The 72,089-nt window shown below is 44.4% G+C and overlaps 1 long non-coding RNA gene across 7 annotated transcripts; it reads right to left on the reverse strand.

Moving 5' to 3' along the window:
• Positions 1 to 34,415: 34,415 nt before the first annotated feature.
• LOC119296257 lies at positions 34,416 to 40,564 on the reverse strand. Of its 7 annotated transcripts, none has more exons than XR_005145050.1 (12): positions 40,170 to 40,564; positions 39,877 to 40,089; positions 39,599 to 39,701; positions 39,185 to 39,242; positions 38,898 to 39,052; positions 38,415 to 38,478; positions 37,626 to 37,676; positions 36,117 to 36,182; positions 35,557 to 36,024; positions 35,428 to 35,460; positions 35,290 to 35,355; positions 34,416 to 35,019 (listed from the first exon to the last, which is right to left on the reverse strand). It is a non-coding gene; the product is annotated as an uncharacterized LOC119296257 (long non-coding RNA). The 7 variants fall into 7 exon arrangements; XR_005145048.1 differs by having other exon boundaries at positions 35,428 to 35,483; XR_005145047.1 differs by having other exon boundaries at positions 34,416 to 34,702; positions 34,969 to 35,019; positions 35,428 to 36,024.
• Between the last annotated feature and the right edge of the window lie 31,525 nt (positions 40,565 to 72,089).

The following is a 72,089-nucleotide window of genomic DNA, read 5'->3' on the forward strand; positions in this document are numbered from 1 at the left end:
TAGTAACATTTGAAAATTTAAATGCAAGAATGATTGTTCAGCATCGTATAATATTGTGTCTTTTAGACGCACCAGTGTTCTGTAACGGAGATAGTACATGATACAATACAAGGCCAAGCATTGTGGTGCAATATTGGCAGGCTTCACATGTAATTCTTGGGAAGTTATATTTGCTGGCGATGACAAGTTTGGAATAAAACAAAAAGGAGAAACTATTTCATGCAACTTATAAAAAGTGTCCCTATCAAATTAGATCTACAGAAGAGGATCATGCATGTATTAATCAATAAACAACCATCACCAACCAAACTTAGTGACCAAAGAGGTTCCCTGCTTGCATGGAATGGAGATTGATTACGATGTGAATCTTTCTTTGAACAATTTTTTTTTCAAGATTGGAGCGTGAAAGAAACAAAAATAAAGCATACAATTTTCGCCAAACAGGTTAACTCTCTCAAACCAAAGAAATAGCTTCGCCACATTTCGCCAAAAGTGACAAATCAGTATGACCTAGGGCAATACAAGAGCATAAGCAGAGCTCATACAAGCACTCAAGCAAGGTGATTTGGAATTGGAGACTTAGACTGGCCATTGCAGCAGTGTTGTTTTGCTTGTTGTGATAGGTCATCTCCTAATACTGTTCATACTTTCATTGGGTAGGACTCTTGACGGATGGCACCTGATGTGTTCAATTGATAGCGCGGTAACAGTGAGGCATTGAAATCATGCAAGTCAACAAATTTAACTGAAATTTTAAAAATTCACTATAGAACTCGTCTGCATTTTTTAGATATTAAAAAAATTCAATAGCCAACAACTGCAAACTGAATCTTGGTAGCAACCCAAGGCTATCTGCATATATAACTACAAGGACATGAGCAAGGTTCAGTTTGGACCAACATGATATGCTGATATACATGAGTTTATTTTCTTCCCTCTAGCCCCTGTGGAATTCTGCTGACTACTTGTAATAAGAAATGTAATGGTTCCAATAAATTGATATCCAGGTTTGACTACTTTTGAAAGAAACTTACTTCCTATAGTTCGTGGACACTTGAAGAAACTTGCTACATGCAATCTGTACACACTTGAAGCAGGTAAGAAGCTAATAAAAAAACTGAATATGAAGCTCGTTATAGTGGTTTACCAAAATAAAAATCATAACATGACAAATAGCAAGCTATCCACACAGAGAAAGATCAGTCTAATTTGATGATTTGACAATGATTAATACAAAGTCAACCGGAACAAAAGAATAGAATCACTTCTATATGTTTTGAAAAATCTATGCATCATGTAAAACACTAAAATAATAACTACATAACATGTACAATTAGAAATAGCAGGCGTGTGAAACACTAGTCTGATTATCCCGCCAGAACTCAGACTTGTAAGGCATTCTAGATGGCAACACTATCCACATGCACCGCAAAACTTAATGTACCTTTGCTCAGATTTTATAGGACATTATTATAAATGTGCTCTTCCCTGTAAGCATCCTATAATATTTAGCACTATAAAATACTTTGCCTACTCTTTGGAGAAGTACAGAGCTAGTACAACAACTAACTCATGTCTTGCTATCTCTAAATTTAAGTAGGAAAATTGCTGCAACAACATGCTTCCTACAGAGCCACTACATTTATTGTCACTTTTATCTGCTACAACAACATGAGTCTTGTAATCTGAAACTGCTGCATTTTTCACATTGTAATATGAAATTCACTCCATCAGCTATTCAGTTGAATCACCCAAGTGTAAGGGCATATTTATCCCTTAAGTAGTTTTGGTGATTGATGACAATACGTTTGCGGACTAATCGTGTGCACTAAGTGTTTCAGGAGATCTATTATAAGGGCACTTTGCGATTGTTACCCCTCGAGGACTTCACTTTAGACGGATTATTTTCCTTTGTTTCTTTTCGGTGGGATTGAGTCGTAGGGATAACCGTACTATCAAGAGGGGATCCGTTTCGGAAGAGTATGGGTGGAATCATCACGTACACATTTTCCTTGCACCCACGCTTTCTTCCTGCCTGTTGGAGTTTCCGTGTTGTGCAAAACAAGGGGTGCCTTGTGCTAAGCGGTAGCCCGCGGCCAGGGCGGTAGTACCGCTTGTTAGTGCCGCTGGTACTACCGCCCCTGTTGTGGTCTCGACTTTTTCGTGTCGGGTTTTTGTAAAAGACCACATGGGGGGGGGGTAATAGGGACGGCAGTAGGGCACGGTAGTACCGCTTATCGGTGGTAGTACCGCTCCCACTTCCGCTCCACTGCCGCTCAGCTCGCTGCCCTCCCCTTTTTCCAGCGGCTGTAGGAAGCAGCAGTACCGCCTATCGGCGGTAGTACCGCCCTAGTGCGTGTACTCCTCTTCCCTCAGCCATGGGTGCCCTATGCCTGCTTGCCACAGTGGTAGTACCGCTGTGGCAGCGGTACTACCGCTCCAGCAGTGGTAGTACCGCCCAGATGCAGGCTGCGGGCTGCATAACGGTTGGATGTGTCCCCCCACTATATAAAGGGGTCTTCTTCTCCAAGAAGACTTACCTCTTCCATCCCCAAACTCCATTGTTTCTCCAAGCTCCATTTTCGCCCGATCTCTCTCCCTAGCCAATCAAACTTGTTGATTTTCTAGGGATTGGTTGAGAAGGCCCGGATCTACACTTCCACCAAGAGAAATTTGATTCCCCCCACTAATCCCTTGCGGATCTTGTTACTCCTGGGTGTTTGAGCACCCTAGACGGTTGAGGTCACCTCGGAGCCATAGTCCATTGTGGTGAAGCTCCATGGTGTCGTTGTGAGCCTCCAATTAAGTTGTGGAGATTGCCCCAACCTTGTTTGCAAAGGTTCGGTCGCCGCCTCCAATGGCACCAATAGTGGAATCACGGCATCTCGCATTGTGTGAGGGCGTGAGGAGAATACGGTGGCCCTAGTGGCTTCTTGGGGAGCATTGTGCCTCCACACCACTCCAACGGAGACGTACTTCCCTTCAAAGAGAAGGAACTTCGGTAACACATCCTCATCTTCACCGGCTCCACTCTTGGTTATTTCGTACCTTTACTTGTGCAAGCTTATATTGTGTTGCATCTCTTGCTTGCTTGTGTACTTGTTGTTGTTGCATCATATAGGTTGCTCACCTAGTTGCATATCTAGACAACCTACTTTGATGCAAAGTTTAAATTGATAAAGAAAAGGTTAAAAATTGTTAGTTGCCTGTTCACCCCCCCTCTAATCAACTATATCGATCCTTTCAATTGGTATCAGAGTCTCGTCTCTTCATTAAGGACTTCGCCGTCCGAAGAGTATGGTTGACACCGTAGACGGTGCGGAGGAGCACTCCAGAGTGAATCCGGTCTCGTCTACGGCCGATGGGGGAACCGCGGTCTCTCGTGAGGAATTCAATGCGGCTTTGGACACATTGAAACCTCCATGATGACCAAGGTTGAAAGCATGTTTAATAAATTTTTAGAAGGACTTAAACTATCTACCGCGCCGATGAAAGTGGGTGATCCCACTAACAAGGTGATGGATGCTAACTCCGACAAGGGGGAAGCTACTAGTGAAAAGGCTCCTTCTACTAGTGGTAAAAATGGCAACGACATCTTCTCCCATGTGGAACCTCCACTTACTTACGGTGGACCGATTCCTTTCACTCATTTGAATCATGCCGGTCCTCAACCTAAGATTGAAAAAATGGGGACTTTGATTCTTGGGTTTATCGCTTTAAGCGTCATTTGAACCATGTTAATACTAACCTTTGGAGAATTATTGAAGAAGGCTTTTATCCGCATGACCGAAGCAACTTCACCCCTCGAGAAGCCGCGGATAATCAATTCAATGAGAATGCTCTCTTCATCATCCAAGATGCAATTCCACCCGAACATCTTGCTCATCTCCGACCCTTCACCGTGGCTAAGGATGCATGGCGACATGTTGTTTCTCTCTACAGGGGAAGCGCAAGCATTCAATGCTCCAACTATGAAGTTGTCCAAGATGAAGCCGATGAGTTTGCAATGAAAGAAGATGAAGAACCTCGTGAGCTCTATCGGAGATTAACTACTCTCGCGGTCTCACTCCGAGATCATGGGAGCAAGGATACGGATGACAATTGGATCAATCGCAAATTTCTCAAGGCTATGATGCCTTACCACAAGGCCATGTCCTCCATCATTCGTCAAAGGCCAGATTTCCACACTTTGTCCTCAAGTGAAGTGTTGGATGAGTTTGTGGCTATGAGCATTTTGGACAAGACCGCTGACAATGCAGTGTTATGTTCTCAAAGAGCAAAGAAGCCCAACCTTGCCTTGAAGGCCAAGGTTAGTGTGGAAGAAGAGGATGATGAGGAAGAAGATGAGAGCAACCCCGAAGATACTAAGTATGATTATCATGAACACATGGCTCTTGCTTCAAGGCAATTTTGAGGCAAGAAGAACTCAAGGCCAAGCTTTAACAAGAATAACTCAAGTAGCTTCAAGGGCAAGCAACGTGTGAGAACATGTTACAATTGTGGCATTGCGAGCCATTTTGTTGCGGAATTCCCTTACGAGAAGAGGGAAGACAATGGTGGCAAGCTCATCCGAAAAGACAAAGCCAAGTCTTTCCCCAACAAGAACAACTTCACTAAGAAGACTCCAACTAGAGGGTTGGTGGTTCAAGAAGAATACCATGAGGATGATGATGACAATGAAGATAGTGAAGTCATGGCCATGGCCTCCGTTGCCATTGCCACAACTCCAGGGGTGTCCCTCTTCGACTCACCCAACGGGAACATCACCGCCAAGTGCCTCATGGCTAAAGCCACCAACAAGGTAACCCCCAACATCAAAACTACCATCATTACTAATCCCTCCTTGACGGATTGCATTGATGAAAGTGAGGGGTCTAATGAGGAAGTAAATGAATTTGAGTCTTTTATGAGTAAGCTCAAGGGCAAATCCAAGAAGCACTTCGTTGCTCTCTTGGAACAACTTGGTGAAGCCAATGACATGATCGAGGCTCATGAAGAAACCATCTCTAAGATGGAAGGTCATAGTCATGACTATGCCGATGAGATATCGGATCTCTCTAATGCTCTTGAGGAAGAGCGTGTGCATATTTGGCTCTTGAGGAGTCACACAATGATGAGCATGCCAAATTAAAAAAAGATCTTGATCATGATCTTGTTTTAACTCGTGTGCTAAATTCCGAGAAGGCCAAACTTGGGGTTGACCATGCTAGACTCAAGGAGGGGTTTGATATACTCGACGAGGCTCACAAAGTCTTGAAGGGTGCTCATGCTAGCCTCAAGGAGTCTCATGATCAACTCCAAGTGAAGCTAACCAAGGAGAAAGCCACCTTTCCTCATATGGTATTAATTGATAATGCAAATGCTACTAACCCATGTTGTGAGCATGTGCATCTTGTGGAGGAGAATGCCAAGTTGAAAGAACAACTTGAGAGAGGCCTTGTGACGTGCATACAAGGTGAGAAGAACCTCAATGACCTTTTGAGCAATCAAAAGGAAGTTGTGGCCAAAGAGGGAGTTGGGTTTGCACCCAATTCCAAGAACAAGAAGAAGAACGACAAGACCAAACGACCTCCCCCTCTCAAGCAAACATTTGCGAAGGAGGGAGAGGGTGCTCCGAAGGAGAAGAAGAACAATGTGAAGGGTGGTAATGTCAAAAAGGGCAATGCCACCCCTTCCAACAAAGTCGGCGACTTTAACCCTTCTTACGTGTTGTGCCGTGCTAGTGACGGGCATGTTTATGCTAAATTTGTTGGTTCTCCTTATGAGTACATTGAATGGTCTATTTGGGTTCCTAAGACCCTTGTTACTAACATCAAAGGACCCATTACAAAATGGGTACCTAAAACCAAGCATTGATCTCTTGTAGGTGTTTGCTTCCGGTGGGGGATCATGGTTGCTCGATAGTGGAGCCACAAATCATATGACCGGAAGCAAGGACTTGGTGGTGGACGTGCACGAGATCCCTTCTATGACCACCAACGTCAAGTGGGGTGATGCCTCGTCCTCTAAGGTATTGTGTCTTGGCAAGGTTGTCATTTCTTATGATCTCACGATCGAGAAAGTCATGCTTGTTTAGTCCCTTGCATACAATCTACTTTCCGTTCGTCAACTTGCACTCATGGGCTTTGCCACATTCTTTGATATTCATACCGTGGCCCTCTTGTGGAGCAAGACTCTTAAAGTAGCCTTTGCTGGGCATGTCGAGAATGGTCTTTATGTGATTAACTTTTCGGAGCGACCCACTAAGACCGTGACATGCCTAATGGCCAAAGTTGATGTGGGATGGCTTTGGCATCACCGTTTAGCCCACGTCAATATGAGATATTTGCAAAGTCTTCTCAAGGGGGACCTTGTCCGTGGACTAACAAATGTTAGTTTTGCCAATGATCGTGCTTGCAGTGCTTGTATCAAAGGAAAGCTACATGAGAAGGCTCACCTTCCCATGACTATCATCTACTCGAAGAGACCCTTGGAGTTCCTTCACATGGATATCTTTGGGCCTCCATCCTTTGATAGTCTTGGGGGTAGAAAGTATTGCTTGGTGATTGTGGATGATTATTCAAGATACACTTGGGTATATTTCTTCAAGAGGAAGAGTGAGACTCAACAAACCGTCATCGACTTTGCAAATGAAGCTCAACATCAACATGATGCAAAGATATTGACGATAAGGAGTGACAACGGCACCAAGTTCAAGAACTACACCTTGGATGAGTTTCTTAGTGATGAGGGGATGAAGCATCAACATTATGCACCTTACACCCCTCAACAAAATGGTGTCGTGGAGAGGAAGAACCGGATGTTGATGGATGCAGCAAGGACCATGATGGCGGAGTTCAAGTCTCCATACAACTTTTGGGCCGAAGCCATCAACACAGCATGTCATGCATCCAATCGGCTCTATCTCCTCAAAGGCTTGAACAAGACTCCTTATGAAATACTTACCAGTAACAAGCCCAACCTCAAGTACTTCCGGGTGTTCGGGTGTAAGTGTTTCGTTCTCAAGAAAGGTGTTCGTTTGTCTAAATTTGAGGCTAGAGCTCGTGAGGGCATATTTGTTGGTTATGCTACAAACTCTCATGCTTACCGTGTCCTCAACAAGTCCACCGGACTCATTGAGGAGACATGTAACGTGGAGTTTGACGAGAATAATGGCTCCCAAGTGGAGCAAAGTGGTACTTGTGATGTAGGTGATGAAATTCCTCCCCAAGCCATAAGAAGAATGGGTGTTGGTCATATCCTACCCATTGAGGGACCCCTTGTGGCTGAAGGAGAAGGACAATGCTCCACTCAAGTGGAGCCATCACCAACCCAAGACCCACACGCTTCCGAAGAACAAAGTGAAGGCCCTCAACCTCGTGAACAAGATCAAGGTCAAGATCAACCTGAAGATGGTAATGAACCACCAAGTGATGCCCAAGGTCAAGTTCTCCCTTTCGAGCAAGTTCAAGATCAATAGCAACCTCAAGATCAAGAACAAGCTCAAGACGACGTTCAAGATGATCAAGTCACTCCTCCTCCTTTCACATCCGAGGAGGAATTAGAGCGTCGTGCCGTGAAGATTGCTTCCAAGCTCACCACCAAAGGTCATCTCATGGAGAATGTGGTTGGAAGCCTAAGAAAGGGGGTAAGCACTCTTAGAAAGTTAGCAAACTATTGTGAACATCACGCGTTTGTTTCTTGTGTCGAACCCCAAACGGTCTATGAGGCGCTCGAGGACCTGGATTGGCTCAATGCCATGCATGAACAACTCAACAACTTCGAGCAAAACCAAGTGTGGAAATTAGTGCCAAGGCCAACTGGGAATCATAATGTCATTGGAACCAAGTGGATATTCAAGAACAAGCAAGATGCTCATGGGATCATTGTTCGCAACAAGGCTCGTTTGGTGGCACAAGGATACTCTCAAGTCGAGGGTATCGACTACGATGAAACCTTTGCTCCCGTTGCTCGCCTTGAATCTATTCATTTGTTGATTGCTTATGCTTCTCATCATAATTTCAAGTTGCAACAAATGGATGTGAATAGCGCTTTTCTTAATGGTCCCATTAATGAGTTGGTATGTGTCAAGCAACCCCCCGGGTTCGAGGATCCCTATTTCCCCGATCATGTGTACCAACTCAGCAAGGCGCTCTATGGACTTAAACAAGCCCCACGTGCGTGGTATGAGCATCTTACCGAGTTGTTACAGGATCGTGGGTTCGAAATTGGGAAAATCAACCCCACTCTTTTTACTAAGAAGGTCAAAGGGGAGTTTTTTGTGTGCCAACTATATGTTGATGACATTATCTTTGGTTCCCCTAACAAAGCTTTCAATGATGAATTTGCCGCTCTCATGACCTCAAAGTTCAAAATGTCTATGATGGGAGAGTTGAATTTCTTTCTCGGGTTCGATATCAAGCAAAGAAGAGAAGGAACCTTCATCCACCAAGCCAAATACACTCAATACATGCTCAAGAGATTCAAGCTAAGTGATGTCAAGCCGGCCTCCACTCCAATGCCCGTCAAATGCCAACTTGATATTGATCCCAATGGTGAAGCGGTGGACCAAAAGGTATATCGCTCCATGATTGGATCCTTGCTTTACCTTTGTGCATCTAGATCGGATATCATGTTGAGTGTGGGAATTTGTGCACGGTTTCAAGCCACACCTAAGGAAAGCCACTTTGTGGCGGTCAAGCGAATCTTCCGATATTTGGCTCATACCCCAAACTTTGGCTTATGGTACCCAAGAGGAGCCAGCTTTGATCTTTTGGGCTATATAGATTTAGATTGGGCTGGAGACAAAGTGGATAGGAAGTCCACCTCCGGAGGGTGCCAATTACTTGGTTGCTCTTTAGTGAGTTGGTCTTCCAAGAAGCAAAGTTGTGTATCTCTCTCATCCACCGAAGCGGAGTATGTGGCTGCCGGTAGTGGTTGTGCTCAACTTCTTTGGATGAGGCAAACTTTGAAGGATTACGGTGTCACTTGTGACGAAGTGCCTCTTTGGTGTGACAATGAAAGTGCCATCAAGATCTCTCTCAACCCAGTACAACACTTCAAAACAAAGCATATTGAGATTCGGTATCACTTCATCCGGGATCACATTAGGCGAGGGGAGATCAAGCTCAAGTATGTCAACACTCATGATAACCTTGCAGATATTTTCACGAAGCCTTTGGATGAAGCAAGATTTCGCGAGTTAAGGCATGAGCTAAATATCATTGATTCAAGCAATGTGGCTTGAACTCTTGCACACCCCACCACACTCTTCATGATGTCTTGTTTAGGTGTAGGCAAGGACATAGGGGGGGTGTTGTTTTCTCAATGAACTCTCCCTCCCCCCATTATGCATAAATTGATCGAGTCTTTCACATTAGCCATTTTTGATGGTACTTGTGCTTCAAAGACGAGTTTTGGTCATGGGCCCAAGGATAGTTCTTCGCAGTGCCATACCATTTGCTCAAACATAGGTGGCCTCGGCCACCACCCTCCCTTCTCGAGAGTTTGTCTGTGTGTTGTTTCTTGTTGCTTGTGCTTCTCTCTTTTGAGTAGTTGTGTTTTGGTGTGGTCATGTTCGGGTTTGGCGTGTCGTGCTGTGTGTGGTCTTTCTGTTTTTTTTTCTCTAGTCGAGCATAAGTCATCTTTTCCCTCCTTGTTTCTGCTTTGGGGCGCCTTAGCGGTACTACCGCGTAGGCAGAGCGGTACTACGGCTTATAAGCGGTACTACTGCCCGGCCGACATGGTACTACTGTGGAGTGGTTCATTGGCGCTTCGTGCTCCAGATCTGCACCAGGGGGGGTACTATCGCGCCTTGCGCGGTACTACCGCTTGGGGGTGGGCGCGTGGGGTATGTATCGGGCAAGGGGAGTTTCTACTCCCCCATACCCGTTCAGTTTGCCCCATCCCCTCGTCCTCTCCTCTCTCATGAGACTCCCCAAGCACTGGAGGTTGGCTGCCGGGCCACCGGATTCAGGCCGGCTCCCTTGTTTCCGTCCAGTGGGATCTTTCCCCACCCTCTCTTCGTGCCATGGATGCCGGTATTGCCCCCGTTCTTCTCTCCCTTGGTTCTCTTTCTTGAATCTAGGTTTTGGGGCCATACTCGTTGCATCCCTCGATTTAGTGTTGAATCGAGGCTTGGGAAGGACTTGGGAGACTGCTAGACTAGGGTGTTTGTTGATTAAGTGTAGAAATATGAACTTCTGCATCTCCGGTAGTACCGGATCTTGCCGCAGTAGGTGTCAGCCCGCTGTCAGCCGCTCCAGCGGTACTACCACTGTACCCTAGCGGTACTACCGCTCTGGTGCATGGTACTACCGCCCTGAGATGCCATTGCTCCTGTTTCTATACCTAATTCTTTTTTTTGGTTTTCGCCTTTTGCTGGCTTATGCTCTCTTGCTTTTGTGGTCTTTGTGTGTGTGTGCTTTCAGGTGGTAGTAGCTCTGGGCATCAGGCTTGCCGCAAGAATCTAGACCGTGCAACAGGTTCCAAGCGCTATCGCTCGTCAGATGTTCCAGAGTCTGCTGCTGGTGGTGGTGAGGGTGTCTCTTCTGAGCCGCCAAAGCGCAAGGCCAAGGTACCAACATCGAAGACCTCCGCTGGGCACAAGCCTGCTAATCAGATGTCTGCCATGGAGTTTTGCACCATGAAGAAGCACAATCCCTATCATGTGGCTCAAGAGTCTGCTCTTCAGAGGCGTCCGTTCTAGAACAGGTTTCAACAGTCAATCTACCACGATGTCTTGAAGCAAAAGAAGAACTTGTTTGTGAAGGTCAAGTCTATCGATCTCACACACATGGAGAAGGACCTGCCACACTTTGGGAATGCTCTGCAGAGGTGTGAGGAGTTGGACATCAAGAGGATCATTACCTTCAATAAAGACTTCGATGCCGAGCTCATGGCCTAGTTCTTTGCCACCGTTCACTTTGGGCATGATCAGACCCATACTCTGTCTTGGATGACCAATGGTCGTCGTCTGTCCGCACCTTGGAAGGACTTCATGGTCAGCTTGTCGTACAATGATGAGGGTGCCCAGACCCCACTTGGGTTTTGCCCTCATAAGGAGATTGCCGCTACTCACAAGGAAAAGCTTTGGCCCTATTCTACCATGAAGGTGTCTGAGACTGGAAAGGTTACTTATGAGCTCTGGCCCTTTCTAGACATCATGCATCGGATCTTCCGGAACTCCCTGTTCCCTTGGATTGGCAACTTGGATCAGGTGCACTCTTACCTTGTTGACATGCTTTTGTTCTGTCAAGAACATCAGGGCTCTCAGCAGGTGCTGGATGTGTCTCATGTGATGTGGTATGAGCTTCACTTTGCTGTCATGGAGCGCAAGTGCATCATCTATGGGTCCTATGTTATGCAGCTTACCGAGGAAACTTGGGCAGCCAAGTTTCCAGATGAGGAGCTTGTCACAGACAACATGGTGTCTCATGACACTATCGAGCTGCGTCGGAAAGAGAAGTGGAGTTCGTCTACTCCGGCACCTCCAGTGCAGGAGACTGTCCTATCTGATGATGAGGAGGAGGAGGAGGATGGGCCGGAGTATGTGCCCCCATCCGAGGAGCCCTCTTGGGCGAAGAAACTCAAGGAGAAGATGAAGCGTATGTTCTGCCTTCAGGCCAAGGGCCAGTACAAGGCTCACAAGGAGGCCAAGATGGCTCGTCGCCGTGACAAGGCTATTATGAGACAGGTTGGCCTTGAGACCCCAGATGGCTTTGAGGAGAGGATCACTGATGAGGAGTCCTAGATCAGAGTGCATTGCCTGTGGTCTGACACTAAGGAGGACACCGGAGTTCACACTTCTCCTTGTGCTGCAGAGGTTTTTGAGGAAGAGGAGGAGGAGGAGCATGACTGGTGATGCCATGGAGACCTACTACCATCGTGTGTCATGTCATCCCTTTTGGTGTCTTGCTGCCAAAGGGGGAGAGTTAGGGATTTGCCTTAGGTCTTGTGTTCGTTTGTGTCTCATGTCTCGTGTTCGTTGTGTTCGTTCGTTTTCGTTCGCTTTCTTTCGGCTGTGAGCAAGACCATATGGTGTAAGACATATGTAAACTACCCTATCCTATCTACTTTAGTATTAAGTACCCTGTTATTGTTGGGGAACGTAGTAATTTCAAAAAATTCATACGCACACGAAAGATCGTGGTGATGCATAGCAACGAGAGGGGAGAGTGTGTCCACGTACCCTAGTAGACCGAAAGTGGAAGCGTTAGCACAACGCGGTTGATGTAGTTGTACGTCTTCACGATCCGACCGATCAAGTACCGAATGCATGGCACCTCCGAGTTCAGCACACGTTCAGCTCGATGACGTCCCTCGAACTCCGATCGAGCCGAGCTTTGAGGGAGAGTTCCGTCAGCACGACGGTGTGGTGACGATGATGATGTTCTACCGACACAGGGCTTCGCCTAAGCACCGCTATGATATTATCGAGGTGGATTATGGTGGAGGGGGCACCGCACACGGCTAAGAGATCTCAAGGATCAATTGTTGTGTCTCAAGGGGGTGCCTCCCTCCCCGTATATAAAGGAGTGGAGGAGAGGGATGGGGCCGGCCACCCTTGGTGCGCCCCATGAGGAGTCCTACTCCCATCGGGAGTAGGACTCACCCCTTCCTTGTCGGAGTAGGAGAGGAGAGGGGAGGAGAGAGAGGGGGAAAGGAAAGGGGGGGGCGCCGCCCCCCTCCTTGTCCAATTCAGACTTGGGGGGGGGAGGGGCGCGCGGCTGCCCCTTGGCTGCCTCTCCTCTTCCACCACTTGGGCCCATGAGGCCCATTAACCTCCGGGGGGATTCCGGTAACCCCCCGGTACTCTGGTATATATCTGATAACCCCCGGAACCATTCCGGTGTCCGAATATAGTCATCCAATATATCAATCTTCATGTCTCGACCATTTTGAGACTCCTCGTCATGTCCGTGATCACATCCGGGACTCCGAACTACCTTCGATACATCAAAACACATAAACTCATAATATAACTGCCATATAACTTTAAGCGTGCGGACCCTGCGGGTTCGAGAACTATGTAGACATGACCGAGACACGTCTCCGGTCAATAACCAATAGCGGAACCTGGATGCTCATATTGGCTCCTACATATTATATGAAGATCTTTATTGGTCAAACAGCATAACAACATACGTTGTTCCCTTTGTCATCGGTAGGTTACTTGCCCGAGATTCAATCGTCGGTATCTCAATACCTAGTTCAATCTCGTTACCGGCAAGTCTCTTTACTCGTTACGTAATGCATCATCCTGTAACTAACTCATTAGCTACATTGCTTGCAAGGCTTATAGTGATGTGCACTACCGAGAGGGCCCAGAGATACCTCTCCGACAATTGGAGTGACAAATCCTAATCTCGAAATATGTCAACTCAATAAGTACCTTCGGAGACACCTGTAGAGCACCTTTATAATCACCCAGTTACGTTGTGACGTTTGGTAGCACACAAAGTGTTCCTCCGGTAAATGGGAGTTACATAATCTCATAGTCATAGGAACATGTATAAGTCATGAAGAAAGCAATAGCAACATACTAAACGATCAAGTGCTAAGCTAACGGAATGGGTCAAGTCAATCACATCATTCTCCTAATGATGTGATCCCGTTAATCAAATGACAACTCATGTCTATGGTTAGGAAACTTAACCATCTTTGATTCACGAGCTAGTCAAGTAGAGGCATACTAGTGACACTCTGTTTGTCTATGTATTCACACATGTATTATGTTTTTGGGTAATACAATTCTAGCATGAATAATAAACATTTATCATGATATGAGGAAATAAATAATAACTTTATTATTGCCTCTAGGGCATATTTCCTTCAGTCTCCCACTTGCACTAGAGTAAATACTCTAGATTACACAGTAATGATTCTAACACCCATGGAGCCTTGGTGCTGATCATGTTTTGCTCGTGGAAGAGGCTTAGTCAACGGGTGTGCAACATTCAGATCCGTATGTATTTTGCAAATCTCTATGCCTCCCACCTGGACTTGGTCCCGGATGGAATTGAAGCTTCTCTTGATGTTCTTGGTTCTCTTGTGAAATCTTGATACCTTTGCCAAGGCAATTGCACCAGTATTGTCACAAAAGATTTCCATTGGACCCGATGCACTAGGTATGACACCTAGATCGGGTACGAACTCCTTCATCCAGACTCCTTCATTTGCTGCTTCCGAAGCAGCTATGTACTCCACTTCACATGTAGATCCCGCCACGACGCTTTGTTTAGAACTGCACCAACTGACAGCTCCACCGTTCAATATAAACACGTATCCGGTTTGTGATTTAGAATTGTCCGGATCAGTGTCAAAGCTTGCATCAACGTAACCATTTACAACTAGCTCTTTGTCACCTCCATAAACGAGAAACATATCCTTAGTCCTTTTCAGGTATTTCAGGATGTTCTTGACCGCTGTCCAGTGATCCACTCCTGGATTACTTTGGTACCTCCCTGCTAAACTAATAGCAAGGCACACATCAGGTCTGATACACAGCATTGCATACATGATAGAGCCTATGGCTGAAGCATAGGGAACTTCTTTTATTTTCTCTCTATCTTCTGCGGTGGTCGGGCATTGAGTCTGACTCAATTTCACACCTTGTATTATAGGCAAGAACCCTTTCTTTGCTTGATCCATTTTGAACTTTTTCAAAACTTTATCAAGGTATGTACTTTGTGAAAGTCCAATTAAGCATCTTGATCTATCTCTATAGATCTTGATGCCTAATATATAAGCAGCTTCACCGAGGTCTTTCATTGAAAAACTTTTATTCAAGTATCCTTCTATGCTATCCAGAAATTCTATATCATTTCCAATCAATAATATGTCGTCCACATATAATATTAGAAATTCTACAGAGCTCCCACTCACTTTCTTGTAAATACAGGCATCTCCAAAAGTCTATATAAAACCATATGCTTTGATCACACTATCAAAGCGTTTATTCCAACTCCGAGAGGCTTGCACCAGTCCATAAATGGATTGCTGGAGCTTGCACACTTTGTTAGCACCCTTTGGATCGACAAAACCTTCTGGTTGCATCATATACAACTCTTCTTCCAGAAATCCATTCAGGAATGCAGTTTTTACATCCATTTGCCAAATTTCATAATCATAAAATGCGGCAATTGCTAACATGATTCAGACAGACTTAAGCATAGCTACGGGTGAGAAAGTCTCATCGTAGTCAACCCCTTGAACTTGTCGAAAACCTTTTGCAACAAGTCGAGCTTTGTAGACAGTAACATTACCATCAGCGTCACTCTTCTTGAAGATCCATTTATTCTCGATGGTTTGCCGATCATTGGGCAAGTCAACCAAAGTCCATACTTTGTTCTCATATATGGATCCCATCTCAGATTTCATGGCCTCAAGCCATTTTTCGGAATTTGGGCTCATCATCACTTCCTCATAGTTCGTAGGTTCGCCATGGTCAAGTAACATGACCTCCAGAATAAGATTACCATACCACTCTGGTGCGGATCTTACTCTAGTTGACCTACGAGGTTCGGTAGTAACTTGATCTGAAGTTTCATGATCAACATCATTAGCTTCCTCACTAATTGGTGTAGTCGTCACAGGAACCGGTTTCTGTGATGAACTATTTTCCAATAAAGGAGCAGGTATAGTTACCTCATCAAGTTCTACTTTCCTCCCACTCACTTCTTTCGAGAGAAACTCCTTCTCTAGAAAGGATCCATTCTTGGCAATGAATGTTTTGCCTTCGGATCTGTGATAGAAGGTGTACCCAACAGTTTCCTTTGGGTATCCTATGAAGACACATTTCTCCAATTTGGGTTCGAGCTTATCAGGTTGAAGCTTTTTCACATAAGCATCGCAGCCCCAAACTTTAAGAAACGACAACTTTGGTTTCTTGCCAAACCACTGTTCATAAGGCGTCGTCTCAACGGTTTTTGATGGTCCCCTATTTAACGTGAATGCGGCCGTCTCTAAAGCATAACCCCAAAATGATAGCGGTAAAATCAGTAAGAGTCATCATATATCGCACCATATCTAGTAAAGTACGATTACGACGTTCGGATACACCATTAAGCTGTGGTGTTCCGAGTGGCGTGAGTTGCGAAACTATTCCGAATTGTTTCAAATGTAGACCAAACTCGTAACTCCAATATTCTCCTCCATGATCAGATCGTATAAATTTATTTTCTTGTTACGATGATTTTCAACTTCACTCTGAAATTCTTTGAACTTTTCAAATGTTTCAGACTTATGTTTCATTAAGTAGATATACCCATATCTGCTCAAATCATCTATGAAGGTGAGAAAATAACGATACCCGCCGCGAGCCTCAACATTCAATGGACCACATACATCAATATGTATGATCTCCATAGTTCCGGATAACAGCGTTTTAGTCATCTTGCCCATGAGGCATTGTTCACAAGTACCAAATGATTCATAATCAAGTGATTCCAAAAGTCCATCAGTATGGAGTTTCTTCATGCGCTTTACACCAATATGACCCAAACGGTAGTGCCACAAATAAGTTGCACTATCATTATCAACTCTGCATCTTTTGGCTTCAACATTATGAATATGTGTATCACTACTATCGAGATTCACCAAACATAGACCACTCTTTAAGGGTGCATGACCATAAAAGATATTACTCATATAAATAGAACAACCATTATTCTCAGATTTAAATGAATAACCGTCCCGCATCAAACAAGATCCAGATATAATGTTCATGCTCAACGCTGGCACCAAATAACAATTATTTAGGTCTAAAACTAATCCCAAAGGTAGATGTAGAGGTAGTGTGCCGACGAGGCGACGACGATCACATCGACTTTGGAACCATTTCCCACGCGCATCGTCACCTTGTCCTTAGCCAGTGTACGCTTAATCCGTAGTCCCTGTTTCGAGTTGCAAATATTAGCAACATAACCAGTATGAAATACCCAGGTGCTACTGCGAGCTCTGGTAAGGTACACATCAATAACATGTATATCACATATACCTTTGTTCACCTTGCCATCCTTCTTATCCGCCAAATACTTGGGGCAGTTCTGCTTCCAGTGACCAGTCTGCTGGCAGTAGAAGCACTCAGTCTCAAGCTTAGGTTCAGACTTGGGTTTCTTCTCTTGAGCAGCAACTTGTTTGCCGTTCTTCTTGAAGTTCCCCTTCTTCTTCCCTTTACCCTTTTTCTTGAAACTGGTGGTCTTATTGACCATCAACACTTGATGCTCCTTGATTTCTACCTCCACAGCCTTTAGCATTGCGAAGAGCTCAGGAATTGTCTTGTTCATCCCTTGCATATTATAGTTCATCACGAAGCTCTTGTAGCTTGGTGGCAGTGATTGAAGAATTCTGTCAATGACACTATCATCCGGAATATTAACTCCCAGTTGAATCAAGTGATTGCAATACCCAGACATTTTGAGTATGTGTTCACTTACAGAACTATTCTCCTCCATCTTGCAGCTGTAGAATTTATTGGAGACTTCATATCTCTCAATCCGGGTATTTGCTTGAAATATTAACTTCAACTCCTGAACATTTCATATGCTCCATGACATTCAAAACGTCGTTGAAGTCTCGGTTCTAACTCGTAAAGCATGACACACTGAACTATAGAGTAGTCATCAACACGCGACTGCCAGATATTCACGATGTCTGCAGTTGCTGGCGCAGGTGGTACACCTAGTGGTGCTTCCAGGATGTAACTTTTTTGTGCAGCAATGAGGATAATCCTCAAGTTATGGACCCAGTCCGTGTAATTGCTACCATCATCTTTCAACTTTGCTTTCTCAAGGAACGCATTAAAATTTAACGAAACAACAGCACGGGCCATCTATCTACAACAAACATAGACAAGCAAAATACTATCAGGTACTAAGCTCATGATAAATTTAAGTTCAAATAATCATATTAATTAAGAACTCCCACTTAGATAGACATCCCTCTAATCATCTAAGTGATCACGTGATCCAAATCAACTAAACCATAACCGATCATCACGTGAAATGGAGTGTTTTCAATGGTGAACATCACTATGTTAATCATATCTACTATATGATTCACGCTCGACCTTTCGGTGTCAGTGTTCCAAGGCCATATCTGCATATGCTAGGCTCGTCAAGTTTAACCTGAGTATTCTGCGTGTGCAAAACTGGCTTGCACCCGTTGTAGATGGACGTAGAGCTTATCACACCCGATCATCACGTGGTGTCTGGGCACGACGAACTTTGGCAACGGTGCATACTCAGGGAGAACACTTTTATCTTGAAATTTAGTGAGAGATCATCTTATAATGCTATCGTCAATCAAAGAAAGATAAGATGCATAAAAGATAAACATCACATGCAATCAATATAAGTGATATGATATGGCCATCATCATCTTATGCTTGTGATATCCATCTCCGAAGCACCGTCATGATCACCATCATCACGATGCGACACCTTGATCTCCATCGTAGCATCGTTGTCGTCTCACCAACTATTGCTTCTACGACTATCGCCACTGCTTAGTGATAAAGTAAAGCAATTACAGGGCGATTGCATTGCATACAATAAAGCGACAACCATATGGCTCCTGCCAGTTGCCGATAACTCGGTTATAAAACATGATCATCTCATACAATAAAATATAGCATCACGTCTTGACCATATTACATCACAACATGCCCTGCAAAAACAAGTTAGACGTCCTCTACTTTGTTGTTGCAAATTTTACGTGGCTGCTACGGGCTTAGCAAGAACCGTTCTTACCTACGCATCAAAACCACAACGATAGTTTGTCAAGTTAATGTTGTTTTAACCTTCTCAAGGACCGGGCGTAGCCACACTCGGTTCAACTAAAGTTGGAGAAACTGACACCCGCCAGCCACCTGTGTGCAAAGCACGTCGGTAGAACCAGTCTCGCATAAGCGTACGCGTAATGTTGGTCCGAGCCGCTTCATCCAACAATATCGTCGAACAAAAGTATGACATGCTGGTAAGCAGCATGACTTGTATCGCCCACAACTCACTTGTGTTCTACTCGTGCATGTAACATCAACGCATAAAACTAGGCTCTGATGCCACTGTTGGGGAACGTAGTAATTTCAAAAAAATTCCTACGCACACACAAGATCATGGTGATGCATAGCAACGAGAGGGGAGAGTGTGTCCACGTACCCTCGTAGACTGAAAGAAGAAGCGTTAGCACAACGTGGTTGATGTAGTCGTACGTCTTCACAATCCGACCGATCAAGTACCGAACGCACAACACCTCCGAGTTCAGCACACGTTCATCTCGATGACGTCCCTCGAACTCCGATCCAGCCGAGCTTTGAGGGAGAGTTCCATTAGCACGACGGTGTGGTGACGTCGATGATGTTCTACCGATGCAGGGCTTCGCCTAAGCACCGCTACGATATTATCGAGGTGGATTATGGTGGAGGGGGGCACCGCACACGGCTAAGAGATCTCAAGGATCAATTGTTGTGTCTCAAGGGGGTGCCTCCCTCCCCATATATAAAGGAGTGGAGGAGGGGGAGGGGGCCAGCCACCCTTGGTGGGCCCCATGAGGAGTCCTACTCCCACCGGGAGTAGGACTCCCCCCTTCCTTGTTGGAGTAGGAGAGGAGAGGGAAGGAGAGAGAGGGGGAAAGGAAAGGGGGGGGCGCCGCCCCCCTCCTTGTACAATTCGGACTTGAGTCGTAGGGATAACCGTACTATCAAGAGGGGATCCGTTTCAGAAGAGTATGGGTGGAATCATCACGTACACATTTTCCTTGCACCCATGCTTTCTTCCTGCCTGTTGGAGTTTCCGTGTTGTGCAAAACAAGGGGTTCCTTGTGCTAAGTGGTAGTACCGCGGCCAGGGCGGTAGTACCGCCTGTCGGTGGTAGTACTGCTTGTTAGTGCCGCTGGTACTACCGCCCCTGCTGTGGTCTCGACTTTTTTTGTGTCGGGTTTTCGTAAAATACCATACAGTAGGACGTGGTAGTACCGCTCCCACTTCCGCTCCACTGCCGCTCAGCTTGCTGCCCTCCCCTGTTTTTCCAGCGGCTGTAGGAAGCGGCAGTACCGCCCTAGTGCGTGTACTCCTCTTCCCTCAGCCATGGGCGCCCTATGCCTGCTTGCCACAGCGGTAGTACCGATGTGGCAGCGGTACTACTGCTCCAGCAGTGGTACTACCACCCAGATGCGGGTTGCGGGCCGCATAACGGTTGGATGTGTCCCCCACTATATAAAGGGGTCTTCTTCTCCAAGAAGACTTACCTGTTCCATCCCCAAACTCCATTGTTGCTCCAAGCTCCATTTTCGCCCGATCTCTCTCCCTAGCCAATCAAACTTGTTGATTTTCTAGGGATTGGTTGAGAAGGCCCATATCTACAGTTCCACCAAGAGAAATTTGATTCCCCCCACTAATCCCTTGTGGATCTTGTTACTCTTGGGTGTTTGAGCACCCTAGACGGTTGAGGTCACCTTGGAGCCATAGTCCATTATGGTGAAGCTCTGTGGTGTCGTTGGGAGCCTCCAATTAAGTTGTGGAGATTGCCCCAACCTTGTTTGTAAAGGTTCAGTAGCCGCCTCCAAGGGCACCAATAGTGGAATCATGGCATCTCACATTGTGTGAGGGCATGAGGAGAATACGGTGGCCCTAGTGGCTTCTTGGGGAGCATTGTGCCTCCACACCGCTCCAACGGAGACGTACTTCCCTTCAAAGGGAAGGAACTTCGGTAACACATCCTCGTCTTCACCGGCTCCACTCTTGGTTATTTCATACCTTTACTTGTGCAAGCTTATATTGTGTTGCATCTCTTGCTTGCTTGTGTACTTGTTGTTGTTGCATCATATAGGTTGCTCACCTAGTTGCATATCTAGACAACCTACTTTGATGCAAAGTTTAAATTGATAAAGAAAAGGTTAAAAATTGTTAGTTGCCTTTTCACCCCCCCCTCTAGTCAACTATATCGATCCTTTCACCAAGCATCATCAAGGTTGTAGTAACGAAGAGAGAAAAGAGAATTGTGATGTGATCATGTCATTGCATTTCTTGCTTAAAGCTTTTTGTAAATAATTTCTAATACTTTTCTGTAGATTCGTTCTTGGCTTTATGAATGTTGTAAATAGAAAACCATTAACTTAGAGTCTCTTGACTTGCAAAAAACATGGGCTTCGCTGATTGACGTCAGAGGAGACTATTTTTCTTGCAGAAGGATTGGAGACTAACTGGACAAGATGAAACATCATCCATTCCAGAGTAAAAAAATGAGAAGAACTAAGAGGCGGGAGGCATGGTGGGGGGAATCATAGGCTTACCACCAGTTTGCATCTTCGGCGACGGCAGCAACTTGCGTTCTTCTCCTTTGTGTCCACGAGCTACATGCCAACCTCTACCTCTGAGTCGGTGCACTCGGACGCAGAGCAGCTGCTCACGATGGCGGACGGGATCCAAACCACCGGAGCAGGGATGGGTATTATGCATCAGAGGAGTAGGGTATGCCCTGGGGGTTAGGATCTCCATAGTGGCCGGATCCGAGGAGAGATGGCTAGGCCCGTGCGGTGCCGAGAGCAAGGGCTGCGTGCGGGCGGGGAAGCTAGGAGAGAGATGGGATTCAGGAAGGGCGGTGGTGGTGATGAGAAGCGGGGAGGATGGAGCGTCGAGGAGTTGGGGGTGGAGCACCGATGAGATTGGGATGGAGAGGTGGGTGTGGTGCTCGTGGTGAGCCTATCGCTAAACGCAATTAGCAGTGTTAGTGGGGCATGGGGCAGTTGCTAAACACGTCTTGGATCAAACATGTTTTAGTGGCATAGCTGGACCTTAGGAAGAGCAATAAATGGGTAGGATCATGTTTTGGATCTCCGCACTTCATGCATTTATAGGGGTAGTAGATACATACACCGGGCTCTCCGTTGCTGCCACGTAAGAGCAAGTACAATTGTAATATCCCAAAATTCTAAATTTTGGAATGTTATATTAAATAGATAGTTTTGATTGATTGTATGATTGCTTGTGTGAAATTGAGTGAAACTTGAAACTTTTTGAAAGTTAAATGAGAGGGAATAATATGACTTTCCCAAAACTTTCACTTTGCTTTCTGATCTCCATGAATTCAAATTCTTTTCAAATAAGATGACATGACTTCTTCCATTATAAATCAAAAAGGGGTTTTGAAAAGATTTGAATCTCATTTGGAAATATTTTTTAAAATTCAGAAACTTTATGCAACTCAATGATTTTCATGAGAGAAGATAAAATGACTTCTTCAAAACATATGAAATATGAGTTGGAAGTTTAAAAGGATCAAATTTAAAGTCCTTTTGGAAATTATTTTCAATTTGGAGTTATTTGGTTTTTATTCAAAATATTTTTCTCCAAAAATAAAATATATGGAAATTAGGGTAAAATGATTCCCTACATCACAAAATTGGAGAGAAATAAAGTTGAATTAATTTTGGTATTTTTAAAATGATTTTTATAAGGTTGTATTGTAGCAGAAGCACTCTTTGCTTTATTTAAATTTGTGTGGATTTTATTTGAAGCTAGAAAAATGTTCATGTTGTAGAAAATCTTTTTCTAAAAATTTTGATATATTATATGACTATATAATAGTTTTTATTTATTTATTTATTTTCTTTTTCTTGTTTGTCTGGGAAAATCTTTTTTTTTAACTCTCTCCGCCGACTGGGCCGGCCCAGCTAGCAGGCCGCGGCCCAGCCTGCAGTCCCGCCATCCCCGACCTCCGGTCAGAGACCGGCTACCGCACGCCCCGCCGCCGTGGTTGCCACGGACACCGCCGCCGCCTCCCTTGCCCCTTCCCCACGCCTCCCCTCGCCTTTAAAAGGCCGACCCCGACGCCCCTCGCCTCCTCCTCTCCTCGACTTCGCGCCGCGCTCACCGGAAGCCGCTGCTGCCGCCCGATCTGTCGGAGCCGGACCGAGCCGCCGCCGGTTCATCTCACCCGACCCGGTATAAACCGAGAAAACCTGCCAATTTTCTTTTAGTTTGGTTTTTCTTTTAGATTGGTTATTTTTTTAGGGTTTTGTTAAATAGCGAACGTCTTCTGTTTAGCTAGTTTCAGCGAACGTTTCGTTCATTAGGTTTTCTTAGCGAACTTTCACTATTTAGTCTTTTCTTTTTCTATTATTTACGTCAGGGACCTATCTGTGATTATTATCTTTGCGGATTAGCCCCTGGAATTTTCAGAACAGTCCCTGAACTTCAAAACCCTCCAACTTTTTATCCATAACTCCGATTTAAGCGATTCTTTTTGCAAAATACTCCTTGTGTCATATTCTTTCGAGATTGAGCAAATCAAATTTATTCAACTTCATATCTAGTTCAAACCTTCGTTCGATCATAACTTTTGAACCGGAGCTCCGTTTTCGACGAAACCAACACCCACTTCTTCGTTTTGATCCCCTCTATCCAGTAAAACAAATTAACCATGTTTTTCAAAGTTTAAAAATTGAATTCAAACAGTTTAGTATTTGAACTTTCGTTTGATCGTAACTTGAGTTTTATATCTCCGTTTGAGTTGATTCTTTTTGCAAATCGAAGCTCTTGACCTAAACTTTCTGATAAGGCCAAATTCACATAGTTTTGGTACTGTTAGAAATTGTTTTATGCTGCAAGAGCTATTTGCATGGTTTTCCAAATTGTTTTCTTCGTTCTCTCCGATCTTTTGAGTGATTGCTTATGTGTGGTTACTATTGTTTGCTTAAGATAGATTGAACGGAGTGTGACGAGTAGAATTATCAGGAGTATTGAGTGCAAAGCTTCTTCATCAATAGTACCGGCAAGTTCACACTTTGATCATATCCCTTTCATACCCAGTTTTTATGCATTAGTTTCAACCCTCAAAATTGCATGAGTAGGATTGATAATATGTGGGTATTGGGGAGTAGTTGATGAGGTAGGAACCTATTGCCCTGTTACTATCAAACCCTTGGGAGTTACTTCTTCGTTATGCTTATACTGCTATGCTATGCTCGTAGACGTGGATTGGGTTTGAGTGTAACCATGACAGATGTGAGATTGTCATTTAATGGTTCAACTTAAGGTGGCAACTTTAATACACATCTGGGTGGATTGAGGCACCTAGGGAATCTAGTGATTGCCTGTTTTTTTGGAAATCCCGGGGTTCCGTGTGATTATCCTATGGACTGCCACCCATGCTCAAAGGGATCATAAGATTATTCATGCTAGAAACTTCCGTGTGCAGCCACAAGCTATTATGGGCTCTAGCATAGTTGATTAAGTCGTGTGAACTCTTACAGTGGTATACTAGCAGATGTAGGGGAAAGTAGGTGTAACTGTCTACCCATCGTAAGGTGCTAACGCTTCTGAAAGACTGTGTCTCAGTCATCCGTTTCTCAAACATCATGTAGTGCGAGTAATCCAACGGAGGAGATCGAGTCTTGTGGGGTAAAGTGTGCAAACCTCTGCAGAGTGTACAAACTACTCATGATTAGCCGTGTCCCCGGTTATGGACGTTTTGAGTATCTAGTTCTTGGATTATCATGTTGATCTCATCACTCTATAATTAAATTGTTGGGTTGTTAATGATTACTTTTAATTGGGATTGAGAGGGGATTTACCTTCTCAATGTTTTCAACAAACTTTGTAGTTAAATAAAATATATTCCTTTGCAGTAGGGAAAAATTGGCTTTTCGCAAAAACATTATAAGCTTAGAGCTTTCCACCAGCCAAATATGCATGTAGTGATAGCTATTATTCATCATATCTTATGGTGTGAATTTGCCAGTACATTCAATGTACTGACCCTTTGTGGCTGCAACGTCTCATGTTGCAGGAATCTTACAACGAGTAAGTGATACATTAGGGTTACGATTTCTACACTCAACTTTGCCGTTGGTGTTGATGGGAATCCACAACCTTGTTGTTACTTCCGCTATATGGATTGAGGTAATAGTATTTACGTTACTTTATACATGTGATTTACCTCTGTTATAAATCCTCGAGTACTGTGTGTGTCAGCATACCGATCCAGGGGTGACACTTAAGCACAGAGACTTGACTGTTTGAGTTCAGGTCGCTACAAGAATAGGGTGACATAAGCAGGCTATAAGAAATAGAATAATAATCTTTGCTTAGTTGGAGGAGAGAGAAGAGGAGCAGGCTCTTGGTTAGTATCCAGATGCAACACGAGACCCAAGACGCTTTTGTGAGGATGTAAGGTGGGTCAACTATTGACAAACTAGTACATATTTAAAACTTACTATTGTGCATGTCGACTAAGAGGTTGGTTGTAGATTACATGGCAACTTCTTATAGTCGACCGTTGGTTGTATTATTAACCATGCTCTAACTACGGTCCCTTGAATTTTTCGTAATCACACCATACGTGGTTCTCTCCAAAAAGCCAATAGCCCCCTCCCCCCCCCATCGCAAAAAACATGCACGCACACACAGGAACACATCCCTGACCCTAGAATCACCTTGTCCTCTCCATGGGTGGTCAAAGCGTGACACTGGTGGTACCATATCATCTTCGGATGCGATTGTTATTCCTGTGCGAGCCAGTGGACCACGCTATGCCAGCCCGAAGTGGTGGGTTGCTCGGTCGTTCCCGCTGGGAGGTGTAGAGGTGCAGCGAACGCCACCTCCTGCTAGAGTTCAGCCATTTGGCCCTCACATGCATGCTCGGAATGGATGCATTGGACGCCCGGTATCGCGGGCGCATGCTTCAGGCGCCCGCACAGATGAGCTGACAGCCGCCACCTTGCATGTGAGCTAGAGGTTGCCAATGATGTCCTCAACAAGCTCGACGACGAGCTCATCGACAACGATATTAGTGAAGATGGGGACAAACTTCCCCTTAGGCAGAGTACCAGATAGGTGCTTAAAATGAAGATTGCTTCGGATCACGAAGTGACCGCGGTGAAAAAAAGTGATATAATTCATGGAAGGGTTTTCGGCCAGTGGGAACTGAAGCCACCTGGAGGGATGCCCACGGACCCTAGACGCCCCTTAAGGTGAGAGCCCACACTAGGCGCCTAGGCTCTATGGGAATCCACCTCGAGTTGGGCCTTGGCCCCTTGGTATTCTTTCGGCACAAAAACACCTCTCCTATTTTTTCTGCAATGAGTTTTTTTTAATTCTAAAAACAAAACAAAAAATAAAAACTGACATTGGGCACCAAATTAATTGGTTAGCCCCTCAAAAAGATTTAAAAACATTGTTAACTTGAAAGATAAAAAATAAAGAGTAAAATACACTAGCTGTCCTTAAAGTATTCCAAGTGTGTTAACTAGGTCTTGAAAGTTTGCAAACACACATGTATGTACTTTATGTTTGCAAGTCATTTACCGCGTCTGACCAGGCCATTTGGCCCGCTGACTCACGCCAAATAGGCAATATTTTGTCAAAACCCTCGCTTCTCTTTCCCACTTGTGGTTCCTCTTCTTTTCTTCTTCTCACCTGTGCTGCCTCCTGCTCCTCGACCAGCGACCGTTATGATACATCTCCAACGTGTCTATACTTTTTGATTGTGCCATGCTAATATTATCCCTTTTGGATGTTTATGGGCTTTATTTTACACATTTATATCATTTTTGGGACTAACCTACTAACCGGAGGCCTAACCCGTATTGTTGTTTTTTTGCCTATTTCAGTATTTCGAAGAAAAGGAATATCAAAGGGAGTCCAAACGAAATAAAACCTTCGGGAGCGTGGTTTTTGGAACAAACGTGATCCAGAGGACTTGGAGTGCAAGTCAAGAAGCAGCCGAGGCGTCCACGAGGGTGGAGGGCGCGCACACCCCTACAGGGCGCGCCTCCTGTCTCGTGGGCCCCTCGGGCGGCCACCGACCTACTTCTTCCTCCTATATATACTCACGTACCCCGAAAACATGCAGGGAGCCAACGAAAAACAATTTCCACTGCCGTAACCTTCTGTATCCGCGAGATCCCATCTTGGAGCCTTCGTCGGTGCTCCGCCAGAGGGGGAATCGACCATGGAGGGCTTCTACATCAATACCATAGCCCTTCCGATGAGTTGTGAGTAGTTTACCACAGACCTTCGGGTCCATAGTTATTAGCTAGATGGTTTCTTCTCTCTTTTTGGATCTCAATACCATGTTCTCCCCCTCTCTTGTGGAGATCTATTCGATGTAACTCTTTTTGCGATGTGTTTGTCGAGATCCGATGAATTGTGGGTTTATGATGAAGTTTATCTATGAGAAATGTTTGAATCTCCTCTGAATTATTTTATGTATGATTGAGTTATCTTTGCAAGTCTCTTTGAATTATCAGTTTGGTTTGGCCTACTAGATTGATCTTTCTTGCCATGGGAGAAGTGCTTAGCTTTGGGTTCAATCTTGCAGTGTCCTTACCAAGTGACAGTAGGGGCAGCAAGGCACGTATTGTATTGTTGCCATCGAGGATAAAAAGGTGGGGTTTATATCATATTGCATGAGTTTATCCCTCTACATCATGTCATCTTTCTTAATGTGTTCCTCTGTTCTTATGAACTTAATACTCTAGATGCATGCTGGATAGCGGTCGATGTGTGGAGTAATAGTAGTAGATGCAGGCAGGAGTCGGTCTACTTGTTGCGGACGTGATGCCTATATACATGATCATGCCTAGATAATCTCATATTTATTCGCTTTTCTATCAATTGCTCGACAGTAATTTGTTCACCCATTGTAATACTTATGCTATCTTGAGAGAAGCCCCTAGTGAAACCTATGGCCCCCGGGTCTATCTTTTATCATATAAGCTTTCAATCTACTTTTATTTGCATCTTTACTTTTCCAATCTATATTATAAAATACCAAAAATATATTTATCTTATCATACTATCTCTATTGGAAATCACTTTCGCAAGTGGCCGTGAAGGGATTGACAACCCCTTTATTGTGTTGGTTGCGAGTTCTTTGTTTGTTTGTGTAGGTGCGTGGTACTTTTGAGGAGCCTCCTACTGGATTGATACCTTGGTTCTCAAAAACTGAGGGAAATACTTACGCTACTATTGCTGCATCACCCTTTCCTCTTCAAGGAAAACCAACGCAAGCTCAAGAAGGATTTGTGGCGCCGTTGCCGGGGAGGTCTTCGCTCAAGTCAAGACATACCAAGTACCCATCACAAACTCATCTGCCTCGCATTTACATTATTTGCCATTTGCCTCTCGTTTTCCTCTCCCCCACTTCACCCTTGCCATTTTATTCGCCCTCTCTTTCCCAATTTCTCCTCTCTTTTTCTCTTGCCTTTTTCTGTTTGCTTGTGTGTTGGATTACTTGTCGCCATGGCGCAAGATAATACCAAATTGTGTGATTTCTCCAATACCAATAATAATGATTTCCTTAGTACTCCGATTGATCCTCTTAATGATATTGAGTCTTGTGAAATCAATACTGCTTTGCTGAATCTTGTTATGAAAGATCAATTTGCCGGCCTTCCTAGCGAAGATGCCGCTACTCATCTAAACAACTTTGTTGATTTGTGTGATATGAAAAAGAAGAAATATACCAATAACGATATTGTAAAATTGAAGTTATTTCCGTTTTCTCTTAGAGATCATGCTAAAGTTTGGTTTTCGTCTTTGCTTAAGAATAGTATTGATTCATGGAACAAGTGCAAAGATGCTTTTATCTCTAAATATTTTCCTCCCGCTAAGATTATCACTCTTAGGAACGATATTATGAATTTTAAACAACTTGATCATGAGCATGTTGCCCAATCTTGGGAAAGAATGAAATTGATGATTCGCAATTGCCCTACTCATGGTTTGAATTTATGGATGATCATACAAAAATTTTAGGCCGGATTGAACTTTGCTTCTAGAAATCTTTTAGATTCGGCTGCGGGAGGCACGTTTATGGACATTACTTTAGGAGATGCTACAAAACTCCTTGATAATATTATGGCTAATTATTCTCAATGGCACACCGAAAGATCTACTAGTAAAAAAGTGCATGTTATAGAAGAAATTAATGTTTTGAGTGGAAAGATGGATGAACTTATGAAGTTGTTTGCTACTAAAAATACTCCTCTTGATCCCAATGATATGCCTTTGTCTACTTTTATTGAGAATAATAATGAATCTATGGATGTGAATTTTGTTGGTAGGAATAGTTTTGGAAACAATGCTTATAGAGGAAACTTTAATCCTAGACCGTTCCCTAGTAATTCCTCTAATAATTATGGAAATTCCTACAATAATTCTTATGGTAATTTTAATAAGATGCCCTCATATTTTGAGAATAGTGTGAAAGAATTGATTTCTCAAAAGAATTTTAATGCTTTGCTTGAAGAAAAATTGCTCAAAGTTGATGATTTGGCTAGGAACGTTGATAGACTTTCGCTTGAAGTTGATTCTCTTAAACTTAGATCTACTCCTCCTAAGCATGATATCAATGAGTCTCTCAAAGTAATGAGAATTTCCATTGATGAGTGCAAGGAAAGAACCGGTAGATTGCGTGCTAAGAAAGATTGCTTTGTAAAGGCGTGATCTTCTAGTTTCAGTGAAAATAATGATGAAGATCTTAAAGTTATTGATGTGTCTCCTATTAGATCTTTTTTTTTGCAATATGAATCTTAATAATAATGGGACTGGAGATGAGTCAACTTTAGTTAGAAGGCGTCCCAATAATTCGGAGTTTTTAGATCTTGATGCTAAATTTGGTAAAAGTGGGATTGGAGAGGTCATGACTTTAAATAGCATTGAACCCACTATCTCGGATTTCAAGGAATTTGATTATGATAATTGTTCTTCAGAAGGTTGTATTTCCTTGTTGCAATCCGTTGTGAATTCTCCTCATGCTTATAGTCAAAATAAAGCTTTTATCAAACATATTGTTGATGCCTTGATGCAATCTTATGATGAAAAACTTAATTTGGAAGTTTCTATACCTAGAAAACTTAATGATGAGTGGTAACCTACTATAAAGATTAAAATTAAAGATTATGAGTGTTATGCTTTGTGTGATTTGGGTGCTAGTGTTTCCACGATTCCGAAAACTTTATGTGATATTCTAGATTTCCATGATCTTGATGATTGCTCTTTAAATTTGCACCTTGCGGATTCCACCATTAAAAAACCAATGGGAAGGATCAATGATGTTCTCATTGTTGCAAATAGAAATTTGGTGCCCGTAGATTTTATCTTTCTTGATATAGATTGCAATCTTTCTTGCCCTATTATTCTTGGTAGACCTTTCCTTAGAATGATTGGCGCGATTATTGATATGAAGGAAGGGAATATTAGATTCCAATTTCCATTAAGGAAAGGCATGGAGCACTTTCCAAGAAAGAAAATTAAATTACCTTATGAATCTATCATGCGGGCTACTTATGAATTGAGTGCCAAAGATGGCACCACTTAGATCTATCCTCGCTTTTATGCCTAGCTAGGGGCGTTAAACGATAGCGCTAGTTGGGAGGCAACCCAATTTTATTTACTTTTTGTTTTTGTTTCTGTTTAGTAATAAATTTTGCATCTACCTTCTGTTTAGATGTGTTTTAATTAGTGTTTGTGCCAAGTAGAACCTATAGGATAACCTATGGTGATAGTTAATTTGATTCTGCTGAAAAACAGAAACTTTGCACGCACAAAATTTGTTTTGTTAAATCAAATAAAAGTGATTTTGCGTTGATTCTTTTTTCTTCTGATCAATAGAGAAATTTCCCTGGACTTCCTATTTTTTTAGGATTTTTAAAGTTCCAGAAGTTTGCGTTACTTACAGATTTCTACAGACTGTTCTGTTTTTCACAGATTCTGTTTTTCGTGTGTTGTTTGCTTATTTTGATGCATCTATGGATAGTATTAAGTAGTATGAACCATACAGAACTTGGAATACAGTAGGTTGAACACCAAAATAAATAAAGAATGAGTTCATTACAGTAACTTATGTGGTGGTTTTGCTTTCTTTCACTAACGGAGCTTATGAGATTTTCTGTTGAGTTTTGTGTTGTGAAGTTTTCAAGTTTTGGGTAAAGATTTGATGAACTATGGAATAAGGAGTGGCAAAAGCCTAAGCTTGGGGATGCCCATGGCACCCCAAGATATTCAAGAATATCCAAAATCCTAAGCTTGGGGATGCCCCCGGAAGGCATCCCCTCTTTCGTCTTTGTTCATTGGTAACTTTACTTGGAGCTATATTTTTATTCACCACATGATATGTGTTTTGCCTTGAGCGTCATGTATGATATTAGTATTTGATTTTTAGTTTTCCACAATCATCCTTGATGTACACACCTTTTGGGAGAAGCCCACTTGTTTGAATTTTTTAGAATACTCTATGTGCTTCACTTATATCTTTTGAGCTAGATAGTTTTTGCTCTAGTGCTTCACTTATATCTTTTAGAGCACGTCGGTGGCTTAATTTTGTAGAAATTGCTAGTCTCTCATGCTTCACTTATATTATTTTGAGAGTCTTTTAGAACAGCATGGTATTTTCTATGGTTATAAAATTGGTCCTAGAATGGTAGGCATCCAAGTTAGGTATAATAAAAACTATCGTAGGAAGTGAATTGGATGCTATGATCAACTTGATACTTGATAATTGTTTTGAGATATGGAGGTAGTGATATTAAAGTCATGCTAGTTGGGTGACTATGAATTTAAAAAATGCTTGTGTTGAAGTTGGCAAGTCCCGTAGCATGCACATATGGTGAAAGTTGTGTAACAAATTTATTGCATAGGATGGTCTTTTGATTGCCTTCCCTTGAGTGGAGGTCGGGGGCACGCGATGGTTAACTCCTACCAACCTCCCTCCTAGGAGCATGCGTAGTAGTACTTTGCTTCAAGGGCTAATAAAACTTTTGCAACAAGTATATGAGTTCTTTTGACTAATGTTGAGTCCATGGATTATACACACTTTTACCTTTCCATCATTGCTAGCCTCTTTGGTATCGTGCATTGCCCTTTCTCACCTTGAGAGTTGGTGCAAACTTCGTCGGTGCATCCAAACCCCGTGATACAATACACTCTATCACACATAAACCTCCTTATATCTTCCTCAAAACATCCACCATACCTACCTATTATGGCATTTTCATAGCCATTCCGAGATATATTGCCATGCAACTTTCCACCGTTCCGTTTATCATCATGACACGCATTACTTTTGTCATATTGCCATTGCATGATCATGTAGTTGACATCGTATTTGTGGCAAAGCCACCATGCATAATTTTTCATACATGTCACTCTTGATTCATTGCTCATCCCGGTACACCGCCGGAGGCATTCATATAGAGTCATATCTTGTTCTAGTTTTGAGTTGTAAAATTCATGTGTTGTAAATCAATAAAAGTGTGATGATCATCATTATTAGAGCATTGCCCCCAAAAAGAAAAAAGAAAAAAAGAAAAAAAAAAGAAAGGCCAAAAGAAAAAGAAGGCCCAAAAAAAGAAAAAAAAGAAAAAAAGAAAATAAATAAAAAGGGGGCAATGTTACTATCTCTTTTTCCACACTTGTGCTTCAAAGTAGCACCATGTCCTTCATATAGCGAGTCTCATATATTGTGCTTCAAAGTAGCACCATATTTTTCATATAGCGAGTCTCATATGTTGTCACTTTCATATACTAGTGGGAATTTTTCATTATAGAACTTGGATTGTATATTCCTACAATGGGCTTCCTCAAATGCCCTAGGTCTTCGTGAGCAGGCAAGTTGGATGCACACCCACTTAGTTTTTTTTCTTGAGCTTTCATACATTTATAGCTCTAGTGCATCTGTTGCATGGCAATCCCTACTCCTCATGTTGACATCAATTGATGGGCATCTCCATAGCCCGTTGATTATCCTCGTCAATATGAGACTTTCTCCCTTTTTGTCTTCTCCACACAACCTCCATCATCATATTCTATTCCACCCATAGTGCTATATCCATGGCTCACGCTCATGTATTGCGTGAGAGATGAAAAAGGCTGAAGCGCGTTAAAAAGTATGAACCAATTGCTTGGCTGAAACCGGGGTTATTCTTGATGGGAGTATTTTGTGTCATGAAAATGAAACATAGCCTAACTATATGATTTTGTAGGGATGAACTTTCTTTAGCCATGTTATTTTGAGAAGACATAATTGCTTTGATTAGTATGCTTGAAGTATTACTATTTCTTATGTCAATATGAAATTTTATTTTGAATCATTTGGATCTGAACATTCATGCCACAATAAAGAAAATTACATTGAGAATTATGCTAGGTAGCATTCCACATCAAAAATTCTGTTTTTATCATTTACCTACTCGAGGACGAGCATGAATTAAGCTTGGGGATGCTTGATACGTCTCCAACGTATTTATAATTTTTGATTGCTCCATGCTATTATTTACCCCTTTTGGATGTTTATGGGCTTTATTTTACACATTTATATCATTTTTTGGACTAACCTACTAACCTGAGGCCCAGCCCGTATTGCTGTTTTTTTGCCTATTTCGGTATTTCGAAGAAAAGGAATATCAAACGGAGTCCAAACGGAATGAAACCTTCGGGAGCATGATTTTTGGAACAAAGGTGATCCAGATGACTTGGAGTGCAAGTCAAGAAGCAGCCGAGGCGGCCACGAGGGTGGAGGGCGCGCCCACCCCTACAGGGCGCGCCCCCTATCTCGTGGGCCCCTCGGGTGGCCACCGACCTACTTCTTCCTCCTATATATACCCACGTACTCCGAAAACATCCAGGGAGCCAACGAAAAAAATTCCACCGCCGTAACCTTATGTATCCGCAAGATCCCATCTTGGAGCCTTCGCCGGCGCTCCGCGGAGGGGGAATCGACCATGGAGGGCTTCTACATCAACACCATAGCCCTTCCGATGAGTTGTGAGTAGTTTACCACAGACCTTCGGGTCCATAGTTATTAGCTAGATGGCTTCTTCTCTCTTTTTGGATCTCAATACCATGTTCTCCCCCTTTCTTGTGGAGATCTATTCGATGTAACTCTTTTTGCGGTGTGTTTGTCGAGATGCGATGAATTATGGGTTTATGATCAAGTTTATCTATGAGAAATATTTGAATCTCCTCTAAATTCTTTTATGTATGATTGAGTTATCTTTGCAAGTCTCTTCGAATTATCAGTTTGGTTTGGCCTACTAGATTGATCTTTCTTGCCATGGGAGAAGTGCTTAGCTTTGGGTTCAATCTTGCGGTGTCCTTACCAAGTGATAGCAGGGGCAGCAAGGCACGTATTCTATTGTTGCCATCGAGGATAAAAAGGTGAGGTTTATATCATATTGCATGAATTTATCCCTCTACATCATGTCATCTTTCTTAATGCGTTATTTTGTTCTTATGAACTTAATACTTTAGATGCATGCTGGATAGCAGTCGATATGTGGAGTAATAGTAGTAGATGCAGGCAGGAGTCGGTCTACTTGTTGCGGACGTGATGCCTATATACATGATCATGCCTAAATAATCTCATAATTATTTGCTTTTCTATCAACTAGATGACCCGTTGCGCCGATGGCACAAGGAGCGAGAGTAAGGCAAGTATGTAAAGAGTGAACATAAATATATTTAGGGGCAGATTGGTACACATGGATTATTCATGATACATAGCATTCAAAGAAGCTTACGATAGAATATTTACAATGCTATTAGGAAGGAAGGCAGGGAGAGATTCATCTGATAGGCTCTATGCTTGGACCATTGGCGCTGCAATTGTTCATAGTGGTTGGGGTTGAATGTTTTCATAGCTCATAACAGAAATTCTTTGAACATTATTATCCAGTCTCCAGTAGCATTTGTTTGGTTGTTGGAGTTCATACCCAAAAAAATCTGCAAGCACAGAAAAGGTCATATAGAGTGGTACTCATTTAGGAAAAGTTGTATATAGATAATATAACAGCAAGAAAAAACATGCAAGCCAAATGCTCAAAGCCAGCATCCAATGCACTCATTTGAAAGCTTAAATAAAAGACTGCATGAATACTCCATTGTTGTACAGATTGAGTCTGAATAAATCCTCGTCTAATCCATCATTTGCTGAATAAACAGAATAAAGAGGACATGGTAGTTATAGTGCAGGGAGGTATCATCGATACTTGAGGCATAGACAGAGGGCAAAATTCCAGCGTGATCTCCGTTTATGTATCCTGGATGTTGGGGACGACAAAGTAGTTAGATGTTGAGATTCAAAGGCATATCCACAAGCTATATCGAAGTATGTAACACCAGATAAATAAAGTTTGTTGAGCAAATTGTTTATATGTATCAAACAATACATAAGAAACTAATACTGAGCCATCATGATATAAGTACAAATACAGAGTAAGTAAAGGACGACAATTGCGTGTAAGGCGAGCAAAGTCCGAGCCGTGAATATAAGATTACTACATATGAAATGATTTTTGAAACTGTCTTACATTTGACCTGTCAATTTAGTCTTTGACTGAGACTTTGTTTTCTTGCTGGGCCCGTGATCCGGTTCACTGGGAAAACAACAAACATGAGTAACACATATAGCTGCACGATTCTGAAGAGCAAGAGGGAGGGCATGTTACTTGTATGATGCTTCTTCTGTTGGTGGAAGCGAGCTGGTGGCGTCGTTCAGGCCATCCTAGATGTCAGTGGCCAGACAACATTTGGTATTGTCAGAATGCAAACGGAAAGTAGAACAACAGCGTGATTACCTCTGATTCGTTTACACATTTGGGTGCTGGAGTGTTATCATCGTCACTTTCTGAAGGAGGCCCTTTCTTTGTCGCGGTCAAAGAGGCGAGCTGTTTTTGAAAGGATTCTGCCCGCTCAGATAGCACTGATGACCAGAACTACTCAGCTTTGAGCTCCCTTTGGCATTTCTTGAGGCTTGTCGAGTTGGAATTGTCTATTGGGATGATGCCCATGGTTACCAGATAGGCCAAAGCAGCAGAACACGTTCATTCTAAAGCATCGTTGGCAAACCGAGTTGATTCTCCAAAGAACAGCTGTTGGGTTGGCAACATGCTTTGGCTGTGGGGCCGGAGATCAATTTTCACTGATGCCATTACTGTGTCGTCATTATCATCAGTGAGCTTGAATGCATGAATTGTACCATGGATCCGCTTAATAGCTTCTTCAAGCATGTACCTTCTGCTAATGGTAACACAAATGGCAGAGAGCTGCATTCGTTGGAAATGTAAAAGAATCTATCAGGCCAATTGGGTATGTTAGTATCAGGAATTTTCAGACATATGGATGGCTTAGTTACAACCTGTGGAAGCCCCTTGACTATTAAATCATCATCATCCATCAAGACGACGGTGCTTGCAGGCCGGTGCTAAATAAAATTTGAGTGGCATGGAAATAAACCATAGATTAAAATTATTCCGTGAGCACACATACTTTCGTAACTAAAACTATAAAAACATGGCATAATGCTGAAATAAACTTGGAAGCATAAGAATGCAATCAGACATATGATTTAAACACAGCAGAGCGTAGCAAAACAAATAAACAAAGCACAAAGTTCCAGCAGTAGATCTGTCATAACCGAGAGTGACATGGTTCGATAGGACATAGTACATCATTAGCTTCACATGTACATACAGATCATTAAGGCTTAGCAGATAGATTCGGAAGAACCGACTGTGCCATGGCGCGATAGGATATATGTTACATATGGCTATAGATAACTATATTAGTAGGGAGCAACGACTGGCTCTAATGATGATAGCAGTGATCTGATGGTTCTTGCAGGGCTGTAGAAGTGATCTTCAGGTAGGAAACGGAAATCTCTCAAAGAAGGAACTCATTTTGCTGCTTCTCTATGATTTTTTGATTCATTCTTTGCCTAAACTGTAGCATATCTCTGCTCATATTTATGCATTGGAAGTATACATGAGAGATGTTACTGAAAAACTGCTACTTGTTAGCTGACTGAAAAATTGCTGCTTATCTCAGTAGTAAAACTGCTATTGTTAGTACACTGAAAAACTGGTGCTTATCTCAGTAGTAAAACTTCTACTATTTGTTAACTGGTTGAAAAACTGCTGCTGTTTGAACCAGTATTATGCACCTTATGTATCTCATTAGTAAAAGAGTTTCTACACTGTCGTTTTGTTAATTGGAAAACTGCTTGTTAACTGACTGAAAAAATTCTAATCACTTGTATTCAGTACGGATACAATGCTGCTGTTTGTACTTTTTGAACCAAACTTGATTATAATCCAGACTGCAATACATACTCTATTGTGCACGTTAAGTTTCAGTAAGCACATATTTTTGTCAGAACCATATGCCAATACCAAGGAATGTGAGTTGTTTATTATGTTGGAAATCTGTTTCTTATCTACTCTAGCAATTTATACCAGATGACTGTATAACATGAAGAACATCAGATCTTATGCCCTTGAGCATTCCTTCATGAGTGATATCTCATCAATATATCTTAAAATGTTTAGACCTTCACCAATAAATCTCCCGGACATTGCCCTCGAATGTTCACCCCTTTCTTTTCGTCAAGCTCTTCATCAATATATCTTAAAATGTTTAGACCTTCATGAATGAAGGTTACAAGTACGGATACCATGTACGCATTCAATCCGATCCGATCAGCGCAACCAAAGATGCACTTGCTGGTCAAAATTCAGAAAAATAGTGCATCGTACTAAACTTTTATTAGGCCTAGTGATTATTAAAGAACAATACTAAGAGTTGACTAAACTCTGAATATAGGAGATTTCAAATTACTGAAATAACACTTGTTGGTCACTTGAAATACCTGAGCATGGATGACAATCTCTCCACACACATCATACTCACATTTTAAACCCTGCAACAGTCATAAGATAATTAGCGAAGTGGCTTTGTATTAGAAAATGAATATAGTTGATCAAGTGATGGTCAAGAATCAATCGGCGACTTGAATAAATATAATACAAAATGCCAGGAAATTTTTGGAAGTGTTGTAATTCTATTAATGCCTTAGAATCAAGCTATCACCCAACAAATCCTTGGTTTTTGATATGAGGAAAAAGAAAAGCGAGTCTTAGATTAAACTTACACACTTACTGACATACAAGCTGACATATTTAACACTAAAATGAGTGTTATTCATAAAAAATATGTGCATCTACGCAGGCTCCTTGTATTGTTTTGCTTTTTCATTCAAACTATTTTGTAAAACTTGCATACTTATGGTTGTAGATAGCAGCTCAGAACTTGTTCAATCTTCCCTTTTCAGTTCATGCACAGTTGACTCAATAGCTGCACAACAAATAGCAAACTTATGTCCTTATCTACTTACTGTCCAATTACTTTCTAATTCTATAGCAATTAGACAAGTGGTGTCCTGTTTAAAGATAGGGAATTAGGGGATCCCCATCTGCACCTATTTATAACACTGAGGCTTTACGGTTTCCTTTTATTGTCTAAAATATGTAAGCTTTCCATGGAGATATTTACAATATATGTGTTCTATGTTACGATTTGTCTTTTACGGGACCTCATCTTATGATTTTTTTTAACAAACAAGTTATTAAATATTGAACCTTAGTGCCAGTAACCTTACCTATGCCCAATCATAAATCGAATGACGACTCCCTTTTCCTCTTCCAGTTTCTTGAGTTTCTCATCTGATAAACAACGATAAGATATACGTGGTGAAATAAAAATAAATGCCAGACAACTAAATGAACCACCCAAATCTAAATAGCTCAACTCTTAGAAGAAAGTATGCAGGCAACAAACAAACCGTATGACCCAAAGTAGCTATGATGTTAAATAAACCTATCAGATTATTCTAGTTGTTATGATGATAAAAAAAATCACATTTAGTTGATTCTATTTGCTGGGACGATAGATGATCCTATCTGATCCCTTGATTTCGTACTTGCACATTTCTCTGTTATTTCCTTGCTATCTGCACGTCATAATCCTAGTTGATTAAATACACATTCCTCTGCATCGGTCTAACTAAGAACAAGAAATGCAGAAAGCACCAGCTAGGCCAAAACAGCCAAAACAAGGGAGACAACATTGCAAAGTAATGAACCTTGAGGCATCCATCTCTCCCTGACAGAATCACGGCGCTTCTTGCTACTGAACGCGGTATTGATCCCGATCACCATAAAAGCCTTTTTCCTTTCTTGCCTTGTCATCCGCACTCTCAAGCAGCTCATGCTTGCTGCGCCGCGCTGCCAGCTCCATCTGCAGCGTGGCGATCGACTTGTCTAAGTATCTAGACACAATTATGATATATTCCAATTGGTCCCCCAATAGATACATAATGCAAAAGTGCAAACAAATTCAGATCATTTTTCAATATTCAAGTCGACGTACTGTATGGCCTCATGAGTCTTTGCCACTTTCCCATCACGTCCCTGTCGTCAGATGGTTTCTGAAATTAAGAAAGGATGTTCACAGAATTACAAACCAAAGAGGAAACTGAAGAACATCAGGATTATCTTCTTACTAAAATATCCATTTTCACTCCATAACTCGCTGTTGTACAGAATAACATGATTTTATATTATCTTCAAAAACCTCATTGTTCTTTTCTGAAATAAACCAGGAGCCAAGAAACAGATGCTGTCGATCGAAGTATCAATGGGTGTTTACAGTCGTTTCTACATTGATAAAATTAATGATGCCAAAGTTTACAAACATGTAATAGTTTTTTTTAATGCAACAGAAAATAAGTAGGAGAGCAGCAGGCTAATAAAGTTGATTGATTAGTTAGCCGCCCTTGCATACCGCCTTGGCAACAAAATCTTCAGAAACGATCTGCAGCTCCTCCTCCTGTAACCGCAGCAGCTGCGCCACCACCTGGCTCTTTAAATCCGGCATCGCTCTGAATCTGACCAAACCATCCCCATAGAACACATATCAGCTGCAGGCCTACGGTGAGCAGAGCACTTCATCGGTGAGCTTTCAAACGTACGTATCCAATAAAAAGAAAGCTGGGAGAGTAAGGACTCTGCTAGGAAGAGGGTCAAGCGAAAATGAATCTAGGGGGAGAGGAGAGGGCTCACCGGTCAGTTAAGAGCACGCCAAGGATGAAGCCACAGGCGCAGAGGAGCAGTATCGTCCTCGACAACACCGGCTTCCTCTCCCCGGGGCGGCACCGCTCTTGGCCTTCATCTTCCTCAGAGTCGCCTCCATCCCAGCTCTCTCCGGTGAGTTCAGGAGAGTCCCAGCAAAAGAATAACCGCCAATAAATCTTTCTCTTCTTTTCTATCTCAGATCTGAAAAAAAACAAATTGAGAAATCAAAATCATAGAATCAGAGAACTAAGATAATAACTGGGGGAGGAGGGGGGAGCAACCTAGATTGGGGATGGTGATGATGAACGACGAGCTCCTCCACTCTACCATGACGCGAGCGCCGCCTGGAAGTCCTGCTACTCTGCTCCCACCCCCCACCGCCATCGTCCTCTGCTACTCCATGCCCACCACGAAAACCATGTTGGCCCTACTCTCCCATGGTGGCGTCCCTCCTCTCCATCTCTCTCCTGCAGATCAAATAGAGCGCCGCCGCTGCCCTTTGCTTGCAGGTTGCCACTGCCGCCGGAGAAACTCGCCTCCGCGTCCACACGCCTCGGAGCTAGGGGAGGCGGCTGCGGGATGGAGAGGGAAAAGGTTTAGGGTTCGGGACAGTGACAGGGAGGGGGAGGAGAGAGTGGAGGGGGCGCGGTGGCTGAAGAATGCACGTCGAGCACGGGGCGGGCGCGTAGTGGGTGGCTAATCCCTTTAGGACACGGGAACGGCTGACCCAGCCAATCCATTCGAGGCTGAGCCCACCAGTCATAGGCCAATAAAAAAAACTGCACGGTGAGAAAAAATTACCAACAGCCAAATGATCGAACGATCTGGAGCCAAAGTGAAAGGAGATCCAACGGACACGAATGATGCGCGCGGGAAGGCCTCCAGATGGGCGGGTTGCATAGCTAGAGTTATATGTTCAATTGCTCGACAGCAATTTGTTCACCCATTGTAATACTTATGCTATCTTGAGAGAAGCCACTAGTGAAACCTATGGCCCCCGGGTCTATCTTTTATCATATAAGCTTTCAATCCATTTTTATTTGCATCTTTACTTTTCCAATCTATATTATAAAATACCAAAAATATATTTATCTTATCATACTATCTTTATCATATCTCACTTTCGCAAGTGGCTGTGAAGGGATTGACAACCCCTTTATTGTGTTGGTTGCGAGTTCTTTGTTTGTTTGTGTAGGTGTGTGGGATTTTTGAGGAGCCTTCTACTGGATTGATACATTGGTTCTCGAAAACTGAGGGAAATACTTACGCTACTATTGCTGCATCACCCTTTCCTCTTCAAGGAAAACCAACGCAAGCTCAAGACGTAGCACGTTACAGGAGTGAGTAGAGAGAGGGCTATAAGAGTGAGTAGAGAGAGGACACCGAGAAGCGGCTCCATCGAGTGGGGTCGCCCCCTCTTGCATCGTCGACTTGGTCTCCGTACCAATACTGACATGCACCTATGGTGGCCCACCAGGCGCTTCAGCTCCAGGGGGCTAGAGATCCTGTAGATGGTCGCCACGGCCAGCCGCTGTGCGCCAACAAAGCCATATTGGAGCACGTGCACTAGCCACATGAGCATGTTGAGCGACATGGGACTATCCTACGAGACAGTGGACACGAGATTGCGGAGTGTGCCCGCGGCAATGAGCCATCGATGTAGGAGCAGGGTGGGCAGTGCGCCCTCAGAAACCACGGCACGTCGCAGGCTGTTATTGTTCAACATGAAATTTCGCAAGCACTCCGATGTGTAGCACTCATAGAACCTAGCACGACGTCGTGGTCTTGGCAAACATGTACGCCGCATGCACGGCAACGGGCCTCAGTACACATGACGAGGAGAAAAAAAGACTAGCCACAAGTGAGAAGGAGGGGGTCTTGGCAAAATATTGCCTATGTACGTGGACTGGTCAGTTGTGGGTAGGACCTGTTATGAACGACTTACACATATATATGATCTAGATGTTCGCTTTCAAACTTATATGACCTATTTGACACACGTCGAATACTTTTTGGACCGTCAATATGTTTTAATCAGAAGTAAAAAAATGAAACATATAAAAATTATGTATACATTGGGGATGTGTTAGTTCTTCTACACATGCATACAAATTGTGTGTGCTATCTTCAACACAAACCAAGCTCATGCTCTGCTCTAAGCTACTAACCTCTGTGACATGTTTGATGCTCTTCATTAGACTGATAACATGAGGTAGATTTGCACAGGGGTTGGCAACCACATCATACTTCTCCCAATTATCTTCACAAAATGTTGCCCTCGTGATCAAAATACAACATAAGTTTTTTTGCCCATCGCTAGCCAGTGTCCTAATGCAGTTCGTGTCATTCTTTTTGGCAATTATATTAACTCCTTCATTATTGATTTGTAATATGTCTAGCAATAGTAAATATTTATTCTTCTACCTTCTCATACCGACAAATCCTCTACTAAATCATCCATCATTGGCATGCAAGTTTCCCTAGCATAGCAGGAAATCATAAAACACCTTCTTTGCATTAAGATGTGCATTCCCTATATTCCCAAAGAAAACCCTCGGAGTAATAACTCTACAGTGTAAAAATCGCTGTCTTCATCAGTCAAACAAGAAAAAAAGAACATTTAACACACTACCACTAAAACCCTAGGATTCCTATATAAACGAGCTCGAAATAACCATGCATTCCACTGTAAAACTTATCAAATCACTCGAAATGACGAATTTGAGGTGCAAAACAAGCAAAACTGACTAATTTTGAGGGGGCGGGCTCTTAACTTACTGGGGAAGGTGGGCAATGACAATGCAGTCGTCAACCATACTAGATCGACTGCACAAGGGCCTCTCGAGTGGACTCCACAATAATGATCAGCTGCCACCACCGCACGACGTCATCGTCCACAAGGAGGAACAGAGTGAGAGAAACGTTTCATCTCGCATGAGGCTTGAATGTATTACGCTATGTTGAAGATCCTTGTCACAAAATTACAACCACTCGACTGGTCTGGAGCGCAGCAACATTTAAAAAACTCAAAGGATCGTCTCGCCAAAGTACACTAGTTGTGTCCGTGAGGGTACCTCGTAGCCACGGAGAGACCCAATGTATGTTTTTTTAGCCAAGAGACCCAATGTATGTAGGAGCGTATGCAGTGGCGGATCTAGGCCCCAGTTCGGGGGAACAGCCCGGGGCATGAGGCCCGAATCCTTTATATATTGTAGCAACTATAGTATACAAAGGGGGCTCGGGGCACCTGCTGGTTGGATCTGCCCCCGAGCGCATGTCTTATGTATTTGTGTATACCAATGACTGCCTCTTAGTCACTATCGAACTCTCTCTCCACTACGCTCGGTGGCGGCGGCGGCGTGAGGGTTACCCTATCCTCCGGCGTTCGCGTTGGAGTCCACAATTCCTGAAGTTCCGGCGGGGCTTCCCCGGTGGGACGAGAGTTCAGAAGTGCGTGAGAGCTTCTCGAGGTTCTAGCATGGCAGAAACACCTGTTATAGGAGACAAAAGCGAGAGAAATAAGAAGGGAGATGGGGAGAAGGCAAAGTTGTTGGGAGATCCAGTAGACAGTAGTGAAGAATCTTTGGGGGGAGGGGGCAAGGAAGGAGAAGGAGGAAGCGGGAGCGGGAGTAGAAGTCGGGAGGAAGCCGAGGGAGAGAGCCACGCCTGGGGTCCAATCCAACTCTTGAGGACAGGTTTGAGGGTCTGCACTTATATGGACAAGAGGAGGTCGATCTGGATTTCAATGATGAGCTTGATAAACTAGTTAAAGAGATCAGGTGGTTGGCAATCTTCAAGGTACATACGACACATCAGTTTAGTCATTCAGCATTGTTCAACGTAATGCACATGGTGTGGTCAGCTGCCCAGCAAGTGTTCTTCAAACCGTAGGGCACAAATATTTTCATTGCGCAATTTAGTTGCCTTGGTGATTGGAGGAGAGCTATGGATGGTGGTCTGTGGCTGTTCCACAATGCGGCTGTAATCATATAGGAATATGATGACCTTAGTAATGTGAACAATGATAAGTTGAACAAAATACCAGTGTGGGCAAGGATTGAAGGTGTTCCGGAAGGCCTGATGAGGAAGAAAGATTTGGCGGAGAAGGTGGCTCACAAGGTGGGAGAACCACCAATCACGGTGATGGTGAATGAGGGTATCATCAACACTTAAAAATATTTGAGGGCAAGAGTTTTTCTAGATGTGCAACTTCCTTTGGTCAGATTTGTTCCAATAACTTTAAAGGAGAGGAAAAAGTACCCCCTATACTATGAAAAACTTCCAGAATTCTGCTATTTTTGTGGCCCTATGGGGCATATAGTGAAGGAATGTGGGGATGGAGTGCATGATCTCAGTAAATGTGAATGGGGGGAGTGGCTCATGTGGAATTTTAAAGGGCCGGCTGCGGGTCAAAATCAGGGAAGGGAAGGTAGTAGAAGTGCAGCTGAAAGGGGTGGCCGTACCGGGGGTGGTCGAGGTGGATGGGGACGAGGAGCAGGTGGACGAGGTCCTAATGATGTCGAGCAGAGTGCAAACGATCAGTATAATGCAGATTACACCGCTGAGGATGCAAGGTCAGACAACGAAGTTAACCCTCAAAATTCTAGGAAAAGTTTAGTAAATCCGGATGATTCTCTAAATTCTCCAGGCCAGCCGGTAGTTCAGGTTCCACCAGGTTCTATTGTAGGAAAAGTTTTACAAATAGAGGGTTGATGTCTGCTAGAACTACGTCGGTATTTCCCCAAAGAGGAAGGGATGACGCAACACAGTGACGGTGGGTATTTCCCTCGGCAATGAGACCAAGGTTATCGAACCAGTAGGAGAACCACGCAACACAACATAAATAGCCTCTACACACAAATAACAAATACTCGCAACCCGGCGTGTTAAAGGGGTTGCCAATCCCTTTCGGGTAACGGCGCCAGAAATTGGCAAGTGGACGGGAGAAAGTTGTAATAGATTGGATAAATAGATCGCAAATAAAATAAAGTGCAGAAAAGTATTTTTGTATTTTTGGTTTAATAGATCTGAAAATAAAAGCAAATGAAAATAGATTGCGAAGGAAAATATATTAACGAAGAGACCCGAGGGTCGTAGGTTTCACTAGTCGCTTCTCTCGAGAAAAATAGCAAACGGTGGATAAACAAATTACTGTTGGGCAATTGATAGAACTTCAAATACTCATGATGATATCCAGGAAATGATCATTATACAGGCATCATGTCCAAGATTAGTAGACCGACTCCTGCCTGCATCTACTACTATTACTCCATACATCGACCGCTATCCAACATGCATCTAGTGTATTAAGTTCATGGAAAAACGTGCAATAAGAATGATAACATGATGTAGACAAGATCTATTTATGTAGAAATAGACACCACTTGTTGTCCATAATAGCAACAATACATATGTGTCAGTTCCCCTTCTGTCACTGGGATCAAGCACCGTAAGATCGAACCCATCACAAAGCACCTCTTCCCATTGCAAGATAAATAGATCAAGTTGGCCAAACAAAACCCAAATATCGGAGAAGAAATACGAGGCTATAACAAATCATGCATATAAGAGATCAAAGAAGACTCAAATAACTTTCATGGATAAAAACATAGATCTGATCATAAACTCAAAGTTCATCGGATCCCAACAAACACACCGCTAAAAAGAGTTACATCAAATAGATCTCCAAGGGACCATTGTATTGAGAATCAAGAGAGGGAGAGTAAGCCATCTTGCGTCTAACTACGTACCCGTAGGTCTAAAATGAACTACTCACGCATCATTAGAGAGGCACGAATGAGGATGATGAACCCCTCCGTGATGGTGTCTAGATTGGATCTAGTGGCTCTAGAACTTGCGGCGGCTGGAATTGATTTTCGTCGACTCCCCTAGGGTTTCTGGAATATTGGGGTATTTATAGAACAAAGAGGCAGTGCGGGAGGCCACCGAGGTGGGAACAACCCACCTGGGCGCGCCTGGGCCCCCAGGCGTGCCCTGGTGGGTTGTGCTCCCCTTGGATCATCCCTCTGGTACTTCTTTGGCCCAACATGTGTCTTCTGGTCGAGAAACAATCAAAAAAAAGTTTCATTGCGTTTGGACTCCGTTTGGTTTTGATTTCATGCGATATAAAAAACAAGCAGAAAATAGCAACTGGCACTAGGCACTATGTCAATAGGTTAGTACCAAAAAATGATATAAAATGATGGTAAAACATCCAATAATGATAATATAACAGCATGGAACAATAAAAAATTATAGATACGTTGGAGATGTATCAGCATCCCCAAGCTTAATTCCTACTCGTCCTCGAGTAGGTAAATGATAAAAACGGAATTTTTGATGTGGAATGCTGCCTAACATGTTCATCGCATATTATTTTCTTTGTAGCATGGACATTTGGACTTTTATATGGTTCAAATCAATAGTCTAGTTTTGACATGAAGACTTTAATACTCAACCATATCAACAAGCAACCATGTCTTTCAAAATATCAACGCTAAAGCAAGTTATCCCTAGCCCATTATGCTCAATCATTGATCCACTCATGAAAGACACTCAAATACTAGCTATACCCAATGCTCAAGTACGATCATAGTGGCCCTTAGTTGGTGCTTTATAAGAGAAGATGGAGACTCAAGTAAAAGATAAAAATTGCATAAAGTAAAAGAAAGGCCCTTCGCGGAGGGAAGTAGGGATTTGTAGAGGTGCCAGAGCTCAGAGTGAAAATTGAGAGATAAAAACATTTTGGGAGGCATACTTTTCCCACCAACAAAAATGACATAGAGTTCCCAACACTTTCCATGCTAGATATATCATAGGCGGTTCCCAAATAGAAAATAAAGTTTATTCCTTTTTCCACCATACTTTCACTTTCCATGGCTAACCGTATCCATGGGTGCCCTCCATACCAACACTTTCCAAGGAATTTATTATTTGACAACATAACGTAAATTCATTTTTCATTTCGGGACTGGGCATCCCTAATACCTTTGTCGTACTCTCGTGCAATGACAAGTGAATAAACACTCATCGTGACAATAACACATCTAGCATGGAAAATATCGGCCACCCCTCACCGCCTCGCGAGCGGTACGAGCACACAAAAGAGAAATTTATTTTAAAAATTAGAGATGGCACATACAAATTTGCTTAGAACGGCACAGAAATACCGCATATAGGTAGGTATAGTGGACTCATATGGAAAAACTGGTTTTAAGGGTTTTGGATGCACAAGTAGTGATCATACTTAGTGAAAATGAAGGCTAGCAAAAAGATTGAGAAGCGTCCAACCAAGAAATGAAAAATCTCATAAGCGAGCATTAAGCATAACTAACACCGAATAATGCACCACAAGTAGGATGTAATTTTCATTGCATAACTATTGACTTTCGTTCTTGCATAAGGAATCACAAACCTTAACACTAATATTCTTACTAAAGCATAATTACTCATCGACATGACTCACATATCATATTGTCATATCTCAAAACCATTACAAAGAACCAAGTTTATTTTGTCCAATGATCTTCATGAAAGTTTTTATTATATCCACTTTGGATATCTATCACTTTGGGACTAGTTTCATATGTTGCTTTTAATAAGCTCAAACAAATATAAGTGAAGAACATGAGCATAATATTTCTTTCTCTCTAAATAATCTAAGTGAAGCAAGAGAGAATTTCTTAAAAAAGTTACTAACTCCAAAATAAATCTAATTGAAGCATGAGAGCATTTCTTCAAAAATAACAAAGCACACCGTGCTAAAAAAGATAGTATAAGTGAAGCACTAGAGCAACTCCATGGCTCTAATTTTTTTAAGTGAAGCATAGGAGCAAGCATAGCATAATTTTTGGATCTCTCAAAAAGGTGTGTCCATCAAGGATTCAAGACTTAAAATAAAAATCAAAACAAGCAAACACTCATATAATACAAGACACTCCAAGAAAAGCTCATAATATGTGACGAATAAAAATATCCAAGTAAAATACCGATGGTCGTTAGAAGAAAGAGGGGATGCCACTCGGCGGCATCCCCAAGCTTAGTTGCTTGATACTTCATGAATATTATCTTGGGGTGCCTCAGGCATCCCCAAGCTTAGCCTGTTGCTAATTCTTATTCCTTCATCCATCTTAATATCACCCAAAACTTGAAAACTTCAATCACACAAAACTCAACAAAACCTTCGTGAGATCCGTTAGTATAAGAAAGCAAACCACTACTATAAGTACTATTGCAAACCCATTCATATTTTATTTTTGAATTATATCTATTGTATTCCAACTTTTCTATGGCAAAAACTCTTCAAAGAAAACCATAGAATCATCTAAACAAGCAGATAACGCAAAGAAAACAGAATCTGTCAAAAACAGAACAGTTTGTAGCAATCTGGATATTTCAAATACTTATGTAACTCAATTTTTTTTGAAAAATTAGGATAACGTGAGAAATTTGTTTATTAATATTATTCAAAAAGAATCAGATCAAAATCACTCTTATGTTAAAAATGAGAATTATTTTCGTGAGTGCAAAAGTTTCTGTTTTTCAGCAAGATCAAATCAACTCTCACCCAAATCATCCCAAAGGCTTTGCTTGGCACAAACACTAATTTAAACCACAAAACACATATAAATAGAGGCATAATTGTGCAAACACTCAAGAATAGAAAGAAAAAGACAAAAATAAATTTTATTCTTTGGGTTGCCTCCCAACAAATGCTATTGTTTTATGCCCCTAGCTAGGCATAAAATTTTATTGATGCTCACAAGAAAGATAATAATTGAAACACAAAGATAGCATCATATAGCATGTGAAATACAAGTTTAATTCTAAAATACTTCCTATGCATAGGCATTTTATAAGCAAACAAATTATCAAGACAAGACATATCTAGCATATGCACGGAAGGAGAAAGAAACAATAGCAATCTCAACATTAAGAGAGGTAATTTAGTAACATGAATATTTCTAAAACCATATTTCCCTCTCTCCTAATAATTACATGTAGGATCATACTCAAATTCAACAATTTAGCAATCATATAAAATTTTCTTTTCATGATCCACATGCATAAAAGTCTTATAATCTTCCAAGATAGTGGGATCATTAATACCTAAAGTTGACACTCTTCCAAACCCACTTTAAATATTATTGCAAACATTATTATGATGAGGCTTAAATAAATTTTCAAGATCATAAGAATCATTATCACCCCAATCATGATCATTGCAATAAGTAGTGGACATAGCAAAATTAGCATCCCCAAGCTTCGGGTTTTGCATATCATTAACTCAATTGACATTAATAGAATTTATAATAACATCATTGCAATCATGCTTTCCATTGAAAGAGGTATCATGAATCACTTTATCAATTTCTTCTTCCAACACTTCATCACAATCTTCAGATTCAAGAATTTCAAGCAAAACTTCATAGAGATAACCAAGTGCACCCAACTCACTAGCAATTGGTTCATCGTAATTGGATATTTTACAAAGATTAGCAAGTGGATGGGGATTCATATAAAATAGGTTTTTAGCAAGCGAAGATGCAAGCAAATAAAAGGCACATGGTAACAGAAGAGATCTGACAGGAAAAAGGTAAACAAAAAAGAGGGCGAATAAAACGGAAATTTTTTGTGAAGTGGGGGAGAGGAAAACGAGAGGAAAATGGAAAATAATGTAAATTGCAAGGAGATGAGATTTATGATTAGGAACCTGGTACATGTTGATGATGTCTCCCCAGCAATGGCGCAAGAAATTCCTTTTGATGTTTGCTACAACTACGTCAGAATTTTCCCAAAGAGGAAGGGATGATACAACACAGCGACGGTAGGTATTTCACTCGGTGATGATACCAAGGTTATCAAACCAGTAGGAGAACCACGCAACACAACATAAATAGCTCCTGCACACAAATAACAAATACTCGCAGCTCGATGTGTTAAAGGGGTTGTCAATCCCTTTCGGGTAACGGCGCCAGAAATTGGCAAGTGGACGGGAGAAAGTTGTAATAGATTGGATAAATAGATCGCAAATAAAATAAAGTGCAGCAAAGTATTTTCGTATTTTTGGTTTAATATATCTTAAAATAAAAGCAAATGAAAATAGATCGCAAAGGCACATATATTAAAGAAGATACCCAGGGGGCGTAGGTTTCACTAGTGGCTTCTCTCGAGAAAAATAGCAAACGGTGGATAAACAAATTACTGTTGGGCAATTGATAGAACTTCAAATACTCATGACGATATCCAGGCAATGAGCATTATATAGGCATCACGTCCAAGATTAGTAGACCGACTCCTGTCTGCATCTACTACTATTACTCCACACATCGACTGCTATCCAGCATGCATCTAGTGTATTAAGTTCATGGAAAAACGGAGTAATGCAATAAGAACGATGACATGATGTAGACAAGATATATTTATGTAGAAATAGACCTCATCTTGTTGTCCTTAATAGCAACAATACATACGTGACAGTTCCCCTTCTGTCACTGGGATCAAGCATCGTAAGATCGAACCCATCACAAAGCACCTCTTCCCATTGCAAGATAAATAGATCAAGTTGGCCAAACAAAACCCAAATATCAGAGAAGAAATACGAGGCTATAAGCAATCATGCATATAAGACTGACATAATTTTCATGGATAAAAACATAGATCTGATCATAAACTCAAAGTTCATCGGATCCTAACAAACTCACCACAAAAAGAGTTACATCAAATAGATCTCCAAGAGACCATTGTATTGAGAATCAAGAGAGAGAGGGGGGAGCCATCTAGCTACTAACTACAGACCCGTAGGTCTACAATGAACTACTCACGCATCATCGGAGAGGCACGAATGAGCATGATGAACCCCTCCATGATGGTGTCTAGATTGGATCTGTTGGTTCTGGAACTTGCGGCGGCCGGAATTGATTTTCATCGACTCCCCTAGGGTTTCTAGAATATTGGGGTATTTATAGAGCAAAGAGGCAGTGTGGGAGGCCATCGAGGTGGGCACAACCCACCTGGGCGTGCCTGGTCCCCCAGGCGCGCCCTGGTGGGTTTTACTCCCCTCGGAGCACCCCTCTGGTACTTCTTTGGCCCAATAGGTGTCTTTTGGTCCAGAAAAAACCCACAAAAAGTTTCGCTGCGCTTGGGCTCCGTTTGGTATTGATTTCCTGTGATGTAAAAAACAAGCAGAAAACAACAACTGGCACGGGGTATTATGTCAATAGGTTAGTACCAAAAAATGATATAAAATGATTACAAAATGATTGTAAAACATCCGAGAATGATAATATAACAGCATGGAACAATCAAAAATTATAGATACGTTGGAGACGTATCAAGGGTGTTACTCCTGCAGCTGCATATGGTAATGTCGGTGGTTCAGGTTCCACCAGGTTCTGTTGCAGGCAAAGTTTTACAAATAGAGGGTGTTACTCCAGCTGCATATGGTAATGCTACTACAACACCTAGGAAGGAGCCTATTGTTAAGAGAAGGAGACTGGGAGAAGGAGAAGTGGAAGAGGGTGATGAATTAATGAATGAGGCGGCCTCCCTCGCGGAGGGCTGCCAGTCCCAATGAGAACATTGTGCTATAATTGTCGCGGGATTGGCGACTCCGCGACAGTTTGTGAGCTCCGGGAGTTCATTCAGGAGAGTGCGCTGTCGGTGGTTTGCATTGTGGAGACTCAATGTCAAAGCAGAGAGTGGAGGGCCTGACGACGATGTTAGGTTTTCGGGGAGGTTTTCGTGTGGCTAGTTGTGGACGGAGCGGAGGCTTGGGACTTTTCTGGAGGCATGGATTAAATGTTCGAGTGAAGAACTTTTCTCGTTACCATATTGATGCGTGGGTTGCAGAACCAGGTAAGGATGATTGGAGGTTAACTTGCTTTTATGGTGAGGCAAACCGTAGTTTGTTGCAAAACACCTAGGATACTATGATCCGTCTGAGAGGTGAGTTCACGTTGCCATGGCTATGCATAGGGGATTTTAATGCGCTACTCCGTAGTGATGAGCAGTTTGGACCCGATGAAAGGGATGTAACACAGATGGCAGGGTTCAGAGAAGCTGTTGATTTATGTGGGCTGAATGATCTGGGATATAGGGCTGGATTGGACATTCGAGAAGAAGATCAACAATAATCAATTTTGCCGAGTTCGCCTAGATAGAGCTCTAGGCACGGAGGAGTGCAACGAGATGTTTCCTTTCGGCTCCCTTCGTCACATGGCAGCAGTGAAATCAGATCATGCACATGTAGTTCGGTGTAATGACCTAGATGCTGCAAAGAGAAGAGTTGGTCTTGAATTTTTTTTCTAGATACGAACAGATTTGGGAGCAACATGTGAACTTCTCATCCATGCTAAAGGGTGAGTGGGAGGCCGATGGGAAGTGTATTTCGGTGGCTGAGCTTGCAGCAAAGCTACGGAGAGTGTCATGTACTCTCGCTGATTGGGGAACAAAGGAATTTGGTAACGTGAGGTCTGAACTAACGAAACTTAAGAGAAAATTGCAATCCTTATGGTCATTAGTTGGGAGGACTGGTTCATCTCTTGAATAAATTAAGACTGAAGCTAGAATAGTTGAGTTGAATTTCCTGGAGGAAATAATGGGGCAGTAGAGATCCCGAATCCAATGGCTAGCTGAGGGGGACGTAACACCAAATTCTTTCATCAGAAGGCCACTAATAGGAGAAGGCGCAACCGTACAACTAAGCTAGTTGGGGATGATGGAAGAATGTGTGCTGATGAGGAGGAGATAGGAAATATGGCGACAGCTTTTTTATAAAAATCTATACAACAGTGAGCCAAAGTGGGGATTGAGGAGGTCCTCTCTCATATCCCATGAAAGGTAGATGAGGAGATGAATGTAATGCTTGCTAAGGCCTATACTGATAAGGAAGTCAAAGAAGCATTGTTCCAGATGTTCCCAACCAAGGCACGTGGTCCAGACAGTTTTCTAGCACACTTTTTCAGAAGAATTGGGGTGTTTGTGGTGATGAGGTTACTCGGGTGGTGTTGAGAGTATTGAATGGGGAAGAATCTCTGGAGGTGATAAATAGGACGTTCATCGTGTTAATTCCAAAGGTATCGAATCCAACCTCTTTAACTCAGTTTCAACCAATAAGCTTGTGTAATGTAATCTTTAAGATTTTTTCCAAAGTGCATGCTAACAGGTTGAAAAAAGTTTTGCCGGAGATTATTTCACATGAGCAATTATCATTTGTACCGGGGAGACTCATGACGGATAATATTATTGCTGCTTATGAGGGTTTGCACTTTATGAAAAGGTTTAGAAGCAAGAATAAGTCTCATTGTGCATTAAAACTTCATATGATGAAGGCATATGATTGAGTTGAGTGGAACTATCTCGAAGCTGTCATGATAAAGTTGGGATTTAGTTCAAGTTGGGTATCTATGATCATGCAATGTGTCAAAGACAATTACTTTTTCGGTGCTGGTGAATGGTGAGAAGAAGCAAGAGTTTAAGCCTTCTAGAGGAATAAGGCAGGGAGATCCCATCTCTCCCTACCTGTTCTTACTTGGTGGAGAGGGCCTATCTTGTGTACTGAAGGCAAGTAGTATCAATGACAATGTTAGAGGGGTAATGGTTGCTTCAACCGCCCCTACTGTAATCATCTTTTGTTTTCGGATGATTGCTTGTTGATGTTTAACGCTAACTTGGAGGGGCAGACAATTATCAGAGATGTTATCCAAGTATATTGCAATGCCTCAGGTCAGTGAGTAAATTTATCCAAGTCAAGTATTTTTTCGCTAAGGGGTGCCCAAACAGTACGAGAACGTTGATCAAGGGTGTTCTTGATGTTCCAAATGAATCTTTGGCTGAACGGTATCTCGGACTACCATCGGATGTTGGGAGATTTAAGAATGGCTCCTTTAAATACATTAATAAGGACGTAATTTAGTTCAAAATCCAAGGGTTGGTGGAGAAGTGCATGGCTTCGGCTGGTAAGGAAGTCTTGATCAAATCTGTAGCCCAAGCAGTTCCCACTTTTCAAATGTCTTGTTTCCTTCTTCCTCGTGGTCTTTGCCAACAAATTGACATGATGTTGCGAAAATTTTATTGGGTAGTACAAATGGGGAGAGGAAGATAGCTTGGGTCTCTTGGGAAGCAATGACAATGCCGGAATATCTTGGGGGTTTGGGATTTAGGGACACACAAATGTTTAATCTAGCAATGCTAGCAAAATAGTCTTGGCGAATTTTGCAAGATCTGAGCTCCTTGAGTGCTAGAATATTGAAGGCGGCCTACTTTTCTGATGGCTAGCGGTTGGAGGAGGAGCTAGGAAACCACCCATCTCAAGTCCGGCGGGCTTTATGTAAAGGTACTTCCATCCTTAAGCAGGGGCTTGTAAGAAGAATTGGAAATGGAGAAGCTACAAACATTTGGAATCAAAACTAGATTCCGAGGGACAATTTGTTGTGTACATTACATCCGAGGTCTCAATACCCACCAGAGCGTGTTGCTGGTCTGATTAACTCTGCATAATGAAGGTGGGATTTGGAAGCTGTGATGCAACACCTGCAGTCGATCGATGTTGGAGTAGTACTTAATATACCTCTAAGCTCTTATAATTTTGAAGACTCTTGGGCTTGGCATTATGAACGATCTGGGTCTTTCACTGTATGATCAGCTTACCGTTTGATTATGGAAACTAAATGGAGAAGAGTGGATTAGCTGGAGCACCGATCGGGAGGTTCAGATTTGGAAAGCGCTAAGCGAATTGGAGGAGGTTGTGGAAATTGAAGGTGTCGGTGAAACTTAAAAACTTCACATGGCGAGTTGCCAAAAACTCCATCCCAACTGAATTGCTTCGCCATCACATGAACATGTCTGAAATAGATGTCTGTTTGATTTGCAATGCGGAGGTGGATACTTGGAAGTATGCGTTGGTAGAATGCAATATGGAAAAATGCGTGTGGTCGCTTGTGGATGAAGAACTTGTCGAGCATCTGATTACATGCAGACATGGCGACGCTCATTTGTGGATGATTGAGCTGTAGGAATCAATGGGGCCAGAAAATTTTGTGAAAACACTCGTCACGCTTTGGTCGATCTGGTGGGCAAGGCGTAAGGCAATCCATGGAGAAGTTTTCCAATCTCCACTCACAATTTTTTCCTTCATTCAGAGATACATGTCCGATCAGATTTTTGTCAAGAGGGCCCAGGTTCTACGGCAAGCTGATATAGGTGTTCGGCAACAAGTTTCTAATGTTGGTCGTAGATGGACTGCTCCAAGCCAGGGTTCTGTGAAAGTCCATGTTGATGCAGCAATGGGCAGGGATGGAGGCAAGGGAGCCATTGCGGCTGTCTGTCAAAGAGAGCATGAAGAATACTTGGGATCTTCAGCAGTATGGTTTGCATATTTAACCGACCCCGAGATCCTTGAAGCGCTGGCGTGCAGTGAGGGTTTGTCTTTAGCAGCTGACTTAGCTTGCCGGCAGGTTGTATTATCAATGGATTGTGCAACTACTGTTGAGAATGTACAAGGAGTTCATAAAGGGATGTCGGGAATGATTATAAAGAAAATCCAGAAGAAGATGCAAGGCTTTTAAGCGGTTTATATAGTCCATCAAAAGCGTGAATTCAATATTGAAGCACATGTTTTGGCCAAAGCTGCTATTCCTTTAGATCTTGGGAGGCACGTCTGGTTATCTGTTAAGCCAGGTTTTATTTGTATGCCACAAAACATTTTGTTTGAATAAAGTGCTTTCAACCCTAAAAAAATGTATTTGTGTATGCGAGGACCGTATTGGACCATTTTCACATCCGGGGACGGTTGTGTTATGTGCCAGCAAGTTTATATACTAGTTACCAAGTTACTTAAGTTTTCTTCCGATTTTCATCATAATTTTTGCATAGTGTTTTTATCTTAGGGCATCTCCAACGGCGACCCTCAAAGTACCTACATCCGTCCGAACGACTGATACAAACATGTTGTGGCATCCAATGCGGGCTTGTATCGGTCTGCGGGCGGTTCAGACGTACTTTTTCCCACAAATCGGAGACAAACGTACATGGGGGGCTTTGCGGGCGTCCGAACAACACTCACGCCCGCTTCTAACCGCACTGGCCCATCCAAACCACCTCTGTTGACCGCGCGTACTTCCCGCCTTAAATGGTCAACGCTGCTATAGAGTGTCAGGGCCTGCATTCATGCCCCGCTAGAGGGGATGTCGTGGGAACAGATCTGATAGTAGAGATAGGGGGTACATAGGAGAGGGCAGAGTCCTAGCTACAGCGAGGTTGTACACTCGGTTTTACGAGTTCAGGCCCCTCTCGGCGGAGGTAACAGCCCTACGTCTCAATGTCGCGGAGGCTCTGTATATTGGAGTGTTGAGTTACAGGGGGTGCAAACCCTTGTGCCGAGGGGAGGGGTGGCTTATATAGAGTGCACCGACCCCTTGCCGACCTCAGTTACAGAAGGTTTCAATGAGAGAATAATGACACGAACGTTACTGGTAACACCCGCGTTTAATGAACTTTAAGGCCATGGAGTGAATGCCTGACTGTTGCCATTCAGAGGTGACTCTAGGCCTTTTGTCCTTCGAGTGAATCCTTGTCTTCTGAGCGAATAACGACGGACGAGTGGAATTGGGTTATCCGAGTGGATCTATCGTCGAGTGGATTGCATCCTGTGATGATTCCAATTGGTATCTTCTTTCTATCTTTGTAGGCCTTGGCCTCTTGTGCATTGTCCCTAGGTAGGGCATGTAGGTCAGGTCTAGGACCCTACCCTAGGTACATGTCCTCGTCATTTGCCCCCAAATGGACCGGGAATCGAGTGCAAAAGGACTGAAGTTGATCCGGATCTGACTTAATGCTTCGGGGGCATTTCTTAGCGCTGCGCGGGTATGTGAGTTGTTTAGCCTTTGCCAGTCATCTCGATCCATTCTGGCTTCTAGAATTTCCGAGTGAAATATGTAATATAGTGTTGAGCAGATTGGATCTGACTATCTTTGGTGTGATTGACTGATCCGCTGGACCTGGATTTCATGGGATTTGAAATTTGGAGAAGCGTGTGGGTCGGGGTGTGGCGCGGTAAGCGGGGCAAGTGGAAAGGGACTCCTCTATCCTTGTGCCACCTTTTTCGCCACGTATCGAGCTGGAGCCGGTTACGGGATGTGCTGAGATTGCGGCGGGCCCACGAGTAAGTCACTCGGATGCGTGGGTATATAAGGCGACGCGGCCGATGCGTGCAACAGTGCCCACCATTCCCTCCTTTCTCCCTTGCCTCTCTGCCTCGCCCTCTCTAGCGCAGCGCTACTCCGCTCATTCTTTTCGACCATCACAAAGATGGTGAAGGACAAAAAGAAGGCCCTGGAGTGCGTGAAGAAGACGACCAAGGGCAAGAAGGCAGCTAAGGGGTCGACCTCGCGATCTGCTCTGCCGCCAGGCTGGATCCAAGGGGATTGGATTCCCTCGTTGGTCTCGGAGGAGGATCTGGTGATGGTCGCCGCCGACGGCCTGATAGCGCCTGGATCCTGGAGGCTACTGGGAGGAGAGGTTGAGCCCGCGCCACGTGACGGCGAGCGGGTTCTCCTCATGACTCATGTGGAAAGAGGTTTCTCCCTGCCTCTGCATCCATTCTTTCGCGGATTCTTGAATTTCTTTGGTGCTCAAATCCATCACTTTCCCTCCAACACCATCTCATACCTTGCCGCATTTGTTTCGATGTGTGGGAACTTCCTGGGATGCCACCCACATTGGGGGTTGTTCAAACATATCTTTACTTGCCAATCTCAGTCTATGAAGAAAGCCAATTCGACTGACAAGAGGACCCATGTGATCCAAACGTGTGGAGGTCTAGGAGTCCAAATGAGGGGTAGAAGCTCTTTCCCTCCCATGACTTTTCCTGAATCTATGAGGGGGTGGCAGTCGACCTAGTTTTACTGCAAAGACGTCCCGACTCCGGGCTAGTCGACTAGCCTTCCCCTTTCTCTCTGGAGAGACTCCGCACGCCTCGTTCATTGACTGTAGAAGAGGAGGAGAAAGGTGAGGTAGCCATTCTGGTTGACGCGGCCATGGCACTAGTCTGGGGCGGAGTGACAAGCATGGATCTGCTGGAAGTATTTCTCAGTCGATGCATCCAACCCTTGCAAGGTCGTGACCACCCCATGTGGATGTACTCGGGTCCAGGCGACACTGCTCGGGCTCACCCAGAGGAGGTCGACAAGGAGACAGTGGCACAGTGGCTTCAGAGCATCACTGGGAACAAGGATGATCCGCGCGAAGCAAAATGGATCCTGCCATTCGACACTGAGAACTCACCAGGAGAGGTCAGGCGTAACTTGTCAAGTGTTTTATCTTTTACTCTTCGATATGCAGCTGTGTTGGAATCCGACTGATCTTTTGTAATATGTGTCTTGCAGGTATTCATGAAGATGTACTCATTCGTGCCGAACGGGGAGCATCACCTCGGAGGAGTAGAAAGCGAGGGAGGGAGCGCCGATATTGAGTATGCCGACGATAGTGAAGACGACAACGATGATTCTGATGGCAGTGAAGAAGTTGAGTCGCCACCACGCACAGAGCGCCGTACCAAACAGACACAGGATCCTGCGACTATCCAGGGGAAGGCGGTTGTGTCGAGTGCCAGGACCCGGAAGCGCACTCGGACGTCAACTCCTGACCCGACTGAGAAGGCTGCTAAGCAGACCAAGGTCGTTCCACCTAAGCCTCGGAAGGCTTTGCCCCGGATCAAGGTTATAGTGCCTATCGCTTTGACATAAGTGCTCTTGTTGTAGACCATTTCACTTTCTGTCTTATCCTTGTAGACCTTCATGTTTTTGTTAACCAAGTAAAATCTGGGGCCTCCAGGGCTGCTACCTCTGGGACGCCCCAAATGGAGATCAACGATGATTAGGCTGACTTGGATACTACAGACGCGGCCACTTCTCGAGTAGGTATGATCACCTCACACCTTGTCAATTGTCTTGGTGGTCGACTGAAATCTTACTGTCGAGTGACTACAGTGCTAGCAGACATTATTCAACTTCCTGATGATGACAAGGAGGAACCTCCAAGGAGCGTGGGAGGAAGAGGCATGGCTTCGGCCACCTCGCGGAGCCTCAACAAGAGAGCGCCTTCAAGCCAGACGTATCACCCGCCGCCTGAACCTGTTCTTCAAGAGCTAGGTGGTTCGTATCGAGTTAGAGGTTCTTTCACAGACCCTTTGTCGACTGCCCAGCCTATAGCGCCAACCGCCCAAGCCTCAGGTCCGACTGGGCATCCACAAATGCTGATCCCTCAGCTGTGTCACCAACTCCTGTGTTAATTGCGTTCGCTTTGCACCATGTCCCGGAGGACCAGACAGGAGCTGCCAAGGAGGCTATGATCCAAGCTGGCCTAATTATGCAGCGACTAAAGGAGGTGTATGAATCAAGCAAGGCTGCTTATGACGCCAGTTCTTCCCTCCAGGCCAATGTTCGAGTAAGTACGATTGTAAGTTGATTTCCGATTAGATTTTCTTTGTTTTGAATCTGTACACCCACTGGGTGTTTCATTTTGCTGTTTAGTTCTCCTAGTCGAGTCGGTCAAGCCATGTCGAGTGGGGTGTTTAGTCCAGTGGGGGCACGCTGAGTGCACCCACTGGCTGTAGTCCCCGAGACCCTTGTCGAACGATTGATCCTGCGGGGGTCTTAGAATATGTTTATGTGTAGCTCTTCACTCGGTCCGGTCGGAAGGTGTCGAGTGGGAAGTTGATCCAGTGGGGGCATGCTGAGTGCACCCACTAGGTGTAGTCCCTGAGACCGCTATCGACTGCGGGCAGTCGGTGGTGGGATCTGAGAACAGGTTTTTGTTGTTGTTGTTTTTTGGCTTTTCCACTCAGTCCGTGCAGGCCGTACCAAGTGGCAAATTGATCCAGTGGGAACACGCTGAGTGCACCCACTGGGTGTAGTCCCCGAGACCGCCGTCTAATGTTTGATTTGGCGGTGGCCTTAGAACTCTTTCGATAGTAGCAATCTGGATTTGCTCTTCTCTACTCAGAAGTAGAGGGACTACTTTTGAGAATCTTTCTCTTTGCCGACTGAATTATCTTTTTGTTGATCTCGGAAATCTTGTGAACTTGGGACTCGGTACGTTGCCCTGGAGAAGGAGAAGATCCAACTCCAATTGGACCTGGAACTTGCCAAGAAGAACTTGAAGGATGCTCAAGATGAAGTGAAGACCATGGGAGGTAACACTTTGCTGACTATATGCTTTGTAATTTCTTCTTTTTCGTCCTTTGAACCAAGTGATTCCACTCGAACAAATGTGCATAGTGAAAACTGCCAACTCCAAGCACGACTGATGAATGTTATTTCTTTAGACACTTGAAGCAATTGCTGGAGAGGAAGGACAATGAACTCGCGGGGGCACATAAGGTGGCACGAGACAAGACTGAAGCAGTTGAGAGGAAGCTAGCTTCAGTCGGTAAGCTCGTGGAGGAGAATGCGACTCTAAAGACTGCTATTGACGAGGTTGAGGGAGTCCTGGACTAAGGGGTCCTCGGGCGTCCGACCTACTCAATATGGGCCGGACTGATGGGCTGTCGAGATAAAGGAAGAAGGCCACCTCCCGTGTACGGATTAAGTGTTCGGATATGTTGTTTCCTTTCCTGTAAACCAACTCTGTACAACCCTAGGCCCCTCTAGTGTCTATATAAACCAGAGGCTTAGACCGGAGACAGAATCATAGCATTCATAGGCTAGACAGTCTAGGGTTTAGCCATTACGATCTCGAGGTAGATCAACTCCTGTAACCCCTATACTCATCAAATACAATCAAGCAGGAAGTAGGGTTTTACCTCCTTTAAGAGGGGCCCGAACCTGGGTAAACACTGTGTCCCTTTGTCCATTGTTACCATTGGTCCTCATACATACAACTTGGGCCCCCCTACCCGAGATCTGCCAGTTTTGACACCGACATTGGTGCTTTCATTGAGAGCTTTGTTGTATTGTCAACAGAAGGATTGATGGCGCGCCACTTCATCAACAATGATACTACGTCCTAGGAGGCTTTTCTCCACGGACAGGTCTTTGTGTTCGGCGGCTTAGTGCTACATGCCGACTCAACCGGCCACCTTGAGCAGGTCGACAACCACGCCCCTGGTCACTAGATCAGGTTTGTTGGGAACCTGAACTACGTGGCTGATATCCGAGGAGATCAAATCTTTGAAGGATTCGCGGCCTCGACTGCCGCTCCCCACCCTCATAAAGAGGGCCCCTCGGATCCGCTATCAAATCTTGTCCAGGGGCCAATGATCACACGTGCCTCGGCCTTAGATCTGAGGCAGATCACCTTTTTCGACAACAGGAAAATTAACCCCGCGAACTCTCATCCGGAAACCTAGACGCAATCACGCCATTGGTTACCCCGGAATCAAACGGGACTCTCCCAGTCATCGGAGAGCCGGACTTGCCTGTAGAGGTTAACTCTGAATCACTAAGGTCTGCACCCCCTGGACTCAATCAAGTGTCCGACCCTGCAGATCCGCAGACTCCCATCGAGCTTTCGCTTTTAGACATAGCTCTGGGCTTAATGCAATCTCTCGCCATTACGGAAGCTTCACCTCCTAACTACACCTAGCACATGCTGGGGGCTGAGGTCGGGGAATTTTTCACCCTAACCACCGCCCACTTAGTAGCCACTATCGAGGATTTAACCGACATGCTAGACTAGGCCTCCGAAGACATCGACGACATGGGCGATGATGTCGATGTCGAGCAAAGCCAAAACCCGCCCATTACAGGGCGTTGGACGACCACTTCTACCTACGATGTATACACGATGGACACTACTAAGGAAAAGGACGATGATGGCATTCAAGATCCAGGCAAGGACAAGCCCGTCGATGAACCACCAAAGCGTCGGTGTTAGCAGCGCCGCTCAAGATCGGATCAGGCAAAGGACAACACTACCGACACCGGAGATAATGAAACCCTAGATAGCGCTGAAGACCACCCCCTCAAGCCCACATCTAAACAAGACGAGAGGGAGGAGGGTTAGTACAACCCTGAGCATGCTGATCAAGAGGACTCGGAGGATAGCAATTACTTACCTATCTCCGAAGAGGATGTGAGCCTCGGTGATGAAGATTTTATCGTCCCAAAGGAACCCCTCGAACCAGAACGCTTCAAGTGACAACTCATCGCCACTGCGTGGAGCCTGAAAAAGAAAAAGCAGCAGCTTCAAGCTGAACAGGACACGCTCGATGATAGGTGGACTAAGGTCCTAGCCGCCGAAGAATACGGCCTTGAGCGATCAATAAAGAGTTACCCCAAGCGCTGGTGCTACCTCAGTTTGATGACGAAGCCCTCGAGCCAATTCCATCGAAATACAACTATGCCGATCAGCCAAACCGACCACCATGTGGACTGGACAAAACAGCCTATCAGGCCGAACACCAGCCCGCACCACCTCGCCGTAGAGGCAAGGAGACAGCAGCGCGGGACTACACATATGACCTACGTCAGGACCTGGCCAATAAAGCCGGTCAAACCAGATCGATCTATGGATCTAGAGGATCAACATCATCAAATTCGAGGTTAGCACCGAACACAGATGTCATCTGAACTATCTCGCGATGTAGCCAGGTATAGAGGTGCCGCACATCCTATGTGCTTTACTGTTGAAGTAATGCAATACCAATTTCTGGAAGGATTTAAATCCGTAAACATCGAACAATACGATGGTACAACAGACCCTATCGTCTGGATTGAGGATTTTCTTCTCCACATTCATATAGCTCGCGGATATGACCTCCATGTTGGTGTCAAAACTGGTGGATCTCGGGTAGGAGGTCCCGAACTGTGCATCTAAGGCTAATGGTAACACAAGACGAGGGACACAATGTTTACCCAGGTTCGAGCCCTCTCGATCGAGGTAATACCCTACTTCCTGCTTGATTGATCTTGATGATATGAATATTACAAGAGTTGATCTACCACGAGATCGTAGAGGCTAAACCCTAGAAGCTAGCCTATGGTTATGATTGTTGGGGTCCTACGGACTAAACCCTCTGGTTTATATAGACACCGGAGGGGGCTAGGGCTACACAGAGTCGGTTACAGAGAAAGGAACCTTCATATTCTAACCGCCAAGCTTGCCTTCCACGCAAAGGAGAGTCTCATCCGGACACGGGACGAGGTCTTCTATCTTGTATCTTCATAGTCCAACAGTCCGGCATATGCATATAGTCCGGCTGTCCGAGGACCCCTTAATCCAGGACTCCCTCAGTAGCCCCTGAACCAGGCTTCAATGACGATGAGTCCGACATGCAGATTGTCTTCGGCATTGCAAGGTGCGTTCCTTCTCTGATTACTCCAAAGTAGATCTTGAACATAAGAATTATGTCCGGCTCTGCAAAACAAATTCCATATACCGCCGTGGAGAGCATAATGTTTTCACGAGCCCCATTCGCTGATAGCTTTTACAACATGACATTACGTCATCGTCCAGCCATTATTACGAATCATTTTTCTGGCCTGCCGCCCCATGCTTCACGAGGAGGTTTTATTGGCACGTCTTGTCAAAGTGGAGATCGTGTCCCCTTATTACGGGATTCTCATCAACACGGGCGTGGGTAACCCAACCATCCCGTTGGCACGATTCTTTGGGAATAGGCATGTTTTAAGGCCACGTAGGAGACGTTTGATATTCGTCATCTTTATAAGGAGGCCGAGACCCGCCTTTCCCCTCTATGCTACTCCCTCCTCCTCCCACCTCGAGTTCCAACACCCAAGGCTTAACCAGTCGCCTCGGACCTCAGGCCATGTCCGGATCTAGCTTTCAAGGCTGGTGGACGGCTTCCTCTGTCACCGAGGAGGACATCACGAAGCTTAGGGAGGCGAGGTACTTGACCATGGAAATCCTTCACAGGCTTCCTGCACCAGGGCAGGTTATCCCCACTCCTAGGCCTAATGAGAGGGTCGTATTTATCCCTCACTTCTTCGGGGGCTAGGTTTCTCCCTCAATCCCTTTGCTCGAGGGCTCATGTTTTACTATGGACTAGATTTCCATGATCTAGCTCCGGACTCCCTCCTTCACATCTCATAATTTATTGTTGTATGCGAGGCTTTCCTCCATATATCTCCTCACTTCGGCTTGTGGCTCAAGACCTTCGATGTAAGGCCGAGGATAATAGACGGGAGACACGCAGAGTGCGAAGGTGCTCTGATAAGCAAATCAGCCGACGTTGTCTGGCCAAAGGGTTCCTTCACCGCAACTTCCGGACAATGGCAACGGGGGTGGTTTTATATCACGGAGCCCCGTGGTACCAAGTGGGTGGCTTCACCCGCCTTCCGATCTGGCCCTCCGCCACAACTTGCATCGTGGGTCAGCAAGGGGCTGGATTGGGGGTCGCTAGATGAAGTTCAAATACTGCAGAGCCGCATTCGAGACCTTATTACGAAGGACATTGACCTCGTCAAGGTAATCCAAGTTATGTTAGTCCGTTGGGTCTTGCCATGCCAGCGCCGACCTCTCCGTATGTGGGAATTCAATCCGGGAGGACCACGAACCAGTCAGCGCTTCTTCGGCACAACGCTCGAAGGGATGTATGAATTAGTCTTTGGGTCACGAAAAAGGTGTGCGGACACCACAGAGGACGCAGACCTCGACTGCAACCATCCGGATTCCCCGGTAAGTACTCAACTTTTGAACATGTTTTTAGTTTAAGTTTCTCATAACAAAACAGAGAAAACCATACTCCACCAGGGCTGGGTAGAGAAGGCGGAGAGGATCAGGTGTTCGGCCCCTCTTCCCAAAAACTCATCGGACCCAGTGTTAACTAGGATGCTGGCTCTGGCACCCTATCAAATGCCATTGAGGGAAGGAAAGGAGATGAGTGGAGAGGCCCAAAGTGGCCTTCATACCAGAGGTGCATCACGCACCATATCCGGGGAAATCGGAACTTCCATGTCGGAGGGTGAACAGGGAGGAGAATCTAACATTCCCTCCCCCAACGGGAAGAAAAGAGCCGCTCCCGAAGACCTGAAGGCAGAGGCTTCCAAGCGAGGGAAGAAATCCCTATCAGGGGGCCTAAATTCGGGAGGCGATATTGCCGCACAGTGCCCCCAAGGGGGCCAGCCTCAGCCGAACCGTAAGTTAACAAAGGTGTTTAATAAGCATACCCCGTTCTTTTCCCGTTTGTGAGGGTAATATTTTAAAACGTATGTTTTGCAGTTCGGACTATAGCCTCCCTCAACAATATTTGTCCTCGGGGGATCTTCTTCCAGAGATGATGGAGAGCGAAACGTCGCCCCATACTTCCCCGCCCCATAACGTGGATGTCCCTGAGGTGTCATCCCAGAGGATCTCTCCCGGCCCGCGAAGGAGCGCCAGGCCAAAGGATGACTCGTCGGCCGCCCGAGGTCCGGGGTGTTCGGCCCCTAGAGAGACCAACAACAAAAATCCTGGACCGTCCGATATACAGTCGGACATATGGACGGGTCTTCTGCGGCAAGCGCCTATCTCAGAGAAACATCATACCTTAATGGGTACGGTGATTGAAAGAATTTCATCCGCAAAAAGCGGATTGAATGAAGCCTTAACGAGCCTGCTAAGAGGCTTTGAGGTACGTAATTTAGCCTCTTTTTTGTACCATAAACACAATGTGCACTGTGCATAGATAGTAGCTCCTGAGACTCTGGTTGTCTTCCGAATGGGACGATCAGAGGATCAAATGAATATGCTCAGGTAATAATTTTGCTAATTTGTACACAGGCAGCTGCAGCCCCGGCCACTGCCCGGGCTGCCCAATTTGCCGAACTGAAGCGGCAACTTGATGTGGCGGATGATGACATCACGCTCATGAACAAGCGGCTTGACGAGGTGCAAGTTATGTCTTTTGGGCGGTCAGTGAGTGTATATAGGCACATGATGCTAGAATTTATAGTATGCTTGACTACAGATGTTGCTGCCGCCATGGAGACCCTTCGGGCTAAGCTTGCCCGTGCCAAGGAGCAAGCCAGGATAAGCAACGCGGCTGCCGAGAAGGCAGTTAGTGAATTAACAGCCAAATAGGCTGCTCATCGCCTGAGTGAGGAGAAAATATCCAATATGGCGCTTGAGCTAAGGGATGCCGCTAGCCAATATGTACTTCTCGAGAAAGAGACCAAAGAAAAAGCGGCTGACCTTGAGAAGGCCTTACAAGCGGCAAAGGAAACCCGGTCAGAGGCCAAAGCGGCACGGGAGGAGATCCGGCAAGCCGGGGAGATCGCGGCTGGGAAGCCCTTTTTATTGCGAACTAAGTTCGGCAATCCGAAGTATGCCCCGCTTGATCAAATGTGGAGTTCTCCGGACGCATATTTGGACTTGTCGAAGAGTGCTTCTGATGTGACACAGTTTTTCCAGGCCCAAGAAGGCCACGAAGCGGAATGGCTTTTCTGGTCGCAGTTTAGCATGTCAAGGCGTCCGCTGCTGTTGAATGAGCAGATGGCCGAATGGGCAGAGCACCACAGGATATCCGGACTTGCCATGAAGGTTGTCGTGGACCGGCTGTGGCTTTGGGGACCAACCGCTAATTGTTACTTTGGTTTAGTGCAGCAACTTGTTTGTGCGGTGTCGCATATCGACGCTGTCAAGCGGTCAATGTGCATAGAAGGTGCACGGATGGCCCTTGCCCGTGTGAAGACGTATTGGGCGAAGATGAAGGCCATCGATATTGCAATAGGGGGTCCGCCCGGGGGTCAGGACACACCAGATCAATATTTTGAAGAAGTATTAGAGGGTGCCCACTTGATAGAGGGTCAGTGCTCGAAGAATATTATGTTCGAGTAACATGTATCCGAATTGTAAAAACAATGCTTATGAAGGTTGTGTTTATACTTTTGCCCGTAAAGTATTTTGGTGCCTCATGTGCGGCCATTTATGTATATATGTATATAACCTAAAAGTTTGCAGTCATCGGCTTCAGCCCCCTCATGTATAATGCGGGGGTGTTCGGAAAAGCACCTGATCACACTTGACCCAACGTCTTGGTCCATTAAGGAGGTGTTAGTGCGGCGAACTAGGCAATCGGACTATAGAGCTTTAACACTTTCACTTAGCCATAGGAGTTTGACGGTGGGGCTAATATATAGCCCCTGGTATGTCCGCGTTTATCCGAATACGATGCGTTTACATACATGACCAGGAAACCGGTCCTTCATTAATGCGGAGGAATCCCAAAGATTCTGTGGAGTCATCGAGTGGTTCACTAGCTCTCGCCTTATCATGATAGTCAGTTTTCGGCTTTCTCTACTGAGGTGCTCGTCCGGATGAACCAGGGCACAATCACAATAGTTCTCCCTTGGCCGCCTTAGCCGATAGAACGGAACGTAAGGTAGCAAACACAGGAGCCGGGCAAACCCAACTATGGCCCAAGATATGATTCAGAGCTGATGCATATAAGGCCAAAACTCGCGACGCCGAACACTCCCGAAGGTATTCGGACTTTTCAATATATACCGGGCTGGGTACAACCCCTGGTAATGAACCCTGAATTCAAGGCATGTGCTACCACCCGGCGTGAGGAGAGAGCGCATGTGGTGAGAATATAGTTCTCAAAGCACATTGCTGGCTGCTTCTATAACATCAATTTTAGTACGGCGAATCGTAAGTTTGCAAGTACTGTCGATATCTTTCCTGGGCGCTTTATATGACTGGAGGGTATGGAATAACAAGAGATAATGAAAAGAAAAAAAAAGGTTTACGCAGGGTCTTAATTTAAACAGAAACCTTGAAACGGAGCCCTGCTGCATGTCTGCACCTTTGTCTCCATTGTGCAGTGTCCTTGAAGGGTATATCATGATGGCCTATCTGTAAAAAAGAAAGAGCCAGGTGAAAAAATCTGGTACAGTCATGGGTATAGTTTGTTGGTTTTGATGAACCACGAACGGTAGCCTCTAGAATACGAATAGGGTCAAGCCAAACTATAGACTTCTCACGTGCAAGGTGCCCCCAACGCTACCCAAGGAATTTTGAGTGTATATTTATGTATATAGGAAAACATATACAGTCTTCTTATGGGGCGATCTGTGGGGGCAGGGCTGCTAAACAAGAGCAGGTTTATCTGAGCTTTTACATGTAGGTGTGCGCCGAACACATTTGGCTGTGTCCGCGATCTTGAGGGCCGATGAGCTGTTCGGCTTAAAAGGGCCGCTTCGTGCTTCGGCTACTAGAGCCGCCGCGTATTCTTCTGTACAAAGAGAACGCTCTGTACTTCCGCTCACTATGATAATGCCACACGGTCCAGGCATCTTGAGCTTAAGATAAGCGTAGTGCGGGACCGCATTGAAACGGGCGAAGGTCGTTCGTCCGAGTAGTGCGTGATAGGCACTTCGGAACGGACCAATGTCCAAGATTAGCTCCTCGCTTCGAAAGTTGTCGGGAGAGCCGAAGACGACGTCCAATGTTAAGGTGCACGTGTAGCGGGCCTCTACGCCTGGTATTACTACTTTAAAGGTAGTGCTGCTTTGCTTGATTCTTGACGGGTCTATCCCCATCTTATGTACAGTGTCCTGATATATCAGATTGAGACTACTGCCGCCATCCATAAGGACTCGAGTGAGGTGGTATCCGTCAATTATTGGGTCGAGCACTAAGGCAGCCAAGCCCTCGTGACGGATACTGGTCGGATGATCCCTGCGATTGAAGGTGATCGGACAGGCCGCCCTTGGGTTGAATTTGGGGGCGACAGGCTCTATAGCATACACGTCTCGGAGTGCGTGTTTGCGCTCCCTCTTTGGGATGTGAGTGACATAAATCATGTTCACTGTTTTGACCTCCGGTGGAAATTTCTTCTGTCCCCCATATTCGGCTGGCAAGATTCGTCCTCATCTTTGCTTTGCGGTCCCTTCCCCTTGTGTTCGGCGTTGAACTTGCCGGCCTGCTTGAAGACCCAACACTCTCTGTTGGTATGATTGGCTGGTTTGTCGAGGGTGCCATGAATCTGGTAGGACCTTTCGAGAATTTTATCTAAGCTAGACGGACCATCTCTGCTGCTTTTAAGTGACTTTTTCTGTTGACCGGGTCCGGAGCCCCTGAATCCGGCGTTTACCGCTGTATTGTCCGGGCTTTCTCCGTTGTTCCGACGTTTGTTTTTATTTTGTCGTGGCTTTCCATTGCCATCCCTGACTTTAGATGTGCCAGGGTCGCTGGTGCTGCTACGGGCCAACCAGTTGTCCTCTCTCGCGCAAAAGCCTATCATGAGTGTAGTTAAGACTGCCATTGTCCTTGGCTTTTCCTGGACTAGGTGTCTGGCCAGCCATTCATCCCGAACATTGTGTTTGAAATCTACTAAGGCTTCGGCGTCCGGGCAGTCGATGATTTGGTTCTTCTTAGTGAGAAATCGGTTCCAAAGCTTACGGGCTGACTCTCCGGGTTGTTGGGTTATGTGACTTAGATCGTCTGCATCCGGAGGTCGGACATAGGTCCCTTGGAAATTGGCCCTGAAAGCGTCCTCAAGTTCTTCCCAGCTTCCAATGGAATTTTCGGGGAGGCTTTTCAGCCAGTGTCGAGCTGGTCCTTTTAGCTTGAGGGGTAGGTATTTGATGGCGTGGAGATCATCTCCGCGAGCCATGTGTATGTGAAGAATAAAGTCTTCTATCCAGACCGCAAGGTCTATCGTTCCATCATATGCCTTGATATTCACGGGTTTAAACCCTTCTGGAAATTCAGGATCTAGTACTTCATCGGTGAAGCACAAGGGGTGTGCGGCGCCCCTGTATTTGGCTGTGTCGCTGTGCGGGCCCGAAGGTTGCAGTGTTCGATGTTGGTTCTGAACTGGTAAGTTGCCTGCATATTTGGTTTGATGGCCCTAATCCTGTGCAGGAATGCGTTCCCTGGATCCATAAATGGACCTGGTTCTGCCAACCCTTTTGTCCAGGTCTTCACGTAAATCGTGTTTCTGGTTCTGGGTTGTGACCTCCCTTCCTTTATGGGGAGGGGGTGCGGTTTTGTGTGCGGTGTTGTTAGCCACTCTGTCTCGACTATGAGGTGGTCAGCCTGGTTGATCAGCCGTATTGTTATTCGGTGGTATAGGCGCAATAGCTTCGTCGTCGAATTCGGGCAGCAGCTTGCGTTTGGGGTAGCTATTTCTTTGCCGATTACCGCCGTATTTTTCCTCAGTGTCGAGCACTTCATTCCATTTATTATTGAGCGTATCATGTGCGGTTTTAAGCCATTGCTTCTGCTTCTTCAAGCTCCTTGCGGTGGCGATAAGTCTCTGGTGGAGGTGTTCTTGTTCCAATTTTTCTTCCAGGACGATGAATGCATCATCATATCGACTGCTCTCCTCTTCGGAGACAGGTTGATAACTGGAGTCTTCGGCATCGATGTGATCGAACAGGGGCCCCGGACTATGTTCGCCATCACCTTGCTCGTCCTGCTCCATTGCTGGGTGTGTGGTTATTTCTTTGTCTTCGGCGTCATCCGGGGTGTTATTCCATCTTGTGCCGGTATCGCTATTTTTACCATGGCATTGTTTCGAGTGGCGCCACTGTCGTCGGTGCTTTGGCTGCTTTCCAGGAGTTTTATCCTCGACTGGGTCCTTTTTGTCATCGCCATTATCTTCTTTGGGTGTATCCACCATGTATATGTCATATGAGGAGGTGGCTGTCTAGCGCCCTGTGGGCGGTGGTTATCGTTCTTCTCCGGCATCGTCGTTGATACCATCGATGTCTTCAGAGTCGAAATCAAGCATGTCAATCAAATCGTCAACAGTGGCTATCAAGTGGGTGGTGGGTGGGTAACGAAGTTCTTTGTCGTCCACTTCCCACTCAAGTCGGACATAGTTTGGCCAAGAATCTCCTGATAAGGAGAGGGACTTTAATGAGTTTAACACATCGCCTAAGGGTGAGTGTTAGAAGATGTCCGCGGAGCTGAACTCTAAGATTGGTGCCCAGTCGGATTCGATGGGTACGGATACACGCGGTTCGGAGCCTATGGCCGGAGACGGGTCTGAGGTTCCGATGACACAGGCCTCGTTGGAGGTCAGATCTGTGTGTAGTCTCCGTGGATGTCAGTAGTGTAGTTCAAGCTTCCAAACCTGACCTGATGGCTAGAGGCGCAGCTGTCGATCTGCTCTAGATGGCCAAGCGAGTTGGCCCGCAGTGCGAAGCCGCCGAATATGAAGATCTGTCCGGGGAGAAAAATTCATCCTGGACGGCGTCGTTGTGGACGATTGAAGGAGCCATCAAGCCTTATGATGACGACACATTGGAACTCTCAATGAAAGCACCAATGTCGGTGTCAAAGGCTAATGGTAGCAGGAGGCGGGGGACACAATGTTTACCCAGGTTCAAGCCCTCTCGATGGAGGTAATACCCTACTTCCTGCTTGATTGTTCTTGATGATATGAGTATTACAAGAGTTGATCTACCACGAGATCGTAGAGGCTAAACCCTAGAAGCTAGTCTATGGTTATGATTGTTGGGTCCTACGGACTAAACCCTCCAGTTTATATAGACACCGGAGGGGGCTAGGGCTACACAGAGTCGGTTATAGAGAAATGAATCTTCATATTCTAACCGCCAAGCTTGCCTTCCACGCAAAGGAGAGTCCCATCCGGACACGGGACGAGGTCTTCTATCTTGTATCTTCATAGTCCAACAGTCCGGCATAAGCATATAGTCCGGCTGTCCGAGGACCCCTTAATCCATGACTCCCTCACTCCACGCCATCAAATATCTCCCCTTGAAGCTGAAGGGACCAACATGACACTGGTTGAACAACCTCCTAGAGAGCTCCATAGGGAGATGGGAAGATTTAGAAGATGCTTTCCTGGACAACTTTCAGGGCACTTATGTCCTGCCTCCGGATGACGGCGACCTCAGTCACATAATCCAGCAACCCGGAGAGTCAGCCCGCAAACTTTGGAATCAGTTCCTCATTAAAAAAACAAATCATGGATTGTCCAGACGCCGAAGCCTTAGCGGCCTTTAAACACAATGTTCGTGATGAATAACTTGCCCGACACCTCGGACAGGAAAAGCCGAAAACCATGGCAGTATTGACCACACTAATGACCCGCTTCTGCGCGGGCGAAGATAGCTGGCTAGCTCGTAGAAGCAACAGTTCCAACGACCCTGGCACCTCTGAGGCTAGGGATGGCAATGGTCGGCCACGCCGCAACAAGAACAAATGCCGGAATAACAACAATGACACCGTAGACATGGCAGTCAATGCCGGATTCAGTGGTTCTAAATCTAGTTAGTGGAAGAAGC

Source organism: Triticum dicoccoides, chromosome 4B (assembly GCF_002162155.2).
Source record: "Triticum dicoccoides isolate Atlit2015 ecotype Zavitan chromosome 4B, WEW_v2.0, whole genome shotgun sequence".
Lineage (NCBI taxonomy): Eukaryota > Viridiplantae > Streptophyta > Magnoliopsida > Poales > Poaceae > Triticum > Triticum dicoccoides.